This window comes from Eretmochelys imbricata, chromosome 1 (genome assembly GCF_965152235.1).
Source record: "Eretmochelys imbricata isolate rEreImb1 chromosome 1, rEreImb1.hap1, whole genome shotgun sequence".
NCBI lineage: Eukaryota > Metazoa > Chordata > Testudines > Cheloniidae > Eretmochelys > Eretmochelys imbricata.
Window position 1 is genome coordinate 255,495,004 of NC_135572.1, and position 70,938 is coordinate 255,565,941.

The 70,938-nt window shown below is 44.8% G+C and overlaps 3 protein-coding genes and 1 long non-coding RNA gene across 5 annotated transcripts in view; 2 read left to right on the top strand and 2 right to left on the bottom strand.

Moving 5' to 3' along the window:
• Window positions 1-7,183: 7,183 nt before the first annotated feature.
• Window positions 7,184-15,587, bottom strand: SSBP1 (single stranded DNA binding protein 1). 2 transcript variants are annotated; one of them, XM_077828033.1, is made up of 7 exons: window positions 15,307-15,587; window positions 14,198-14,250; window positions 11,829-11,889; window positions 10,055-10,195; window positions 9,265-9,352; window positions 8,933-9,021; window positions 7,184-7,489 (listed from the first exon to the last, which is right to left on the bottom strand). In XM_077828033.1, exons 2-7 carry the CDS (start codon window positions 14,219-14,221, stop codon window positions 7,446-7,448), a joined length of 447 nt encoding a protein of 148 aa, XP_077684159.1. In that variant the 5' UTR covers window positions 14,222-14,250; window positions 15,307-15,587; the 3' UTR covers window positions 7,184-7,445. The 2 variants fall into 2 exon arrangements, with proteins under 2 accessions (XP_077684159.1, XP_077684150.1); XM_077828024.1 differs by having other exon boundaries at window positions 15,148-15,586.
• Window positions 15,588-24,602: 9,015 nt separating this feature from the next.
• On the bottom strand, window positions 24,603-49,535 carry WEE2 (WEE2 oocyte meiosis inhibiting kinase). Its single transcript, XM_077807527.1, has 12 exons — window positions 49,520-49,535; window positions 44,763-45,145; window positions 39,994-40,193; window positions 39,016-39,067; window positions 35,521-35,693; window positions 32,514-32,635; window positions 31,113-31,259; window positions 28,679-28,783; window positions 28,232-28,317; window positions 27,028-27,198; window positions 26,780-26,922; window positions 24,603-24,762 (listed from the first exon to the last, which is right to left on the bottom strand). Exons 1-12 carry the CDS (start codon window positions 49,533-49,535, stop codon window positions 24,603-24,605), a joined length of 1,758 nt encoding a protein of 585 aa, XP_077663653.1.
• Window positions 24,662-31,599, top strand: LOC144259316 (uncharacterized). The gene is made up of 3 exons (XR_013344834.1): window positions 24,662-24,877; window positions 27,020-27,119; window positions 31,000-31,599. It is a non-coding gene; the product is annotated as an uncharacterized LOC144259316 (long non-coding RNA).
• A 2,675-nt stretch (window positions 49,536-52,210) lies between the features above and the next one.
• Window positions 52,211-70,938, top strand: part of DENND11 (DENN domain containing 11) — a 26,299-nt gene continuing 7,571 nt past the window's right edge. The window contains exons 1-7 of the mRNA XM_077828047.1: window positions 52,211-52,421; window positions 66,747-66,846; window positions 68,047-68,205; window positions 69,041-69,194; window positions 69,531-69,669; window positions 70,221-70,352; window positions 70,641-70,791. Coding sequence (XP_077684173.1) covers window positions 52,211-52,421; window positions 66,747-66,846; window positions 68,047-68,205; window positions 69,041-69,194; window positions 69,531-69,669; window positions 70,221-70,352; window positions 70,641-70,791 — 1,046 coding nt within the window. The remainder of the gene's footprint in view (window positions 52,422-66,746; window positions 66,847-68,046; window positions 68,206-69,040; window positions 69,195-69,530; window positions 69,670-70,220; window positions 70,353-70,640; window positions 70,792-70,938) is intronic.

The window sequence follows — 70,938 nt, forward strand, 5'->3', positions numbered from 1 at the left end:
TTCTTCGTCCCCAAAACCTGCTTCCGTGTTACCTCCATCTCCATTGAAGGAGTCAAACAATACGGCTGGGGTAGTGGTGGCTGAACCCCCTAAAATGGCATGCAGCTCATCATAGAAGCGGCATGTTTGGGGCTCTGACCTGGAGTGGCTGTTCGCCTCTCTGGTTTTCTGGTAGGCTTGCCTCAGCTCCTTAAGTTTCACGCGGCACTGCTTCGGGGCCCTGTTATGGCCTCTGTCCTTCATGCCCTGGGAGATTTTGACAAAGGTTTTGGCATTTCGAAAACTGGAACGGAGTTCTGATAGCACGGATTCCTCTCCCCGTACAGCAATCAGATCCCGTACCTCCCGTTCAGTCCATGCTGGAGCTCTTTTGCGATTCTGGGACTCCATCATGGTCACCTCTGCTGATGAGCTCTGCATGGTCACCTGCAGCTTGCCACGCTGGCCAAACAGGAAATGAGATTCAAAAGTTCGCTGTTCTTTTCCTGTCTACCTGGCCAGTGCATCTGAGTTGAGAGTGCTGTCCAGAGCGGTCACAATGGAGCACTCTGGGATAGCTCCCGGACACCAATACCATTGAATTGTGTCCAGAGTACCCCAAATTTGACCCAGCAAGGCTGATTTAAGCGCTAATCCACTTGTCAGGGGTGGAGTAAGGAAATCGATTTTAAGAGCCCTTTAAGTAGAAATGAAGGGCTTCATCGTGTGGACGGGTGCAGGTTTACAATCGATTTAACGCTGCTAAATTCGACCTAAAGTCCTAGTGTAGACCATGGCTTAGTTTTCCTTAGATCACATGAACATTATTTTGGGCTCATCTAGTTTGCACTTCTCCACCTCATCAGCAAAAGAGAAATCACCGTCTAATCTGCACTCTTCACTTGAGAGAATAAGGTGTGGAATAACAAGGCTTGTTACATTTCAGAACTGAAATATAAAGTGTTCAGAAATTAGGGTTTTGGGGCCATGTCGCTCAGGGGAGGGGGTTTGGGGGAAGGGACTCCCCCACAGACTCACCGGTGCGAAGTGGAGCAGCCCAGCCCCAGCCCACTCCACTCCGCCAGTTCCTAGCTGCAGCGCTCCGCTTCCCGCCACTGGTGAGTGCGGGGAAAGGATCGCCCCCTAGCACTCACCAGCGGCTGGAAGCGGAGCGCTGCAGCTGGGAGCTGGCAGAGTAGAGCTGGCTGAGGCCGGGCTGCTCCGCTTCCCACCGCTGCTGGTGAGTGGCGGGGGCGGGGGGAATCCCTTCCCCCAAGCGACATGGCGGCGGCCAGGGCAAGGGAAACGGAGCAGGCTGGGCCGTGTCGCTCCGCTTCCCACCGCCGGTGAGTGCGGGGGGCGATCCTTTCCCCGCACTCCCTAGTGGCGGGAAGCGGAGCGCGGTGGCTGGGAACTGGTGGAGTGGAGCGGGCTGGGGCCCAGGTTGCTCTGCTTCCCGCCACTGCTGGTGGGTGCGGGGTCACTGGGGGAAGCGGAATGCATCCGATGAAGTGAACTGTAGCTCTCAAAAGCTTATGCTCAAATAAATTGGTTAGTCTCTAAGGTGCCACAAGCACTCCTTTTCTTTTTGCGAATACAGACTAACACGGCTGCTACTCTGAAACCTATTTGTTTAGTGAATGTGCTGCGGATCCAGGGTTAGACAAGGTGGTGTTTGATCAGGGGCAGAGGACTGAACTTTCCCCTCTTAATGCTTCTTTTGGGAGGGAAGCTTTAATTGATGAACAAATTGCACAATCCGCCCATTTCCCTCCGTTAAAGCACTGTCTGGAAAGTGGATACTTTGGGTAAACAAGTGTGTTCCCTTTCCCATCCTAGCCATTCTTTTCATAGCAAGCACAATTATGTCTCCCTACCCAAATCTTGCTTCCTTTACCAAATTAGACCAGTCTCTTTGTCAATTACTGCTCTCTTATAATTGAATCTTTAACTTTCAGTTAGGATGGGGAGGGCAGGTCACAAATACAGGAGTATTAAAAAGGGAATCAATATAAAAAAGAGAGGGAGGACAATTCATAGTAAAAACCAGTGGCAAAACGAGAGAGAGAGAGAGAGAGAGAGTGAGTGGCTCAGGGGATTGGCCATTGGCTATGGTGCCTTTCATCTCCCCTGTTACCATCAGATGTCTGTTCATCAGCCTGTAAGAACTGAGTTAAGTGATCAAAATCCAGTAGACCCCCAACTAGCAATCTCAGCAGAAAGGCCACTGACCAAATGGGTGTGGAGACTGAACTTTCCTCTTACATGGGGTGGCCCAACCTGGTTGGAGCTGAAGCAAACCGGTGGTATGGGGAAGCATCCATTGTCACTGCCTGAGTTATACCACTGCTGTTAATAAACAGAGTATAATCTTCACAGCTGTCCATCTAGCATTGGTACAGGAGCAGTGAATCTCTGAATCTCCCATCTATCCAACTTATATTGTTCCTGCTATTTTATTAAAATGAACGTTAAGCCTCTGCTATTTAGATCTATACTGCTTGTAAAGGGCCTCTATTTGGTGGTGAGAAATACAACTGTTGTGTATGCAATACAAGGTGCTGTGAAGCTTCAGAGGGGTAGCCGTGTTAGTCTGGATCTGTAAAAGCAGCAAAGAGTCCTGTAGCACCTTATAGACTAACAGATGTATTGGAGCATGAGCTTTCGGGGGTGAATACCCACTTCGTCAGATGCAACTTTAGTGTAAAGTCATTAACACTATATGGGAGCAGCCACATACCTGTGCAAGAATGAAGTTTTGGGCTGTAGAACAACAATTCTTGGGGAGGAAACTGAATTAAGAAGGGGTTGCTAGAAAGTGGCAATGCGTACCAAGTGCCAGAAAGGAGGAAAGAGAGAGCAGGCAAAGAAATCTTCCAGAGAGTATAAATTACCTAGTATCCAGGTACATGGAACAGCAACCAATACCCACAACTGAATAGACTGTGTGTCATTGTTCATGAGCAGACATGCTGCTAAGGAAACAGACGAGACAAATATCTCTACCTACAAGAGCAAGAATGCTATAAGATAGGTGAGGACCGTACACAGACAAGTTTATCCTTACTCTCCCCTGAATCTTCCCCCTTATGTTTGTTTCCTCTGTCCTGGGTCAGACTAGACTAGTTTCTACCATGTTGTAAATCCAGGTTATTTTTCAATATTTCATAATTTTCATGTTGGGGGCCAATCTAACAATGCTTTCCATCCTATACATCCAGGCCCACGTATGTTTATCTTTAGTTTATGGTTCTCTCTCTGTGTAAAATTGTTTCCTCTTCCTCATCTTCTAGAATCTTATTTGGTCGGGGTATCTGACCTAGGAGAGAGAGTTACTGATAAGCAGACTTTGCAAACATTGATCTCCAGCGTATAGGGAGGTAGGGAAAAGGAGGTTGTTCTGTGTATAGGGCCAGGTCATAGGAAGGGGGAAAGCTTCTGGTTTTTCTTTGAAGCAGAACTGCGGATGGAAGGCATTGGAGGCATGGAAGGCCAAACAAGCTAAGGGTAAGGGATACAAGGCCACTACACGAGGGCTGAAAAATAGATATACTCACATTGGACATTAGGAAAAACTCATTGGATATATATTGTCGTCATCTTACCTATTGGGAAAATGAAAAACAGCAACATACTGAGCAAATTCTACTTTATTTTACACCCATGTAACCCCAATGCCTTCAGCATCATTGCAGAGGTGTAAATCAGAGGAGATTTTTTCTCAGTGTGTTCAGAGATGAAGTAAAAGAATACAAATAATTCAAAAAATGTAAGATTGATAGTACTGAAGAAAGTCTTCTATTAAACCACATACGTGCGCAGACAGCAACACAAGCTTGCTTTAGCTAATGCGTCTCACCTTTTACCTGCAGAGACTTCTCTAAGGGCTAGTACAGTTTTCCTGCCTATGCAATTCATGACCTCTCTGCTGAAACTTATACCACAAATGGATGTTTGGCTTCAAAATGGCTAGAAGGAACGGGACTGAAACACCAATTAATTTCACATAAGGCACCAGGGAATCATCACAAGGCAGCACTAACCTGGGTTAGATTCAACCAGAGACCAAGTGGTAAAAGACTCCAATATCCATTTACCAGTCCCAAGCCATCCAGTCACTCTCTATTCAGTTTGCTACACTATCATCAGAAGTGATGAATTATGAAACAGAAGCGAGAGAAGACGTCTGCCAAAGAAATCAGACCCACTTCATTACCAGCTATTTTTTATGCACCCCTCATGTTATCCCATATGTGAAGTTGGGCAAGCTAGAGCTATGTTCTCAAATATAAGTCACACGTTTGTAAAGGTTAAAAGTGTTCTTTGCCATGTGAATGTTCAAAATGCTATATTAGTCACCATGCCCATAGCTCTCCATTAATCGAAGCATTACAGCCAAAAACAAGTATAGGAGGTGGGGGGTTTCCCCTCACTCTCTTCTGGAAGCGGGGAGACTGAGTGCAAGTGAGTTGGTTTGCAGTCCTACAGCTTGCTCTCAATCTCATTATGAAATTCACAATACCGTTGCAAACTATTGCAATGCCCTTCATTATTGAAGCACACCTCATACTCTTGCTACAAATACAGTAATTCCTCTTCAAGGTCAAATGCTTCTGTAAGGAGATCCAATCAGTGCCAATAATAAAGGTTGCCTAATCCCGGTTACTCAAGAGGTTAATTAGGACAAGCGAAAGCTGAATGTCATTCCCTGAAATACAACACTGAAACACACACATTGCCTATCTATAAACAAGCTGATTATTGTGTTGAACCCTTAAATTGGACCTACCTTCATTCATTTATGCCACCTCACAGAGCAAAAACTAAGATGGTAACAGCTCATGTATATGCACTAATTTCATGCATTGTCCCTCTCTCTTTTAACTCATCAAAAAATCTCCCATTATAGATTACCTTTGTTTGCCCAGTGTCTGCAAGTCTGAGAGGGCAGGGGTGGGGATGTACAATTTTGCTGACAATTTTTGTTGTGGATGTGCACCGTTGCTACTACAATATCCTGTTTCATATGTCCCAGTCCATGGTATTGTAAATCTTACACATCTGTTCAGCTATTAGTACATCAGACATCACCTTTAAAGATTGATTAGTAACAAACTTTAAAACAGTGTAACAAAAAACAAAAACCCAGGAAAAGTGAAAATCATTTGTAGCGTGAACAAATCTGTTAAATTTTGATAGATAATCCCACAATTTGTACTAGTTCAGTCTCTCTCCTGATCCAGAGTTGTAGGTAGAGGTCAGTGTGTGGGCCATTGTCAGTAACCATTACTGAAGGACGGTCTTCCCCAAGAGACGAGTCTTACTTTTTTCCTGAAGTAGACAAGCCTCAGGCTTATCTCCAGTATGAGTTCAACAGCTAAGGGCCTTCTACTGAGAAGCCTCCATTCTCACATCTCATGTTTTACAGCAGGCTCCATCATTTGCATCATCCCAGTTGATCTCAGCTGTCATGGTGGGTTGTGGAGAGACAGGCAATGACTAAAATATAGAGCCTACCACATTCAGGGCTTTAAAGATAACAGGGAAATACCTTAAAGCAAATCTGGAACTGGATCAAAAACCAGTAGAAATTATAGATAACTGACACAATGTGCCATCTTTGGACTACTCTGCTTTAGAATACACGGCCACATGATCAGGCAAACACAGCTTTCACACTCCTCTTGCCTTCAATCCCAAATAAAGGGATATGCAATATTGACCTTTTCCATTTTAAAAAAAGAAGCCAATCTGTGGCCCACCTGTGGGATTAACCAGAAGGTCATTTTAATCATGTTTTTGTGACAAGCATATTTCATCTTAAAGTCTAGAGGATTCTGCTTATATCTGGTATTCCTTCTAGACACCAAGATCCTGGTATAGGAGATTGTCATCTGGTATTAGTGCTGATGCTTTACAAAAGCTGGAGAGTTTAGTTCCAGCCAGAGATCAGAAGCTGAGCTAGCATGTGTGTGTGTGTGTCATTCAGTTGGCAAGATCTACCTCCCCACATGCACCTCACCCCACCCACTTGCTTTTCTGAAGTTTATCAGATGAGCATGAAGTTGGTGTAACCTGTCAGTGTGACTGTGCTTCTGGTGGCATGATCTGGAGGCAGGAGAGCAGCACAGGACCATGCAGAAATAATGGAGCACTTCACATTTACACGAACACTGGATAAAAATCCAATAGCCAGGAAAGTCAGGAACCTGAGGTGATGAGGTGTTACTGCTACTGAGAGAACAGCCTTGGTACTGCTGTGGTTCACAGTCTCAGTCTATATACGACCACAAAATATTTGTTCTCTTCTCAGCCTCAGGAAAAATCCCAACATATTTAGTTCTGGATGTAGACAACTATGGAAAGGGTAGGACCTATGGTCTGTAAGGAACTGGTCTAGAAGATAGCACATTTAAACTTTTATTCTCCATTTCATTTTAATGTTAAAAGATGCCATGACCTCCATGTAGACACCAACCCATGTAACTAGCTAAGAATTTCCAATGTACCCATCACTGCAGTAATCCAGAGGCCAAATACAACAATGTAAGTAGTAGCTTTTCTATACAGGAATGGACAATTTCCTCCAAATTGATCACATTGCTAGGATCATTCTGGAGAAACATAAGGAAAGGGGATAATCTCACTAGCCATCTTGTAGGGGAAGTCCGCAAAAAAAAAAAAAAAAGAAAAAAGAAGTGTTTTCCATTGTGCCCAGAGAGATGAAACATGAGTTCTCCCTCCACTCCAGAGGTAAGGATTTCCACCATCCAGGGTCTCCCCCTCCCCCCCACATTGGGATCATATGCAGGAATTTGAGTCTCTATAGCTACAGTGTTTTAATAAAACTAGCATCCTTTTTACATGGATTACTTTAATCAGATATGGCAATAATGAAACTCATGGCTGCTCTGACAGCTCACTCAAGATTACAACATAAGAGAACACCTTATCCCACCCCAGCTGGAACTGAGACTTTCCCTCCAACGACTGGAAGTGTCTACACTGCAACCTTGTTACTCTCTAAATGGAAAATCAGTGAAAGAAAGTCATCAGGTGGTGCACTTACAGCTCCTCCTGGTGGGTGAAAATAGGTAAGGCACAGATTTAAGTAAATTTTCCAGGGATTGGAATTAAAATTATAACCAGGGATTATGGGAGTCTGTGATAAATACAGGTTGAAAATGCCCAAGAAACTCAGAAATGCAATGTCTAATAATACATTTATTGATTCAGACTGATATAGCCCCAAGGGCTGCCCCTTAGGATAGAACAGAGAAGTAGTAAAAGAAACATATTCAGAGGCCAAAGCTTGATGAAGAGAAAGACCAAAAAACATAGTTCTTCCTTTATCCATATAAAAGGGTGTTTTAATGTTTTACAGAAAATACAGCAATATGCATGATTTCAGAATTGGGAAATACTATAAAATGAAAGGAATAGCATAGGTCCAAGTACTAAACGTCTCACACCTTCTCTTTGACATGGTCGCTCAGAAAAATAATGTTATCTGAAAGGAAAAACAACAGAGTAGTTAATTTTCAGGATCAGATAGATATGCATAGCAAGACAAAATACTGTCTGCACATACACACACAACTTTGTAAGGAAGTTAAAAATAAAATGCAGGGGCTTGTACTCTTTCAGTATCCAAAACAAATATCCCATGAAAAATAACACTGATAGATATCGATGCTTCTATATTTTTCCCCAGGTCAAGAGACCCTTTCAAGGTGAACATAAGTATTTTCAAGCATGTGCCCACAAGCGTCTAACAGGGTTAATGGGCAAATATATCACTAGAGGCAGTTTTCAAAAAAGATCTGAATTTGTCCGTCTTAGAAATCTATTATTACTGATAATTTCTTGCTTATGCTGGACATCCCAAAATGAAATGAGCTGATGCTATCATCCCCCCATAATCGGCATGGAGCAGGACTAAGGGAAGTTCACATTTAACTTCCAGTGGTCTCTTAAATTCTCAATAACCCTACTTTAAAGAGCTATTAAAAAGAACCACTGAAAGAAGAGACTTGCCATATACCTACAGGCAGGCTCTCTGAAAGTGTGCCAATAACAAGGGTCAATATCACCAGTGTAGTACGTGCTGGGCCATCTGAACAAGTGGGCTTATGACTGCAAGAACATTGCACTTTGGGAACAACCAAAAGTAAATATCGAAAGTGTATGTTTTGTTCACTTCTATATTTGAAACAAGAATGTTTCACTTTGAAAGAAGAATGTTTCCCTTATAACTCAGCTTTTTTGGGCCCATTGCTAAAAAACCCCTAAAGTTTCAGGATACTGATCTCTCCAATAAGACACAGAACTAAAAACAAAAAATCACTGCCATTTAGAGAAGCAAAGAGGACGAGTCTCTGAACTTTCCATCTTTCTTCATGATTGTTCCTAGCCCAAAGAACCAGTCCCCTCCCTCCCTCTTTTGCTATTCTTGGCCACCTCACTCCTACTTTCCAAATTCCCCATGGAGCTATATCCACATGACACTCCTTTCACAGGGAGAAGACCTTAACGTATAGTGGCAAGCCTAAAATCAAAGGCTTAGACAGAAAAATTTTCCCTGCTGAAGCTGACAAGGCCCATCTTGTACAGCAGTGTACATGTCCAATTTTCTCTCCAATGTGCAGCACAGAGAAAATGCACAAACACCCACTTGCTACAATTTACTGCTGTGTGTCAGCAACTTTTCAGCATTCCACAAATGTTTGCTACCTCTTTCCTGCCTAATTCTTTTCATAAACTGTGTCAGATGACACCTACTGGCACAGACCAGGAACTAAAAATACAACCATAGATACATTCTTTCAAAATTCCGAATTATGAAGTTTGGGAACGAGGAGGGGAAGGAGGATAAACCACTCTTAATTTCTCTGTTCCCCCTCAACTTCTGGAAATGGCAAAACAAGATATTTTGACTTAGAAAGTTTGTTACCTGCTATGATTGTTGTGGCCTGCCGCCTCACATTGTTTTTATCTGTATATTCACCGTAGTCTATCTTCCCTTCCACATAGATTCGAGCACTAACATGAACATAAGAATTCAGTTCACAGGCAAGAGGATTACATCATTATTTTTATTCTATAAATTGTCTGTTCAGAGATCTTGCCTCATTTGTCTGTAGTATTTGAGCACTAAAAGCTTTAAGCAGGACATGCTTCTATTTTAACATCTACACTGAACCACCCCCCACTGTGCCTGATTCACATTGAATTAACTGATTGTTAAGGCATTCAATCCTCAAGCATTCTTTTTACCCCACTTACCCCTTCTTCACATACTGATATGCCACATCTCTCAGGCCTGGCCTAAACACAGAGATCCTGTGCCATGTTGTCTTTTGGGTGATATCACCTATGTTACATGAAAGGAAGAATAATGAATTACAAATGTGCAGAAGGATGCCATGTCCTCTCTCTAACACAACAAACCGTGGAGGGCTTGTTTCAACACTTAAGTGCTCCTCAGCTAAGAAGTCAAGTGACTGATCTGAAAAATGGAAATTTACTGTTATTGAAACTTCCACTCTTCTTCCTTTCAGGGCCAGAAACACTGTGCAACATGACACAAGTATAACGAGAGAGCATACACTGTGTACCTTTGCTTAGAAACCACGGCTCACATTACACACAATTATTTCTCCCTGCAGCCTGCACATTGTAAACAGGCTAGGAGAAAAGTATGCAGTTACAAATTGAAAGTGGCATCTAAACAAAAATGTAGTCATTATTTCATCTCCAGTGGGAGGTAATGGGAGAATGGACTCTACTCCACCCCCACAAAGTCTATGTGAAATAGAGCAATAGCTGGAGGCTTCCTCTGTCCTTCTTAGAAAAGTCTGCCACAAATCACTATCCAACAGATGCCTTTGAGAAATACTAAAGTGCTTACTGGATATACATGATGAGCAAGCTCCTCAGCTAGTATAAACTGGCATAAATGGAGCTACATGGATTTATATCAGCAAAGGCTCTGGATTGGTATTATTTAATGTTAAAACAGCATTACAACAGGTGAAAAACACATTATTCCACTCCAGTAACTACTCAGACTCACCTGCCTGGAACACCTCACTTTCCCCTGATCGCCACATCTCATTGGTTGCAAGAGAAAAAATTGTAACAGGATTTTTCCCCTCCACTTGCCTCATAACAGGGTCCTGTCCTACTCGACCAAGTAACTGGATACGATTCAGGGCTGAAATGTGTGGGACAAAAAATATCAGACTGAGGTGCACCAGGAGAAAAAGGACATATCTTTGAAAGAGTTAAAGTTCAGGATGACTGCTTGGACTGGTCCCAAGAACTTTTGCATGGATCAATTTCAGCTTTTCTAACCTCGATAAGTTACAAGTCAGGATAGTAGTTTATCACAAAACCCAAGGAATCCAGATTCTCTGACTTCTAATGATTCCTATACTAATGCTGACCAAGATCACTGAGGATCCCCCATTACAGGAGTGAAGGATCTGCTCACACTTCATTTTCTTCTATTCCTTGTCCTAATACTTCATTTATATATATTTTTATTACATATATATATATATATATATATATATATATATAAAATTTTTAAAAACAAAATCTTGACTTTTGTATTTTTACCGTAACAAAGCTGCAATAATTCTTCCCTCACTCCATCATTACAAGCCTTAGTCAAATCTAAAATCCCTTAAAGTTATGTTTTGATGATTACCACCTTTTTTTTTTGCACTTTAATTCCAATAGAGTTTTAAACAGCCAATGTCTCACTGACTCCTAGCGTTAGTAACAAATGCTTTATATTATTTGAAAAGGATTTCAAGCTTTCAGATGGTATGATGGTTTCTAGTTCTGACAATTTATCACTACTAAAATCATGTCTGAATCAAAAGGGAGGGCGTAAAACAAGATAGTAATCAGAATGGCATAGTAATAAGAACGATAAGTTTTATGTCCAATATTTCATGGCCTGCCATGGCTATAAATTAGTACTTAGAATTCCAGCTTTCCAGTGTTAGAAAGCATTTGCTTCTACCCTTGGTGCTCTGGAAGACAGTCCTGCAGACACCTTTTGTACCTCCAAGATATGCACGTATCTAAAATTACACAGCTACTCAATTTATCACTGTAACCTTGGTCCTTCTTTGGCCCATTCCCTTTACTGTTTTGTTATTCCCACTCAATTCATTATATATATAATATATATATAAAAAAATTAGAATGTAAGTTCTAAGGGGCATTAACAGTTGTGCCATGAAGTGCCTAGCATAATTTTGGGCACTATAAAATAAATTATTATTTAATAGCAACTGCCTGCTCTCTATTTTCACTGGTTGGATCGCATACAGAGAAACATTTCTGAAGATATGCAGAAATACGATCAGATAAAGATTAGATAAGATAAAACATTGTTTCCCTTAAAAGGTCAACTGCAGCATGATTAAGAAGTCAGAATGAAATAAGATATTACACAAGTAAAATGTAAAAGCTGATGATTCTTGAAGAAAGGAATATTTTTTTGTTCTTCCACAACAGTAATAGCAACATATTATAACATTTATTAAAGACACCACACGTTTGACTATTAGTAGTCTTCGCAGAGAGGAAGAGGACTGAATGGGCCTGGAGACGGAATTTACTCTCACTCTTTGCTGAGGAGCATTTGCTAGTCACTCTGGGAAGAAGATATCTAACCAGGCTTTTATAACATGCTCATCACCATTGTTTCTGAGCGCTTATACTTGTACAGGAGCCTCTTCTGCAAGCAGAGGACATAATACATCTCTGGGCAGACCCATCAGGCACATTTCAGTAGTACTAAGATTCTCAAACAAATAACAGATACTTACATCTTTCAAGTATCAAGGAGGTGGCTGAATCAGACTCGTGTCTTATAAACTGACGAAGCACCTAGAAGGACAGACAGATGTTTAAGGTTCCAGGCCAGTTAATCCTGAACACCAGGATTCTGATAATTTGAAGAGATTTAGTTAACAAATAGAGAATAATAATTGAGTTTCAGGGCATATTCTGAATTAGGGTCCAGTTCAGCAAAATGAAGCTAATAGGATTACACGGGCACTTAAAAGTCAAGCATGTGTTTAGTGCATTGCTGGATGGGAAAAGCTAATGTCCTGAAGCCATGCCTTCAGCTAGTAGCCCTTGGGAAATTTCCTGCCCAACTATCGCTGTTTCTATATGATGTGTAGTAGAAAATATAATTACAGACACTTGCTATTGATTTTTTTTTTCTGTTATTTTTCTGCTTAACTTTGGGTACAGACAAGATGTGCATATCAGCAGCTCTACATATGATTTTATTGACATAAGTGGTGCAGTGACCCCAATTCACCCTTCAAAAGCTAAAAACAATTAAGTGCCACAAAAATTTGAGACTCACTGTAGGTAAACATAATGGGAGAAAAGGGAAGGAAAGACTCAATGCTTGCAAGTGCCATGTCAGAGGAGGAAGAAAGCGGCAATAGCTGTAAAAAGCCAGGAAGCATATCTGTACAAGATCCATAAACAAGGATTGCAGATATGGTAAATTTCGTACAAGGGGAGAGGGGGTGGCAGAAGGAGCAAACAGGACCGGCTGACAATCCTTTTAGTGACAAAGATTAAAATAGAGGCTAATGCAACAGAAAAATGCTTTGGCATATTGATTTGGCCACCTACTGAGGCAATTTGCTTTTAACGTTTAAGATATCTAGAATTAATGCCCTGTGTATGCCAGTCAGATTTATAGAATCATTTTTCATTTGGCTTAAAATGACTGTTAAATTAAGGCCAGAAAACAAAATCTTGGAATTCCCCAAAGCTATGGGTTCTGCAGTGTTTATGAACGAAATGAGGCACAGTATACCTGATGGGTGGAAGAAACAACATGAGGCCTGACAGACACAAAGGGAAACTTTTATTTTTCCTAATAATGGATACAACTTTGCAGTATGTACGGTTGCATGGCCTGGGGGTGGTTTACGTAGGAAGAGCTTTTCCTATATATTACAACGGAATTTAATATGATGTTGTAAGTATTCCATACTGTACTGTAATGATCCCCTGTGATTTTTCTACCCACACGGGGAGAGTTGTGCAAATTCTTTATCACAGAGTATGGTTTGATGGACATAAATTATTCATTTAAACTGGAAATATGATACAACTTACAGTTAAGGATGGTGGTGAAGAGAATGAGAACTATGGAGTCAAAATTAATATTTATGACAGATACATTTTTGCAAATATTTTGGTGGAGAGCCTTGCTACCTTCTGGGTTGTGATTCAACCAACTAGTGGGGCTGAAACAGAAAGAAGGTTACTAACCCTCTTGGCAGTTCCAGTCCTGGGACGAGAGAAAGTTTTTGGAGCAACTGATACAATACTTTCCGTATTAAAGCATTAAATAGATCACACTGCATAAGTTTGCCACAGTGGGTGTAATGGGATCAAGTACCACCTCAGGTCATACCTCTGTGAAGAAGGGCTTTTAGTTGTGGAAAATCTTGCTAAGGGAGAACAGTTAGAGCCAGCTGTCAGTTACTGAGGAATCCTAAGGAACCCAGATGAATGTTATGATTTGATGGGTCTACAGAGAGTGTTCAATTAGCCAATTTTTGATTATTGCAGCAAGGAAAACAGTCTCACTCATTCAACAGTGGTGACAGGAATTACTTTCTTTTGGAGCCCCCTACAGGGAAACATGTGCACTTATAAATAATACAATGCATCATTACATTAAATAATGTGTGACAGGCATTCAGAGCAAGATTCAGCTAGCCTAGGGTGGGAAGAGTGGTTAAAACCTTGATTACTTTGACACAGAAAGAAAAGAAACACTGCTTACTCTATATATCTATATCTCTCTCTATATATATATACACACACACACACGCATGCATATATATTTTTCCTTACAGCCTTAAAGAAAAAAATTATAGTTAGGATGCCTGGTTAAAGTGCTTCAAGTTCAAAAATGGAAGGACATAGCACTCACAAGCAGAGAACTAGGCACACGTTTACAACTTTGCAGGACTGTGTATTTAACAGTGTATTAAGATGAAGGATTTTGCATGCAATTATTTTTAATGGTAACATAAGAACAATACTGCACATAGTTAATTATGTTACTATTTAAATTGTTCATGCACTAGACTGTACATCATTAGACTGTGCATGATACAAAATTTTTAACAAAACAAAACCAGTAACTTGTTACCTGTATTATTGGCCTGCGCAACATTTCGGCTGTTTTCTTTTTCTGTGATTAGACTGTGAATTTAAGAACATGGGAGGGTGGAAAAAAACAACAGAAGATGAGCATTCAATTTCCCCTACCAGTTAGGTCATGTCTATACATATGGTGCTGCAGCGGCACAGCTGCACCGTTGCAGCACATCTGGTAGTGATGCTTTATGCTAAAATAAAATGCTGACACAATCCTGTCCACACCAGCACTTATATTGGTGTAACTTATGTAGCTCAGGAGGGTGGTTTATTCACACCCTTGAGTGACATAAATTATGTCAACATAAGCAGCAGTGTAGACAATGCTTCATATCTATTTAAATCATTAGTTGATTCTCCTACTTAACATTCCCTCCCCCCCACCATACACGTGTCAGATCACAAGAACGGCCATACTAGGTCAGACCAAAGGTCCATCTACCCCAGTATCCTGTCTTCCAGCAGTGGCCAACTAAATCGAACTAAACATTTACTTTTTAATAGTCTCATTCAAAACACAGGGCAGGTCTACACAGACTACAGGGCCACAGCTGCACCGGTGCAACTGCAGCGCTTCAGTGCAGACACTACTATACCTCAGTGAGAGTCGGAAGCCCTCCCGCTGACACAGCGCTGCCTACGCTGGGGGTTAGGCCAGTACCAACTGCATCGCTCAGGGGTGTGAATTTTCCCCAGCCCCGAACAACACAGTCATCATGCCTATGTCCCTCTGCAATGTAGCCCTGACCACACTACAAAACCTTGGCATCCAGGGCAAACAAGCCCAAAAGCCTAATGGCTCCACAGCTACCGCGCAACCCTGCCCCTGGCTCCCGTGCGGCCAGAGTGAGCTCCCAGGGCACTGCCGGGACGAGAGACCTCCCTGGGCTGCTCCCACCCCCAGCACGGAAACCCTGGCCAGACCCCAAACAGGCACCTCACCTCACCCCCGCCCGCGTTGTGCTGGCAAACTGGACCGGGAGGGGAGCAGCTCGGAGGGGCCCGAGCGGAGGCGGGGGGGTCGGAAGGGATCTAAGAGGGGCGGGGGCGCTGGGCTCGGGCTGACGCCGCACCCCGGGGCTCGGGCCGTCACGCGCTCACCGCGCGCCGGGGCAGGGCTCTGTCCCCGCGGTGTCCGGCTCCGGAAGCGCGACGAGGCTGAGACTGGCGCCGGCCTCGGCACCGGAAACACGCGCCCAGCCCCGCCCCTTCCCTCCGTCTGCGAGCGGGGAAAGTCGGAAAGGGTCCGGCCGGAAACTCGACCCCGCCTCCGCAGTTCCGGCGGCGATTGGGCCCGAGCCCAGGCCTAGGCGGTTCCCGCCCCGCGCCGGGGCTCCGTCCGGCTCCTCCCTACTCCCCTAGGGAGGGGACCGGGTGCTCGGCGCTGCGCTGCCGCCCAGGCGTTACCGCGGTGTCCGCGCCTGAGCCGAGGCCTCAGCCACTGCTGCTGGCCCCTCCCACCCCGCGCGCGAGCCGCGGAGCAGCGCCCTGGCCGGGGGCGGGGCTTGTCGTTAAGTTTCCATGTGCGGAAAATCGAAACCCCCGCCCCGCCCCTTCCCCGAGGCCACACCCCTGCTCGCTCTACCCCCCCCCTTTCGCGCTCGCTCGCGGTCAGCGGGCTAGGGGCAGGAGCGCAGGCTCTGGGCCGCGCTCACCTCTGGCGGCGCTCGGAAGCGGCTGGTGCGTCTCTCTGGCTCCTGGGCGCGCGCGCGGGGGGCGGGGCAGGGGGTCTACACTTGCTGCCCCCGCCCGCGGGAGCTGCGGAGCCGGCCCTCAGGGCAGAGGCAGCGCACAGGCAGCCCCTGGCCGCCCGGCACGTGGCAGCTGGCGGGAGATGCCGGCAGCTTCCCTGCAGCGTGCCCGCCCTGCTGCAGCTGGCTACCGGCCTTTTAACATCCCGGGCAGCAGAGCTGCCCGGAGCCACTAGGGTCCCGTTTTGACAGGGTGTTTTGGTTAAAAAAAACCACACAAACAGATGCCTGGCAACCCTGGGCAGATAGGCTTGTGGCCAAGGACGATCACTGCCCCCCCTCCCCCGGACCAGGTTTCAGGAGAGTTGGAATTGACCGGCAAAGCCGCAAATTTGCTGCTCGAGCACTTCGGCGCGGTTGCTTTAAGCTGCTTTGGTGTATCAGTTGTGACCTAGGAGGGTGATTATAAAGATAAAACTTTTTGACTCTCTGCATCTCATTAAATTAGCTTCTCCCGTCTCCTCTCTCCCCCCCCCCACCCGTGACAATGTAAAGTAGTGACAATTTAAAATAGTCATAGCTGCTAAGGGGGAATGTTCTCAACAGTTTATCTGAATTGTGTGTGTGTGTGTCTCCGTTTACCCTATATGCAGAAAGAACAGGAGGACTTCTGGCACCTTAGAGACTGAGACAGGCCAGTCCTTGCCTACAGACAGCCCCGCAACCTGAAGTAAATACTCACCAACAACCACATACCACACAACAGAACCACTAACCCAGGAACTTATCCTTGCAACAAAGCCCGTTGCCAATTGTGCCCACATATCTATTCAGGGGACACCATCACAGGGCCTAATAACATCAGCCACACTATCAAAGGCTCGTTCACCTGCACATCCACCAATGTGATTTATGCCATCATGTGCCAGCAATGCCCCTCTGCCATGTACATTGGTCAAACTGAACAGTCTCTACGTAAAAGAATAAATGGACACAAATCAGATGTCAGGAATTATAACATTCATAAACCAGTCGGAGAACACTTCAATCTCTCTGGTCACGCAATCACAGACATGAAGGTCGCTATCTTAAAACAAAAAAACTTCAAATCCAGACTCCAGCGAGAAACTGCTGAATTGGAATTCATTTGCAAATTGGATACTATTAATTTAGGCTTAAATAGAGACTGGGAGTGGCTAAGTCATTATGCAAGGTAGCCTATTTCCTCTTGTTTTTTCCTACCTCCTACCCCCCCCCCCCCCCCCATGTTCTGGTTTAACTTGGATTTAAACTTGGAGAGTGGTCAGTTTGGATGAGCTATTACCAGCAGGAGAGTGAGTTTGTGTGTGTATGGGGGTGGGTTTTTGGAGGGGGGTGAGGGAGTGAGAGAACCTGGATTTGTGCAGGAAATAGCCTAACTTCATTATCATGCACATTGTGTAAAGAGTTGTCACTTTGGAAGGGCTATCACCAGCAGGAGAGTGAATTTGTGTGGGGGGGTGGAGGGTGAGAAAACCTGGATTTGTGCTGGAAATGGCCTAACCTGAAGATTACTTTAGATAAGCTATTACCAGCAGGACAGTGGGGTGGGAGGAGGTATTGTTTCATATTCTCTGTGTATATATAAAGTCTGCTGCAGTTTCCACGGTATGCATCTGATGAAGTGAGCTGTAGCTCACGAAAGCTCATGCTCAAATAAATTGGTTAGTCTCTAAGGTGCCACAAGTACTCCTTTTCTTTTTGCGAATACAGACTAACACGGCTGTTACTCTGAAACCTGACATTTATTTGAGCATAAGCTTTTGTGAGCTAGAGCTCACTTCATTGGCTGCTACTCTGAAATTTACCCTATATGTTACTCAAGTATCTAAGTGATGAGACAAGGGTGTGTGATCATTGCAGAGTCCCCCAGGGGCAGGTGTAACTGCTGTCTAGGTGCCTGGGCCCAGACTACCGTTGACACTGTCTTAGCAACTGATGTTTAGGGCTCATCTGGTAAGAATCAAGCTGAGGTACTAGAGAATAAAGTGAGAGGGGCAGGGCTGTGACCTGTTTGCCTAGAAAAGAGACAAAGGAAGGAGGCAGGACAGGAGGTCCTGAGTGACTTGGGCTGCTGGTGAATCTTCTGGTTTGGGACTCCAAGGGAGAGCTCAGGGCTCTGAATACCCCCAACATGGACTGTGTTGAATGTTCCTGATTTCTGTGCTAACAGGAGCGGTTCTACACTATGTCTCCATTGACTAGTAAACCCTTCTGTTTTACAATGCTGGCAGAGTCATTGTTGACTGATGGTGGTGCATTGCCTTTTGGGGGCATGTAAGGCGTCCCCAGGTGTCCCAGCCAGGTGGGCTCACTGCAGGAAGCTCTCAGTGTGAAGAGGGGCGCTGAATGCTCCAAAGCCAGACTGAGGAAGCACTGAAGCCGAGGAGGCTTCTTGAGCTGGTGGGAGAGTGCCCTTAGGGGAGATACATTACTTGAGAATCCTACCTAACTTCATTCAGAGGCTAGAGGCATTTCAGAGCACTGAGACTGACTGTGATAATAGCTCAAGTGATTATTCATCATCAACTTACTACAAGACATTTGGAAAGCATTTTGTTAAAACTTTTTCAGTCATTTGTAATCTTCTCAAAAAGAGATCTGATTCAGAAAGTTGAGGAAACAAGAGGGTCATCGATTTTAGATCTGTTTTGGCCAACGAAGTAGTTGCAAATGGGAAGGTGGTCATGGACTTAGGAGGAAGCAATTATGAGCAGAGAAACATTCAAGATCCTGTGGAAAGGAGGACATGAGAACAACAAAACAAGGACACTAGACATAAGAGGCACATTTCAACCAACTCAGAATAGAAGGAGGAAAAGGAGTTGAAGGGGGCTGGCCATTCCTAAAAGATGTAATACTAGAGATTCAACATCAACCTATTCCACAAAGATAAGAAGAGCCAGAGGAGGCCAATGCTATCTGAAAACCACGTAAGATACATACAGGAAATGGAAGGGCACATCACCAAGGAATTATACATGGGAATGGCACAAGCATGTAAGGACCCCCCCCCCCAAAAAAAAAAAAAAAAAAATCAGGAAAGCCAAGGCAAAGAATGAGTTACAGCTGGCAAGGAATGTTAGAGAGGACAAGAATGGGTTCTTTAAATATGTCAGAAAAAAAAAAAACGAAACATCAAAGATCGTGTGGGTCTCTGACCCACTGCAGAAGATGAGCTGGTAGTGGAAGATGATAGGAAGCCTGAGCTGCTCAGTGCCTACTTTGCTTTATCCTTCACACAAAAAACAACATTTGATCAGATAACTAGCAAAGTTACCATAGACAATAAGGGGGAAGGGGTGCAGATTGGGATAAGTCAACACATCAGATCTTCTGACCAATTTGAATTAATTCAAATTACTGGAGCCTGATGCTGTTCACCTGAGGGTATTGAAGAATTAGCTGAAGAAATCTGAGTCACTGGCAGTATTTGCACACTCATGGATTGCAAGAGAGGTCCCGCAAGACTGGAGAAGAGTTAGCATAGCACCCATCTTGAAAAAGGATGAGCCAGGGAACTATAGACCAGTCAGCCTGACTTCGATACCTAGGAACATATAAAAACATTCATTTTGTGAATACCTGGAGGATGAAGAGGTAATTGTTAGCAGCCAGCAGAGATTTACCCAGAACAAAATCATGCTAAACCAGCTTGGATTTCCTTCTTTGACAGAGTAACTGGTTTGGTGGATAAGGGGAATGTGGTGGACCTAATATACCTGGAATTCAGCAAGGTTTGACACAGTCCCTGTCCCACATGACATTCTCGTAAGTAAGCTGGAGAAATGTGGGATTGGCAGAACTACCATTAAGTGGATACATAATTGGTTAAACAACAAGTAATTATTCATGGAATGATGTCAGATTGGAGGGAGGCCTCAAGTGGGGTTCCACAGCAATCTGTTCTGGGTCCAGTGTTGTTTAACATCTTTATTAATGACCTAGATGTGGGAATAGGGAGCATACTGATCAAATTTTCAGATGACAAAGCAGGGCGGGGAAGATTGCCAATACTTTGGAGGATAGAGCTAAAATTCTAAAGGGATTTGGATAAATTGGAGAACTGGGTCACAGACAAAATGAAATTTAACAAAGACAAATGTAAGATGTTACACTTGAGGGAAATAAAATCAAATGCACAAATACAGAATGGGGGATAACCAGCTTGGCGGCAGCAGCAGCACTGCTGAGAAGCATCTGGGAGTTTTAGTGGATCACAACCTCAGCATGAGTCAGCAATGTGATGCTATTGCAAAAACAAGCAAATGCAATTTGAAGTTGCATTAACAGACATAGCTTGCAAGTCACAGGAAGGGACAGTACCATTCGACTTTGCACTGGTTAGGCCTCAGCTGGAGTAGCGTGTCCCATTTTGGTCACCACTGTAGAGAAAGAAGGTAGAAAAACTGGAAAGGATCCAGAGATGGACAAAAATTATTAAAAAGGGATGGAATGCAAGCCACATGAGCAAAGGCTGAAGGAACTGGGTAGGTTTAGTTTGGGGAAAAAAAGGAGATTAAGGGGAGACATGAGGGTCTTGAAATACTTGAAAGGCTCCCATAAAAAAAATTGAGAAGGCAGTTATTCTCTCTTGCCGCAGAGGGAAGGACAAGAGTCAATGGGTTCAAGCTACAGCATAGCAGATTTAGATTAAATCTCAGGAAAAACTTCCTAACTGTAAGAAGAGTAGGACAATGGAACAGATAGGGAACTTGTAGAAGCTCCTTCACTGGAGGCTTTCAAGAGAAGGCTGGTTAGCCATCTGTCTTGAATGGTTTAGCCACAAATCTGCATCTAGCCGGGGTTTAGACTAGATGCCTCTTGCAGTCCCTTCTAACCCTATGGTTCTACATGGGGGTGGGCAGACTTTTTGGCCTGAGGGCCACATCTGGGTATAGAAGTTGTATGGCGGGAAATGAACGCTCATGAAATTGGGGGTTGGGGTGAGGGATTTGGGGTGCAGGAGGGTACTCCAGGCTGGAACTGAAGGGTTTGGAGGGCAGGAGGGGGAATCAGGGCTAGGGCAGGGGTGCAGTGGGGGTTGAGGACTCCAGCTGGGGATGCAGATTCTGGGGTGAGGAAGATCAGGGCTGGGGTACAGTGTGGGCTCAGAGGTGCAGGCTCCAGGCAGTGCTTGCTGCTGCCTCTGGGAGCTGTTTGAGGTATGTCCCCCCTCTGGCTCCTATGTGGAGGTGCAGCCAGACAGCTCTGTGCACTGCCCTGTCTGCGGGTGCCGCCCCTGCAGCTCCCATTGGGTTCCCAGCCAGTGGGAACTGTGGGGGTGGGACTAGGGGTGGGAACAGTGTGCAGAGGCCCCTGGCTGCCCCTACACATAGGAGCTGGAAGCAGGACATGCCACTGCTTCCAGGAGCCACATGGAAAGCCCCTGATCCTGCTCCCCAGCAGCAGCTTGAGGGCCAGATTAAAAGTTCTGACAGACCAGACATGGCCTGTGGGCTGTAGTTTGCCCACACCTGTTCTATGTCATTTTAGATGAAGTTTCTTCTGTTTGGATTTAGAAGAGTGTGCAACTATTTGTCAAGTTTAACTGTTTAATTTAAGTTTTGCAACTACAATTCCTATTTCCCCCCCAAATGATAAAATCAGATTTTAGCTTACAGTAGCAATGACTGAAATTGTTTTGACAGCCGATTTTCTAGATGTTATTGCATTTTAGCCAAAGCAGCTTACTGCCAAGTTGAAATCATATTTTGGGCATAAACAGAAAGTAAATGCTAACGATGCACTTCTAGGCTACATTGTTTCCTGTCATTAGTTACTGATTTCTCCAACACAACAGCTGAAAGTTAAGTTTCTCACATGGAATAGTACCAAACACTGCTGACCATTTCTATTTCAAGTACAAAATTGGCTTTGCTACAGAACTGCACACTCCCTTGACAAGCTTATTAGTCACTGAGAACATGCTACAGTTAAGCTGCTTAAGATATCAAAGCAACAAGACCCCTTTCCTAACCTACAACCACCATTTTAGGGTTTTGGGTTTTTTTTTTTTTTTTTTAAAGTAATCTTTCTTCCATCAGCACACAAGTTGAGTCAACATGTGTCATGCTTTAGTCTCAGCAAGCCTTAACTTGATTTTTTTTATGGGGAGAGACTTCAAAAAGGCTGGTAGTGTTGCCATTATAGTATCTTTTAATCAGGTAGACCCATCACCTCAATCTTCGTTAGTTCTAATTTCAGGAAACCCACTGCATTAAATGCTGGGCAATTTCCTGGTGTTTCTAGATTTCATCATTACTAGGGATGAATCAGATTCAGCAAGTTTGAAAAGTGGTTTAAGTAGTATAAGGGCCCTACCATCAAACATTAACCCTGCCTCTTGACCCCTTAAGCCCCCCCTCATCTCTCACTGGAAGTCCCACTCCGGGAGTATTACTTCCAGGATCAAGCTGGACACATGACCAGAAGCAAGGTGTGTCATGTGACCCCTCAAAGAACTCTTCTCACTGCTCTCTATCAATCAAGAGGTTTCAGCTGCTCAGGACCACCTCCAGAGGAGATTTGACCTATCAGGGACAGTTCCAGGGCAGGGTGACCCATCTGGAGGTGGTTCGTGTGACACCTCTAAAAACTCCTCCGACCTCCCTCTACCACCCTTATGCTAAACATTTCAGAGAGCAACCAGATATTTTATCATGTAAAGTTTCTATTAAAGTTTCAAAAGTTAAGTATTTTTATTGGAAAATTATATTTTCAGACGACCCAAGTTCACAAATTCAGGCAACTCTACTCACTACAAGATAGGAGTATTCCATCAAGTTCTGTGACCCTAACACTAGTTTTCTGATCGTTCCTACCCTATGCATGGTTCACTAGCCAATAACTGCATGGTTGTTGTAATATCAAATCTATGAAGTACTTGGCAGTTCCTTCATTTACACAATACCATGTTGCTCCTCTTCCCTCCCCCCCCCCCCCCAAAAAGCAGAAACATGACAAGTTGTTCATTTAGAGGAATATTGTACTCAAGAATCTCCTGCCCATGAATGTATTTTGCTACAGGTTAAAAGGGGCAGCTTGCTTGGAAGCAGGAAGGAACTTAAGTTCAGTCTCCGTCCTGAATCTCTACACTCTTCCTCACCTGAGGAGATCTACATTTAACAGATAACAGGGCTGGAGCATTCAGAAAAAAGTTAGTGGGTGTTTAGCACCCACTGGCAACTAACTCCCCTCTTTCCCCCAGTCTGCCAGCTGCCCCACTGATCAACTCCTCCTGCTCCCTTCCAGTACCTCTTGCCCACAGCAATCAGAGGTTTGCAGCATGCAGGAGGTGCAGCGGGGGGGGGGATGCACATTTGGGCGTGGTAAGTACTTTGCACATGTCTAGTCTTTAAGACCCACTTTTGAACACCTTCCCCATCCTAAAAAGAGTCCCACACACTCTTGGATAAAAAGAATGGTAAAATCTTTATTTGCATGTTCCACTTTAAAAAAAATAAAGGGGAAGGACTCAACAGCTTAAAGTCTGATGCTGTCCAGCAGCTGGAAGTGAAATAAATTAAATAAAATACAAACAAAAGCCAAGTAATCAAAATAGTCTAGGTCTTTGAATCTTTTTCTAGAAATACTGCCCCAGGCATAGCTCTGGCTCCCAGGGATTTGGGCTAGAAGATAGTGAATAAGAAACAATGTCACAAAGTTAAATATGACAGGGGAATAAGATTTATTTTGAGTTTTAGTTTTAACACTTTATATATGTAATCCCCAAACTGAAGAATTCTAAAACTCACTTTTACCATCCCTCCACTTTGCTTAAAGACAAATCCTGCAGACAGGCAACTGTTCCATCTGTAACTCTGCAGAAGGGAAGGAGGATATACAGACCCACCCACCACCACATTAGAGAGGTTGTATCCTACGGGCCAGCTGTTCCACTGGGCAAAAAGCCCTCACAAATCCAAAGATCAGGCTTCAGGTGCTAGCCTGCAGAAGCCCAGCCAAATAATGGTTATGGATGTTTCTAAAAAGGAAAAAACGTTCCTTCAGATTCTGCAGGAAACTCATTAGAAAGTAAAGACATTGAGTTACCTTGTGGGAAGAAAGCACAATGCAATGCCACTTAGTTCATTTCACATTGATCCAAAGTATCTCAGGACTGCTGTCTTAACAAGCATGTCCCAGAGCTCAAATCCTAACTTGACTGGGTGATATCATGCATAACTCCCTTTGCTCCACCAGGAGCTAAGTGGTAGTGTCCTGACCTATGGATGGACTTATCTCCTCTTTGCACCTGCCAATGCCCCTTTTCACTGTACCTGCACAGCCAGAATGTTAAGGCCACACAAAGGTCTCAGGGAGTGGGGGGAGAGCCTCTAGTTTAGCTGCATGAGAGAAGTAGAAGGGAATCAAGCTATTCCTAGCTTAGAATACAACCAAAACTAACACAGGTCAGCCAGCCCATTGCATCAGAAGTAACTGGTTTAAGAGCTACAAAACTGAAGCATTGTAATTTATATTGCGTGGAGAAGGTCTCAGACATTTGTACACTAGTCACTTCCAGTCATGACAGCATGAAGCTGTATGAGTGATGGAGTAGGCAAGAACTACTCCAGGGAATTTTAGCATGGCACTTGAGTCTGTATGGGTCTTCTGCTTCCACAGGGACACTTGTCAGCCTGAACAGTTTGGGTGATGGGATTTTCAGTAACCCCCCCACGTAAAGCTGAATGAGCGAGAATTCTTCCCTCCTACCAGGCGCTTGTTGCAGTTCTGTTTGGAAGAGGTTTCAGACTCTGGTCTGGCACATCCCAAGGACTGGTCCTTCCTGAAGGTCTGAGCAAGACGGGCTGCTCTCAGTTCCCTGAGAGAAAGGGAAGGAAGAGAAGTCAGAACTTGCCATACTCAATCCTCACCAGCTGCAGAGACAAGTCAGTGCTTTTCCAAGCTAGACAAGCACCATCCTCCAGTTTACCCAGGTAAGTTAACAAACCTAGATGGTAACATCATTGCAGTACAGTTGCAGGATTGGGAGAATTCATAGTGCTCCCAGCAATACACTCAGTCCACTAGGACTCTCAATAGCTCCAGCTAAAGCTTCTGCTCCACAAAGGGTTAGGTTTTCTGGCAGTTGACCTGATGTCTTGGGTAACTTGTGACAAACTTCCTTCCCAGTCTGTCACTAATATCAAGTGTCCAATTTATTTTTTCCTTCAAAGATTAAAGGTGAGTGGATATTAGTAGATCACAAGCAGTCCTGTAACGCAAGTCTGTTTATTCCTCCCTGCTGCCCTGAATCCAGTCAGTCAGTCAAAAGCAATGCTAGTCTCCATTTGCTGTAATACTCTCATCTGTAGGGGATTCCCTTTTCTGATTCTGCCTTGCTTTTCCAGAGTCTGCATGCTCTCTTGCCCATGGGAGAAGAGTTTACCTCTTATCTTCCCCCTCCCTAGTGGTGGTGGGAGAGCCAACACATCTTACCTGATCCCATAACCTCAGCCACAGCCCCATCCCCTTAAGGCCACTAGCAGCAGGAGCTGGAGGGGGATAGGGAGAAGTCTGATCTGCATTGATTCAATATTGCCACTTCCTTCTGGGCAGGGCAGACAGTTCAGTATTTATTCCCCTACCCTACACACTGATTTGATGTTGTAGCTCAGTGTTTCTCAATGAGCTGTTAGCTGATCAACACCTGTCCCTGAGGCCTCCCTAACAGTTTAGGAAGGCAGCCTGCCGGTTCCTGGTATCAAAAAAGGTTGATAAACACCATCTGTAGTTGACCACCTTCTCCCCTAGTGACCAGGATTATAGGTCAGCCAAGTCATTGGTTAGTCAGATGATCTAGCCAGCATAGCACTTCACCTGGAGGTGAACTGCTGTTTTCCTAGAGCTACATATAGGTGAATTGTGGCAGAGCCCTAGAATCATAGTTGTAGTTTGACTGAGATATTGGGGGGGGTTGGGGGGTGGGGAGGAGGATGACAAAACTCATGCATGACACACATGTATGGTGAAGCCATGTACCTTGGCTCACTGGCTGTCTCCCCCTGCCTGGAGCAGTACTTGGACTGCTGGTGCTGGGATGGGGTTTGGGGAAGATGGTCTGGCTTAATGGGGAGCCCCAGCTGCTGCTGGCAGCCATTCCAGCACTGACTGCTGCTCTGGGCAGCCATGGGAATGCCACATGCTGGGCTCCTGCTTCCCCCCCCCCCCACACACACACATTCCTGCATCCCCTTCTCTTCTCCATCCCCTTCCTCTCCCCACTTCCCCCTTCCCCATCCCCTCCCCCGCCCTCCAAAAGGAGAGGGCACTCACTGTTGAGCAGTAAGAAGGTTGGCACTAGGACCCAGGAGGCAGCATCCAGCTGCTGAGGCAGCAATCCAGAGCCCTTACAACAGTTGCTCCCTGCCATCAGAAAGGTGCCAAGGAAGGGGATGCAACATGGGAAGGATGGACAGCCACCATCTCCTTCCCCCAGTAGGCTGAGCAGAGCAGGGCAGCTCTGTGCTTGCAGAAGTCTGGTGTGGGAAATGATGCATGACTGCCCCCTTCCAACACTTTGCCTCTGTTTGGGGGTAATGCCCCCACACTCTCCCCAAATTATACCCATGCCCTTTAGCTGCACACCTGGGAACCAAGTTCCCTAAAGACCCACTATTCCAATACTTCTACCACCAGAGCCCTGCACAGATACAAAAATTTGTTTCTGCATCTGAGCTGTGATCTGAAAAAGTGGTCTGCAGATGTGGATATATGCAGGGCTTTGCCAACCACTTCAAGCCAAAGACCGATGAGCAATTGCCATGCCATTAAAGCAATCCGCTCAATGCACCACTGTCTGGCAGGGCTCCTCCTCTTTATACACCAATAGACCCTACCTTTCCAGCATGGCGGTCTTAAATTTCTCCACATTTAGCTGCTTCTGGAGCTGTGCAGCTTTTCCAAGAGAGGGCCGAAGAATTGGGTGTTTAGTAAGAGCCGTGGCAGATGGTCTTGCAACTGGGTCAGGGTGAACCATGAGCTAGATGAGGAAGTGGGGAAGGAGTGGAGGTTTACAGTTTCTTATAATAAAATGCTAATCAGAGACATCCCTTCCCCCTCTGGATTGCACCCTGAAGAGCCTCACCTTAAGGAGTCCATGAAAGCCATGTGTGAGCTGCTGAGGGATTGGTGGAAGGTTTCCTCTGCGGATGTGGTGCCACATGGCATCATTACGAGGTAATGGTCCTGACCCTGCGGCTAGAGCCATTGTTAACGCAAGGGCAAAGATGTCCGCCTTTGGCAGATAGCAGTATTGCTGTGGAGAAGAGAACCAGTTACATGCAGTCACCCCAGTATTTGGGGTCGTAAGATGGTCCTTCATTAAGATAGAGTACAGGCCCAGGGAAGTACTTCTAGAAAGATTTGTCTGGCACTACTGCCACAATCCCACTCATTACTCTTTGCTGCTTTGACTCTGAAGAGAAAAATATGATCCACTTCCACAGTTCCAGAAATACTGTTTAGTTTTAACAGGTTGTACACAGCTGCGAGTATCCTCCAAATCCTGAGGAACTCCTATCCCACACCTGGGAAGGCAACAGCAAGATGGCAGGACTCCTCCTTAAACTAGCTAATCCATGCCTCTGACGTTTACAACATGGTAGCAAGTCGGGCTACTGCTAGATTACCTCACCTGTCCATCTGATGGAAGGGTGGAATGTGATGGATTGGATTTGGACACTGAATACATTTTACCACAAAAGAAGATTTCAATTTGGGAAGTCTCTGGGCCACATCCTCTAGTCTGTGGCCACTAACGTTTTGCCTTTGTGACAGGGTGACGGCCTTTATTTTGATTTATGCCAGAGTGGCAAACCTAAGGCTAGTCTAATACAGAGGATTTAGGTAGGAGACCCCCATGTAGGGAAGGAAGGGAAATCATACCTATTGGACAAATATTTGTCCAAGTGTTAATGACTTTAGCATATAAAGGTGCTTTAGATGTAATTATAGCTCCAATTCAGTAGTCAGGTTTCTACCCACCAGAACCATCTGCATTTGAGATGATCTTTTCCTTCCCATCCCATAAACTGAGAGGTAGGGTGGTTACAGAGACGGCCAGAGACCCAATTGGGGAGTATATTTAAATATTATATATCACCATACAATTGTGTTTTACAGAAAAAAATAGGGGTTCCTCCCTCAGAGTTCAACCAAGTTGAGCTCAGGACAGGAGAGGACCAGGAAGGAAATGTATAAGCCAGGGTAAAGAAAATCTAATATTCCACTGCCAACTCTCAAGTTTCACATATGCCCCATCCTCCCCCAAATGAAAGGGGCAACTGTACCTCTTGCAGAATCTCATTGGCCAGAAAACGACTGTCTCCCTCCTCCACTTGGGGATTAGTTATCGATGTCACATGGCCCAGGTCACCTAACAGGAAAATAAACCAACTAGAAATCCAACAGACAGCCCACAGTTCTGCTTTTCTGGGGGAAGTCATGCTACGTGTGCATCTTAAAGGAGCTCTGAGAGGCCAAAAGAACAGGTTGGGATCAGAGAGCTAGTGAGCCAACTCCTCCCTCAATCCCAAATCCACAGGAAAATAGGGCTGTGGTGAATCCAGCCAAGTTAAGATCTATGAAGACTGACATTTCTCTCTGCTCTATGCCTCCAGGACTGAGTTTTGCAGGTCATGACTGAGGGACATTCCTATAGCCATAGGGATACTGTGTATTTAAGAGCAGCTTTAGAAATAAGTCACTAAACAGTCCATGAGTCAGATTAAACCCACCAATTTTATATGCCACGTTAGAAGAGAACCCATCATCTTCACTGTCGCTCTCTTCCTGAGCAGTGGAGCCATCAGTCACCAGCTTGTGACAGATGAAGATGTTACCTATAAGACAGAGGCTTGTGTAGTAAAACACTTTACTATGAAATATCCCAATATAATAAATTTATCTGGATCTTCAAGGTAGACAAAGGAAATGGACATTTTTTTCCACAACCTCACTGCCACCACCATGGTGCAGGACACTTGAGCTGGAGTATTATATTGCGCAACAAGGGAATAGCCCGCTAAAGAACAAGGAAGTTCCCACGCACACACATACTTAGAGCTGACCTGCTTGGTCACCAATCTGAAACCGAACACTTCTATGTGGGCCAGGGTTATAAAGAGGGAAGGAGAATGAAAGAAAAACCCTGGATCATGATTTCCAACTGTAAAGGAGAAGGTTTCACAACAACATTTTTCAGTACAATAGCAAAATTTGAGACAGACATGAGATTTGCTTAACTAGAGATTTGCTTCTTCTAGTTAAGGTACTGAACGTTACTGCAGTGAGGAGTATCAAGGGCCTGAACTTAGGATTTCTGATTGCCTGCAATTCCTAGTAGTCAATGGAAGCTGTAGGGGCTCAGCAAGAGACAAGCCCAAAGAAGTAAAATTAGTAGCGTGGGAGTTTAAAAGTTCTCATTTGATCTTGATTTTCCCTCCCTCTATCCAGTTGTGGGTTTGTTTTAATCTGGAAAAAACAGTCAATTTGTGTTGCGTATGGCAAGACAGTTTTCCCCAGTGATAATCACTAGGCTTGTTGGATTAGGGAGGATAACCCCACACCCCCGATTTATGAGACTTTGTATAGATCTCCTGTTTGGAGACTAAATCCCTGGCCAACAATCCAACCCTATAATCCTTAGGAAAGGAAATTCTGACAGTCTAAACTCCTGTTAGAATTTTTGCCCAAGTAAAAACTGCAAGATCATGTCAACCCACAATTTTTCCAGCCCTCTTGGAAGCAAGTTACAAATGCTCAAAGTCTGCATGTAGGACACAGGCCCGTAGACCGTTGCCATCTCAGAGTTTACACTGTTCACACACATTTCGGAAACAAATCAGTGTGTGCAAACAGCACCAGTCAACTTTTGCTAGCTGAATTAAATTAGCTCTCACTCTGAGTAGCATGTTTTCCCCTGTTACCTCCCTGCCCATTTAGGAATAGGATGTTAAAATCATCATCATCAATCATCATCATTTCTTTGACAGCCAACTGTACAACTTTAAATACAGAGTTGTGAAACTCTGCTTCTGTACCATTTTAATATTGGTTCAGTTTTGAGTAGTATACACTAGATTAGAACATGAGAGTTAGTCAGTCCATTAAATTTAAAGGAGTACTTGTGGCACCTTAGAGACTAACCAATTTATTTGAGCATGAGCTTTCGTGAGCTACAGCTCACTTCATCAGATATCTTGTATCTGATGAAGTGAGCTGTAGCTCACGAAAGCTCATGCTCAAATAAATTGGTTAGTCTCTAAGGTGCCACAAGTACTCCTTTTCTTTTTGCGAATACAGACTAACACGGCTGTTACTCTGAAACCTGCCATTAAATTTAGAGATTTGCATTGATAGCACATGGAGGAGCCCTGGAGCACATCTCTAAAGTGTCCCTTCCATGCTTATTTGAGTTTCCACTAATATCAAACTGTGCTCAGGAGTTCCTCCTCTGAGAGGTTTCAGAGTAGCAGCTGTGTTAGTCTGTATCTGCAAAAAGAAAAAAGGAGGACTTGTGGCACCTTAGAGACTAACAAATTTGAGCACAAGCTTTCGTGAGCTATAGCTCACTTCATTGGATGCGCTGTAGCTCACAAAAGCTTATGCTCAAATAAATTTGTTAGTCTAAAGTGCCACAAGTCCTCCTTTCTTCTAAGAGTTACTGTAAGTATGTGGCTCTACAGTTTGCAAAGAAAAGTATAAACAACATTCTTTTACTTTACTATAGGCATACATATGTTGCTTGAAAAAGCAGGGTGTTTGCATGGAATCCAGTCATCTTACAGTACATTTTGAATATTGCCACTAAAAAGGCTCTTCCCATAGTGGAGCTCTTTAGAGCAACTGCTGTACTATAGGATTTCTTGTTTCCATACCACCCACAAGAAACAGGAAGAGGGTGTGTTATAACTGTACCTGAATGCTCTTTTAACAGTTACATGGAGAATAGCAGTGTTCCATGTCCAGATCCAGAATGATCAGTAGAAATTTGGTGGGGGGGGGGTGGAAAACAAAACAAAAACTAAACAACAACAACTTTTCCTTTCGACTGCAGATCTAGACTCCAGGAGGAGTAGGAAGAAAGATCTTCCAACCTTCCACCACACAGATTACCGACACCAGCAGCATGAGGGGAGAGGGACCAGCCAAGGAAAGAGCTGTACTTACTCGGTTTGATGTCCATGTGTGCCAGGCCAGAGCTGTGTATGTACTTTAGCCCCATGGAGACTTGCAACAGGATCTCCTTTAACTCAGCTTCTTGGAAATAGTGCCCAGTCTTAGCATTTTCCAACAGCGCATCCTGAAGGCTCCCACCTAAGCAAAACATTCAAATTTTGATGCAGGTATTTTTCCCAGTGAAATGAGATGCTTGAAGTCATTTTCAGCTGGATTCTGGATACCCATTAATGCTAAGTACCAAAGAACTACACAAAGGGGTGGCAAACTTTGGTCAGAATAGCCATACAAAAAGTTTAGGAAAGAGACTTACACACTGTACCACCCATCTGGCATTACACTTGCCATTGCCTAGGATGGTGTTTCTGCAGCTCTTTAGACCTACTTTCTATTTGCCAGGAAGGGACCTAAGGCTATTAAGAGTGGCAGATCAGGGAGCAAGGAAGTCTAAGATACCTATGTTTCTTTAAATCACTGATTTCTGTGGCAAGACTCTCATAAAAGTGTTGTTGTATTGCTCTTCATTTAGATACACTCAATGAATCAGGTATTGCACAAAAAAGCTATCTTCTGCCTCTTCTTTAACTCTATGCTGCTGCACCCGCACGACTCTAGTCACGGGTGTCTTTGTAAATGGTGAAAGTTGTGCCGAGTTACAGTGATGACTATCAAGAGTCATTTGTTACTGCAACCTAATTTTAAACTCGTGACTCCAAAGCAAAAACCAAAATCACTGCACCACTGAAATCCCAGCCCTCACGAGCTATTCAGTTCAACCAGACGTTTGCAATAATGCTTGAAGGTGTCCAGATATGGACTTGCTGATCACCCACTAACTTCTGCCAACTGGAATGGGGTCAGGAGCAGGCAGTTCAGGAGTTCTTCCCCTTGCTGTGGTTCTGCCTCTGCAGCACTGCACTATTCACACAGTGCAATCAGAGGAAAAGAATTTGCTTTCTAGGTATGTTCCACTCATGTGCCAGACTGGCTCTTTTTAAAAGAGCCGTTACTCCGGTACTTGAGGCTTGATGGTGTACAGCTCTGTGGTGGACTCCCAAACAGCAATGGCATCAGCTGTACCAAGGCAATGAGGGGAAACCTTAAAAATACCTAACAATGAGCGCATACACGAGTGAGCTATGGGTCTCCCACCCTGCATTGAAAGTTCATTTAAAATGGCCCCTGTACCCATTGTCATTGCAGACTTCCCCATCACACGGGCTAGCTGTGACCTTCCTGGCTCAAGGCAAAGCATTAATGCTCTAGTTTAGAAACGGACCTTAAACCCAACTAAAGTTGATCTCCTTTGTAAGATGGAGCTCCATAGGTTTAAGCACCACAGGGAACCAGATGTCACCCTGACATTTATGCTCTTAAGGCTGAGGTTCTTACCGTTGCAGTGTTCATTTTGAATGATCATGTGATCATCCTCTGCCCAAGCAGAATAGTAGCGCACAACATGGGGATGGTGTCCAAGCACTGCGTGGGCATAGACTTCCCGCAAGGCCATTTGCCTAGAGATGGAAACAGAACAGACCATGGTGATCCTCTAGAAATGGGGCTTCAGCGCCTTGCAAGAAACCCTAGTTCAGAACTGGAACTCACCTCCCCAGTCAGGCCAGGATTGAGAGCTATGAGCACCTAAGAGGGAGGAAGGGAAAGATGTGCATTTATGCTGAACAGCAATTTTTAGCAGATTGAAGGGCATTACTTGGCTCTGAAGCCAGTCCCGTCCTGTCCTTAGGAAGGGGCATTTTCAGAAGCTTATGGAGAGGAGCATCCTGAGACTAATATAAGCAGCAGTCAAGATCAGATGGAAGTAATCCGTCCTGACACAAAGCCACAGCCGCCACTAATGGAATAGTGGCTGGGCATGTCAGAGCTAAAGCAAGGTTGGCAGTTAGCAAGAAAACCGAAAAGCGAGCAGTAACTTCAGAGTTCTACTTGTGGCACCTCAGCACAGCAGGGCAATGGCCAATGGATGAAGCATCTGATATTTATGACCTTCGTTGTCTAGTCTACCATGGAGTGATAGAAGGGCACTCCTCCACCTGGCTGCACCCAAAGCTGTAAGAACAGGTGCTTTCTTGTGAAATTACTCCCTCTTATGCCAGGAGTGAAGACATGGACTTTGGTGCAACAACCCCCCAATAACTGAGGAGGAGTGGCATTGCCAGAACTATACAGGGAAGCTCCTTTTAGCCAAGGAAGTATAACATGAGCAAAGAGACCCAAATCTTCTCCGAGTATCCATTTCGCATGCCCTCTAGGGTTCACAAAGCAGTATTAGTAACAGATAGATCTGGCAAACCCCAGTGTATGGGATTGGAGATTATCCACCAGTCAGCAAAGTGGTAGACAGCTACTGTAATGCCAATTTTTGTAAAAAAACAGATTCCAGAGGCAATCCAGGCAATTACAGGCCAGTGAGCCTGACTTCAGTACCAGGCAAATTGATTTAAACTATAGTGAAGAACAGAATCAGACACCGAGATGAACATAAGATGTTGGGGGAAGAGTCAACATGGTTTTTGTTAACGGAAATCATGCCTCAATTTATTAGATTGGGGGCGGGCGGGTCAAACACGGGGACAATGGTGATCAAGTTGCTATAGCGTACTTGAACTTTCAGAAACCCTTTGACAAGGTCCCTCACCAAAGGCTTTTAAGCACAGCAGGCAGTCACGGGATAAGAGGGAAGATCCTCTCAATCAGTAACTGGCTAAAAGATAGGAACGAATGGTCAGTTTTCACAGTGGATTGAGGTAAATAGTGAGGTCCCCCAAGGATCTGTATTGGATTAGTGCTGGTCAACATTCATAAATATTCTGGAAAATGGGATGAACAGTGAGGGGCAAAGATTGCCTACAATATCAAGCTACTCAAGATAGTGAAGTCCAAAGCTAATTGTGAAAAGTTAAAGGGATCTCACAAAACTGGGTGATTGGGCAACAAAGTGGCAAATAGAACAGGAGTACTTGTGGCACCTTAGAGACTAACAAATTTATTTGAGCATAAGCTTTTGTGGGCTACAGCCCACTTCATCAGATGCATAGAATGGAACATATAGTAAGAAGATATGTATACATACATATACACACACACCCCCCCCACATAAAAAGGTGGAGTAAGAGGCTAATTAAGATGAGCTATTATCAGCAGGAGAAAAAAAAACTTTTGTAGCGATAATCAAGATGGCCTGGGGCAAATGAAATTCAGTCTTGATAAATGTGAAGTAATGTACTTGGGATTGTCTTCCTAGGTACACATACAAAATGGGATCTAAATTTGCTGTTACCACTAAAAAAAAAAATATTTGAGTGATTGTGGATAGTTCTCTGAAAACATCTGTTCAATGTGTGGCAGCTGTCAAAAAAGCTAACAGAATATTAGGAACCACTAGGAAAGTGATAGATAAAACAGAAAATATCATAATGCCACCATATAAATCCAAGGTATGCCCACACCTTGAATACTGTAAGCAGTTCTGGTTGCCCTCATCTCACAGAAGTAAATTAGAATTGGAAAAATTACAGAGAAGGGCAACAAAAAATTAGGGGTATGGAACAGTTTCCATATGGAGAGATTAATAAGACTGGAACTGTTCATTTTAGAAAAGACATGACTGAGGGGGAATATGGTGGAGGTATATAAAAATCATGACTAGTGCAGATGTGTGAAGGGGTAAACAACACTTCCTTATTCACTAACAAGAACCAGGATCACCCAATGAAATTAATAGGTTTCAGGTTTAAAACTAACATGAGGAATTACTTCATACATTACACAATCAACCTGTGAAACTCATTGCCAGCAGATACTGTGAAGGCCAAAAGTATAACTGGGTTCAAAAAGAATTAGGTAAGTTCATGGAGAATAAGTCATTCAATGGTTATTAGCCAAGATGGTCAGAGACACAACCCCATGTTCATGATGTCCCTAACTTCAGGCTGCCAGAAGCTGGGACTGGATGACAGGGGATGGATCACTTGATCAGTTCTGTTCATTCCCTCTTAAGCCTTTGGCACCATTGGAAGACAGGGTACAGGGCTGGATAGACTATTGGTCTGAACCAGTATTGCCATTATGTTCTCATTAAATCCAGGGTGGAAATTGAGGTGGCAAGTCAGTCCATATGGCCTCTTCTTACATTTCTATGAGCTATGAATATGAACACTCCACCGTTTTAGTCTACTCCTCCTATCAAGGTTTATCTTGGAGACTGATGTTAGTTACAAGTTTCCAAAGATATGCTTTTGAGATCCTTAGACATGTATTTCTACACTACTCCCTCCTCCTCCATCCCTCTCAAAGATATGCCTAGCAATCCATTAAAAAAATACCCCAAATGACACAGAGCAGCATTTTTACCACTATAGTTTCCAGATCATACACTCACTCATCTGAGGATCCTGCCAGAGGCCTCTTCGAGCGCTTGATAGCATACACACATCCATCTAGGCGTTTGATGCACTTGTAGACAGAGCCAAATTCCCCTACCCCAATTTTTTCTAGCTCCAGGAATTCCTTCTTGTAGCGGGAAACCATGTTGCTCTCTCTCAAGAGAAATCTCTAGGGGATTAGACAAAGCAAAGCAATAAGAGAAAGAAAAGTTAAGGACTCATGATGCACCAAGGGTAGTCCTCTAAGGTGGGCCCTATAAAACTAACATGTAGAGTCTCCATTCAGCTCCCTCTTCTTTTTTGTGTACTCTCAACCATTCAGACACAGAGCTCCTGCCTGCTTCTCTGTAATGGCCTCCTTCCATCACCTGTTTGAGGTTCCAGGGCCATGGATGACCTGATGTAGACCAAGCAGAAAGTAGCTAAGAATTCCCTCTCCCCATGACTCACTAGCACTGCAATTAGTTAATGCAGATCTGGAATTCTGGGGACGGTGTTCTAGCTAACTGTGCCTAAATGGTCCCATGGCACAGACCTCTAGGCTACTTCAGCTATGCACCTTTAGGCAGTTGTGACCTACAGCCAAGATAGCCATCCTGGATGGGGAGCAGCAGAAGAGGGTAATGTTATTAGACTCCAATCATTAACTATAACAGAGTCACATGGGAATCAGTTACAGATATTTGATTGGGTGGAAGGAGACCTGTACCACTGAACAGTTAGTTCTTCTCCTCCAGAGAAGGAATTTCCAGATGGAAGACCACTGGAGGGCCAGTCAGAACATATCAGTTATTGGGAGAAGGCAGGTTCAGAAGCATAGGGTTAGGTGGGCAGGGTCTACCAGTCTGCAGTGTTTTAAAAGTTTAGTCAGGAGCACCACATGTCCAGCTGTGGTTTAAGTAACAGAACTAATGCAGGTTTTGTATTTAGAGGACAGTTTGGTATCGTGGTTAGCATGCCCCCCAAGCTATGCACAAATTATTCCATCATGGTTGTTCTATATTTGCAAACAGTAAGTGCAATACTGCAGCAGTTCAGACTGTTCTATAAGCTTTCAATCTTCTTCAGAGTATTTGCTGAAGGTCTAGGACAACTGAGGCAGTCACAATGCTGCCTGTCCAAGTTTCCAGCTACTACACCTGCCCAGGCCATTCTTCACACAAATAAGAGCCCAGGAAAGCAGCTGGAAAATAGTCAACTTTTGTGTATCAGTGGCTACTAATAGAGGTACACGAGGAAGGGAGGAACCAGGAGTTATCTGCCACCATCACTAGAGGAATGTCCAAGGGAGAAGGGAAAGATACAATACAGCTGGACAGTATAGCCAAGGGAGCAGGGGACCAGAGAAGATGGGATATGAAATGAAGAGCAAGAGTAGTCCATGAATTTTTTTCTCCCCCCAAAATAAGACTCACATTGCATATTTTCTTTCCACATATGCAATGTCTGTAGTTACCTCAGATGTTTGTGATCATCAGTGGAAGAGGTGCTGCACAGGACAGTTAAGATGCAGCCCCCACATACTATTAAGCATAAAAAGCAGTACAGGTACCCAACTCATTGCAAATTTTTCAAGAGTGTCTGCAAAGACTTTTTTTTTAAAGTAGTGTTGAAGATACACCAATCTAGGCACCAAGCTAACATGCTCACACTTAACAGTAGGCTCTTTACATGGAGTTTTACTCACCCTAGACACGTAGTTTTGTCTGATTGGTGTCAAACAAAATCTATTGCTAAGTGGTAAGTTAATCAGAGGCTTCCTTTTAACAAGCATGGTAGCTCATAGTAATCCTTGATATCTCCACTGTTTGCCATAGTCATACATGTTATATTGCTGTATTTGTTCTGCTTTGCAAGAGAAATTCCAAGACCCAAGTCAACGTTAAGCTGCATCACTGGCCTTCACAGGCAGGGAGCACCACCTCTCCATTCCTTAGCACAACCCAAGCAATGCTAGACTGCTTTCACTATGAATACACTTGTAGCTGCATTGATTCACTTAAATGACCGTGGAGTAGGGAGAGACTCCAAGGTAAAGGAATTGAGATTTTTACTACATTTGAATGGGGATACTGAGTTTTTCCTTTAATGATTCTGGCTTTGTTTGCTTTTTAAAGCAGCTCAATTGTTTGGGTAGCTGTCATAGGGAAAAACTAAAGTCTATTGTAATAATAAAAGCAAAAATATTGAGTAAATCCAAGACTAATTCAGATGAAGTGATGAGCTTTTGTTTATAAGGATTAGACCCTAAATTAACAGATTCTCAGCTGATGGAAACCAGTTCAGCTCCAGTGAAGTCAGAGGCACTCAGCCAGTGTAGTTTGGCATCTGATGTGATCCTCTATGGCTAGGTCTTCACTACAGACTTCTGCCAGCACAGCCATGCCAGAGGGGCCACTCTGACCAACATCACTGTGCTAGCAGAAGACCCTAGCATGATGCACTTATACCAGTAAAATGCGTTTTTGCTCTGCTCGTGGGGAATGGTTTTACTATATGGTACAGAACATAGTTTCGCCATTATAACTCTAGGAGCTTTGCCAGTATTGTATGCTGGTTTCCTATACCAGTAAAGCACTTCTGGTGTAGGCACTGCCTCCATTTATACTGCATGGTAAATAAAATGGAAGCATTTAGCAGTGAGTAGGATCCTGACTCTTCTCAGCTCTGCCACAGACTCGCTGTGTACTTAGACACTCTGTAGCGCACCTTCCTGATTGATAATACAGTTAGGTCGTCTTCATTCTTGTGAAGAGACTTCAGGCTTAATTGTCAGTGAAGTGCTGTGAGCTGCCGATAATGTGCAATACAAGTACTATTCAAAACGTTTTGAGAGGAGTATCCCTTTCACTTTCCAGGACCAAGTACAAGATTCTCTTTCCTGCTGAAGGTGGTGACTGAGAATAAATCACCTAAGCAGCATTTAGGAATGTACTACCCTATTTCAAGTGTTTGTTATGTCAGCTGTTGCAACAGAACCACCAGAGCTGTTAACACCTTTCACTGTAAAGTTACAATAAATATTTTCTTAAGTCTACAGACTAATAATTTGGAAACTTGAGGTTACTAGTTTACTGAATAGGGGTAGCAAAAGGATTACTCTTTCCAGCCATGTTGAGATAGCAAGAACTTGTCCATATTTATAGTAGTCTTATTACTTTCCCCATGAACAAACATGAGTCCTGGCCATCACGTGATCGTTTCTAGAATGGCATGTTGGCCAGGACCAGTGAGAATTCTAGGACTAGTTGTAAGTTTCAGATCTGGCCAAATGTAAGTTTGTCAAATCAAGTAAATTACTTTCAGCCTAATGTCGTCGACTAATGTACCGTACCCTATTTGGTTCTTCCTGGATTCTCTGCTATTCAAACTTGGTTATATAATCTTTTCTCATAGCATTATTGAGTTACACAATAGCATACATTAGTACTAGTACAAATATAGTAAGGGGCAATTTTTTCTGTACTAGGCAACTATGCAGAGACACTCACCTTGGCTGGCAGCCCCTGTTCCACCTTGCCCCTGCTTAGAGTGGGATCTCCCCTAAAATGAGATTTAGCCACAAGTGAGCCTGGACACACACACTATCCTATTGCAGCAGTCACAAGACTTAGGTTTCACACGTTTACATTTTTAAAGAGCAGCTTCAAAACTACTCAAGTCTGGTAAAATATTTATAAGACACTTCCAGAGGATTGGTACACAGTGAGTTTCTTTGTATTAGGCCAGAGAAGGCTGAGGTCCTGAGCTGGGAAATTCCTGTTCCAGTTTAGAAAGGCTACACATTCCAACTTCCATACGGCATCCACACGAGCTAATTTGATAGTTTGCCACCATTGCACGCTAGGCAGCTCTAACAGAGGTGAAAGTTGCGGGAGCACTAGGGAAGAACAGCCACCAGGGGTTTTGCCACTATGTTTATAGAACACCCTGCTCAGAGCAGGTCTAAATGCAGACTGGAACCTTCGGAAGCGAGCAGAACCTAGCTATAATCAGGTTTCACGACGTACTATAGATTAGGCCACAACCTGATCTGAACCGGACCTTTTTGAAGGGGTCAAGGATGCGCAATGTTTTCTGAACATACACCAGCCTTCCTAGCACATATGGGGAGCTATGCTAGACCCACCCTTCAGGACTTGGGAGTGGGCCCCACCTTCCTCTTTCCCACCAGTCTGAATTCTGTTCTCATCTGTTGGTTATAGTACTAGACACAAATATTGTAAGCTCGGGCTATATTACATTCATAGTCCCGAAAAAAGGAAGCCAGGATAGTTCTTTATTCCACATTTCTGGTTTACGAACCCCACCTCCCCGTAGTGTTTGCTCTGCATGCCTGATTCCATTCCACTGAGTTTAGTTGTTTTGTTCTGGGAGAGCAAGGAGGAAGATGTACCAAATTCTTCCATTGTTGCTTAAGTTTCTTTTAAAAATCCACCCCCTTCCCTGTTTAGGAGCAGTACACTTACAGCTCTCCTCTGGCTTTCCTCTTGCCATTAGGAGGGAAGAGCATCTGTCGATAGGACTCTGGTGTAAATGGGTTAATGTTGACCAGCGAAGCCTGAGCAGAATCATCTGGATCAGCACCAGGAGTGAATCTCAAGTGCCGGGGACCTTTGGAGGGAAATTTTCCCATGGTCGAAGGAAAAGCAGTCTTTGTTAAGAGACTCTGGATTTAAAAATAAAAACAAAGTGAGTTACGAGTGTCCTCTAGTTACTGTTTTGACTGCAGCTGTGTTTTGTTCTGGGCAGACAGCAACAGTTTGCCAGTTTGTCTCCAGTGTCTGATCCACCAAAAGGTGGTTTTGTTGGCCACTAACTGCTATACCCCACTCTGAAGAGGCTTGGACTTTCTGCAGTTCTTCCCTACTTTCATGTGAGGGGACTGCAGAGCTATTTATGCAGCCGATTTGTCCAAGAAACCTGCTCCTCTTCCCCACTGCAGAAGTCATGGACACAGGATTGTCAATTTCATCAACCTGGAAGACCTGGTTCTATCAAGCCCCAGATAGAACGATCACAACTTGGTCAGGACAAGTTAGTCAGGAAGATCAGACTGACTAAAAAGGACATAGCTTTAAGTTGCCTTCTAGCATCTTTGCAAGAAGCAGTGCTCAGCGGAAAAGTTAGTTCAAACAGCTTTTCTATACTGCTATTAGAATTTATGATATTTTGACAGTAACTAGAATACAAAGCAATGGTGGTTGATTCCTCAGACATCCAGCTTGAATCAATGAGAACTGGGGAATTTCAAGTTTAAGGCCAGAAGTGACCATTAGATCATTTAATCGGAGTTCCTGTATAATCAGATTTTACAGTTACCCTCTATGAGCCCAATATGGTTTGGCTAACATGTCTCTTCCAGAAAGGCATCCCCACTCTTGATTTGATGGCATAGGGAGACTCCACCACTTATCAGTGAGGGTGTTCAACCACTGGGAAGAGTTTGTGCCTTATTTCTAATTTGAAAAGGTCAGATTTATGCAGGGGTGAAAGTAAGTTGCCTGATTTACCGGTACACTGGGGCCAGCTCTGGCCCCCGGAAGAGGCGGGGCTGAGGGGGTCAAAGTGCCCCCCCTTCTCCTCCCCCCACCCCACAGGGGTAGCAGCAGCAGCCCAGGGCTCCTGGGGCTATTTAAAGGGCCCGGGGCTCCCCAGCTTCTACTGCCCTGGTCCTTTAATTAGCTGCTGGAGCCCTGGGGAAGCCGTAGGGCTCGAGCGGCTATTTAAAGGACCGGGGCGGCAGAAGCAGCTGGAGCCCCGGCCCTTTGAATAGCTCCCGGAGACCCCTGCTACCCCAGGGCTCTGGGGGCTATTTAAAGGGCCTGCAGCTCCCCTGCTTCTACTGCCCCAGTCCTTTAAATAGCCCCCGGAGCAGCGGCAGCAGGGCTCCGGCGGCTATTTAAAGGGCCGGGGCGGTAGAAGCAGGGGAGCCCAGCAACTATTTAAAGGGCCTGGGGCTCCCCTGCTTCTACTGCCCCGGCCCTTTAAATAGCTGCCGGAGCCCCGCAGCTGCTACCCCAGGGCTCCAGCAGTGGGGGCTCTGGAGGCAATTTAAAGGGCCTGGGGCTCCAGCCATTGCTGGGAGCCCCAGGCCCTTTAAATTGCCCCCTGGGGAAGCCAGGCTGCCACAGTACGGTGCACTGGCTCTTACCGGTACGCTGTACTGGGGCGTACCGGCTTACTTTCACCTCTGGGTTTATGCCTCTCTTTTCTAAAAGAAAGGGCCCTTTAGTATCTGTATTTTCTCTCCATGAAGATTCATTCTTGTCAAGTCACTTTTCAATCTTCTCTTTGATAAACTAGACAGATTGAGATCTTTAAGTTTAGCCCATGAGATTTTACAAGACAAAATGCAATAAGACAATCACTCAAGACTGAGTCTTTGTAGCTTGATGCTCCTCTAGACAAGGGCCTGGTTACTAGAAGGTGACAGGGTTTATTTGTTTTTAGTTAAGGTTTTACTGACACAGTGCACTGAATCACCTGTTTGGTGACTCATTAATCGTCATTGTTATGGTGCTTTCCATACAGATGGAGACAAGTTTCTAGCCTCACACTGGAGAGTCATCCCTACCTTTTTTGGCCAGCTAAGGTGCATTTACACTGCTGCTGAGAGGTGTAGTTCCCAGCCTGGGTACACATACATGCACCAGCTCTGCTCAAGACAGCTTCTTGAAATGATAGCATGGCCTCTGTGGTACCAGCAGCAGCTCAGATACATGCCTAGGATCTCAGGTTGTACCCTGGCTACTAGCCTGAGCAGACACCTGTGCCTCCATGGCCAGGTGGCCACACTGCTATTTTTAGGCACTCTGCTGGAGCAAAGCTAGTACCGCTATGTCTACCTGGGCTGGGAATTATTATACCTCCCAGCAGCACTCCTAGTAGCATGCTGAGATGGCACAAGAGCAAACTATCCCAGTGCATAGGAAAGATAGGAAGTATGGATAAGAGAACATCCTGCCTTAATCAAGAGATCTTTAGTGACCTGAAATGCAAAAAAAAAAGGTCATACAAAAAAGCAGAAACTTGCTCACATTATGAAGGATAAATATAAAACCCAACAGCATCTAGGGACAAAATTAGAAAGGCCAATGCACAAAACACAGTTAAACTATCTAAGGACAAAGTGTAACAAGTAAATATTTTACAAATACATTTGAAGCAAGGAGGAAGACCAACAACAGAGCAAGCCCATTGCTCAAAGAGGAGAGGAAGTCAACAAGAAAACACAGTGATAGCCCAGTGTTAAACGTCCTTTTTGTTTCAGTTTTCACCAAAAAGGCTAGCTGTGATCAGACGACTAACGTAGTGAACATCAGTGTAAATGGAGGAAGATTTGAAGCTAAAATAGGAAAAGAGCAAGGTAAGAATTACTTAGACAAATTAGATGTCTTCAAGTCAGCAGGGCCTGACAAAATGTATCCTAGAATACTAAGGAACTGGCTTTTACTTATTTATGATATGTAGAGAAAGGAAAGTCAACATTTCAGTATTTATTACATTAAAATCAGGTCTTGATTCCCCTATTTTAAGCTAAAAGACTTCTTGGAGAACTAGCAGGATGTCATCAAAAGACAAGAAAATAAACTTGTGCAATTGAGGAAAGATTTCAGTCAGACTGCTTAAGATTCTGTGGTTTGCTAACATCTAACACTTGAGAGAAAGATTCATTATGCCAAGCTCTCAAGTTAAGCCTAAGGAAGCTCCTACTCCAGTTCTCTAATGCTCCAAGGAGTAGAGTATCCCCGAATTGGGGTAAGGGAATGTTGCAAGTCAGAAGTGGAACACCAGAACATTATCCTAGATAGCAGTTTCGTTTGCCCATCCACTATCTGCACTATTAGTCGTACGATATCTGTTCCTCACCAGACAGCCATAATCCATGAGAGATACAAGGAGATCCAAAAACAAAAGCAAAAGCCCTTTGATGTCCATTAGTCCCTGGATCTACTGGCCAGGAAGAAATCCAAATCCTATTCCAAAAACAAAACACCAAAAAAACCCCCAAAAACCTGCATCAAGAAGCACTAAAGGAATTCCATCTGCTGTGCTCCGTTCAACCAAAGGGGCAACCTAGTTGCCAGTCAACTGAGAAAGAAATACTGGATATGATGGTGTGTGACCCTAGCTGGCCTTTGTGAGTCATAGCATGCAAAGGGACATCTGTGCAGTTACAACAATGCAGAGAAGTCCTCTGAGGACACAGTGAGTTCCAGGTCTACCACCAGTACAGGAGGGAAGCTCTGTCTGTTTTATTGATACATCACCCTATAGGGGAACTCATTCAGGAACTTCTGTGGGAACGGAACCAAAATCAATGACCTTCTCCAAGAAACGTACTTGCGTGCAATAGATACAAAGTTATCTTTCATCAGAAAGCCAGAGGAAGGTGATTAGTGCTTCCACCACATTCCTCTCCTAACTCCACCCCCTAAGGGCTCATACAAAGCTAGTTTGCCATAAGAATGATTCCTACCCAACGCCAGCTTTGATGAACAGTTCAGTTTTGTGCACAGAAGTAAGTATCAGTGTAGCTGGACAGCAGAAACTGGTTAGAGGTGTTTCAGATTTGACAATGAATGGAAAATAGTTTCCCTTTTTCTAGCCAGCTCTTGCTAACAGCAAGTTCCATTTAACGACCCAAAGAATGATCTGGGAACTAGGAATAAGTAATCAACTGCAGCATCTTGCTTCCAAGTACTATGTATGTCCAAATAATTTGGAGTTTCCTCCTTGAATCCTATTAAGGACAATTCATCTACCTCAGTGGTAGAGCGTTCTAAATACTGACCACTATGAAGAGCATTTCTTTGTATTGAGCTTAAGCTTTGTTTTAAGTGGGTGCTGCCTGGACACCAAGAATGCCTAAGGGGCGCTCAACACTAAGGATACATCTAAGGGTAAGGGATTGCCAGTTAACTCAAGGTAACTAAGCATGTTTGTTAATGCTGCACTAGACACTCCCCAAATGTTTGTTCCAGGGAAGAGACATTTGTGACTCACAAAACAGAACTAGCCCCTGCCTTCCAGCGCTCGTAGTCTAAGTTTATGATGAGAAAGTGGGTAAAACATACAAACTGGGAGTGAGGAAGAAGGGAGAACCAATAAGGTGGCAGTCAAACAAGCCCGTTCCACACAGTGGGCAGTAGCCCCTGCTTATCACCTGTTTAATGTAATTCTTGCAATATATTTAAGACAACATTTTCAAATGGGCATAGAGACATTTCCTTGCCTTGGGAGTGTGCGGGGTGTCACACAGCTGCAGTTTTCTCCAGGTGACGTAATGCAGTGGAGTCCCAGGACATTCCCAGGCAGGACCAGTGTTCTTTCTCAAAGATGAAGCAGAGTCCACAGTGGGACTCACCCATGCTTTAGTCCGAGTCAGAGACATATCACCTACTTTTCTTTTGGGGGTTACTGCAAGAGGACTGTTAACTCTCCAACTCTGAAAATCCCAGCTCTTCTGGGGGCTTGAACTTTGGGGAGCCTCTTCCTGTATACTGCTGTCCTCTTCCTGTATACTGCTGTCCTCTTCCATCTCATTCTCTTCAGCGCAGCTGGAAAAATCCAGTTTCTGGATAAGTTCATCACTCTTGTCCCACTCATCCATTGTAGCTAGAAAGACACAGAACGAATACCAGCCTATTTGATCAGTAAGGGGGGATACTGAGTGTTATTTACAAGATTGATTGTAAGTAATCATACTATTTCCTCCACAGGAGATTCATTATTTCAGATTTGTAGCCTTAACCCCACATATACAGGAGTTTAGATTGATCATAACAGTCATTTGACTATACCAAATAAGGGAAAATATCTTAGAATTACCCCTCGTCCTAAAAGATCCATTCAGAGCTTAGTTCAACCTTTGTAAAATAAACCCTGGTCCTACTCTCACTAGTAGGAATCAGGAATAGTTAAAATGAAGTGTTGTTGGGATATTAAGCCTATGTAAATAAGATCAGGATGAGACAGAGAGAGTATCCCCCTCCACCAAAAACAGTTACTAAGTATTCCATCCACTTCCCACAACAGATACACAAATCACATTATACTACTTGATAAACTAGATATAGTGACTCCCACTAGCTCCTTTACACTACATCTCTAAGGAGAAAGTACTATGTTACATACAGCTGTAAAAGCAGAAGGCCCTCAGACAGTTACCAAATATTTTCTAGCAAAGCCCATCCTTAGTGAGAAACTACCAACTACTGCTGCTCCCACAGCATTTATAACCACCAGCCTGCAGCTGTATCATTGTTAACAGGTGACAATTAGAACTCAGCATCACCTGTTTACAATTGCTGGGGCCCATCCTGCTCCAATTGAACTCAAAGGCAATTCCATTTTGTCATAGACTTAGCTGGTAGTGTGGCAGAGCTAACTGTTTGCAAACAGCCCAGTGGGACAGCTACACTTTCCTACACACCGTCTCCTTACTTCCTAATTCTTGTCCCTCCCTCAGTTTCCCAGAGCCTAACAAAGAGGCTGCACTTCCTGAAAGCTTGTCTATTTTATTTTGCATTAGTCTGACAAGATAGGTAGCCCTTATCTTTGTCAATTATTAGTCCTTTGGCTACAGGACTAATATCTGAGTCCCACGTCTAAGGTCTCCATTTAGATCCGACTGGGTAGTACATTGTTTTGGACAAGTGCTATAACCCATGTGGAGAGATTCAATAACCTTATTTAGAACGTGTTAGACCTCAAAGGGGAGCAGGAGGGGAGGGAGAACAAGACTGTATACAGGCCTCTACAAGGTCAAGGAAAAGATTCACAACTCCAGCTTCCTAGTGCTTGAGCAGCTAAAGATTAAAGAACCTTGCAAGCCTGTGAATGTATTTGTGAGATTGCCCACCAAGGGGAGGAGTCGTTCATCTCTCACCCACCCAGGAGTGGGACAATGGCCCTTCTCTTTGTGGCTGTCCTTAGAAACCAAGGATTTTGTGTGCCATTGTGAAGTGCATGTTTTTGAAGAGGAATATAGAATTTTAATGAACTGGGAACTAGACTACAGTGGCCTTTTTTACTTAGTGCCGGGGAAAGCTGCCAGAATGCAAACATGAAAAAGAGGAATCCTCTAGCCACAGAACAGGTACAGCTCTGGCATAAGCAGTGCATATGTTCCCTATCTCCCCTCTCTCCCCACACACATACACACCAAGGGGGCCTGGAGGGCCCACCTGTAGGAGTGAGCGGGGAGGTCATTTGAGGGCCATGGAGTCCTAGCAATGTGAGCTGACTACTAATAAAAGGGGTGGTAATTTAGGTTTTTGTACCAGTGATTAACTCATTTTTATGGGCTACTAAAGAGCTATCAGAGGATAACAGAGCAGTGACTGAGTCAGCTTTTTACCATCTGCAGCTGGCTAGAAGACTGTGAACTTTCCTCTTGGATGTGGACCTTGCCCAAGTTATCCACGCTTTTGTTATCCCAAGATTAGACTATTGCAATGAACTCTACATGGAGCTACTCCTTAAACCATTCAGAGACTGAGGCTGGTGTAGAACACAGGGGCTCATTTGCTGAATGAGGCATTTTGCTGGCAACACATGACAACAGTGCTCCAGGATGGGCACTGGCTGCCTATTGGTCTCTGGGGGGACTTTAAGGTGTTGGTTATGACCTATGAAGCCATAAATGGCCTGCGACTGGCTTACTTGAGGGATCACCTCTCTCCTAGGCCATACTATCACAACTGCAGTCAGCTGGGCTGCTGGAGCTGGACCCCCAGAGACCAGGCAGCTAGCAGGGTCTTCCTTGTAATAGCTCTCAAACCTATGTAGTCTGAAATAACCCAGATTCACTGACCTTCTAGGCACACTGTCAAAGACACCTGTTTGGGAAGGGTTTTGGAGAGGGCTGAGGGTGTGCTTCCCAACATGGTGAAAAGCTGGAATATAGGTATCTGGCTGGCTGAGTTCTTGTGAAATGACTATTTTAATGCTGTGTGGGAGGGAAGGTTTCAATGTGTTCTTAATGATGTGCTAGGGTGACTAGAATTTGGGTAGGAATCTTTTATTTTAAATCTAAGCGAATAAATAAATAATTTCCAGCCACTATTAACTAGCTTTGAACTAGTGACCTAGAGATGAAAAACCTCGTCCTGTTGGATCATATTAAAGAAGTTCTGTATTAAAATCACAAATGAGTTTGATTCCCCATAGTTTAAATTCCAGGGTATTACTAATTAAGAGGTCTCTTGATTTTTGGTACTGTTTCTCTCCCTCTATGTGTGAAACTTGCAAGCTGCTAATTGTGTTAGTACATTCTAAGACAGAGTCTGTTCTCAAAGCAATCCTTTGTAACAACAACTACTTACACAGAGAGAGAGTCAAAGCAATACTCTGTAACAACAGAAACAGCACCCAGAGACTCCCCGCCCTTTTGTTGTATTCATCTCGCTTTGTTAACAATTGTGATTAAAATAGAGATAGAGGATGTATGTGGATGGATGCTTGGTGTGGATAATAACTGAATGATCAGGGAGGTGCCAGCCTAAGAATCCAGTTTCCTTTGGCTGAAGAAGGCGTCAAGTGGAAATAATCAGAGGACATCCCCCCTCCCCCCCGGGAGGGCAGACTGGAATCCACCCAACAGCCTCAAGGATGGGAGAACCAAAGAACAAGATAACATCTAGCAGCGCGGAGCCGTCAGGAATGTGCTATCTGCTGATTGATTCAGCAACAGCATGATGAAGCAATCCCCATAGACTGGCATAGGAAGAAATTCCTATAAAAATGGACTCTAGAAAGTGAGAATTTTGGGGTCTGATTCTGCAAACCAACTTCCAGGAGCATCAGATGAGCATCTTACAAGGCCCTGCTCCCTCCTCATGTCCAGGCCACCTGGCCAGTGGCTTGGCATGAGCAACTCTAAGGCTGGTAACTATGATAACAACCTTGCAGAACCTGTGTGTGTGTGTATAAATGAATGTGTGAATAAATATGAACTTGAATGGAATGTTATAGCTATAACTAACTGCTTACTATGATTCTTTCTGTATTCACAATAAATGTGGCATTTTGCCTTTTCCCATTTAATAAGATCCTGCTGGTTTTTATTTTATTGGTATAACAATCCCCCAATTGTCAGTCCCCTGTCTCCCAAACCATCCCACCCTTATATCATAAAGGGCTTTACTGAAGAAAACCGGACATGTGACTGGAAAAAGGAGAAGGAGGGGGAGGCTTGTGACTACTTTTTGTTTCTTTTTACCATATAAAGGAGGCATAAAAGGATGTTCACCCTTGCTTGTTGTGGTATATTAGAAATAACAAGTCTTGACTTCCTGTGTTGCTAGACAACTCTTTGGAGGACTGTAGAACTGGTTAAGAGATTTATCAGCCCTCAGTTAGACGTACGGGGATATTTGAATCTGTTTCAAAAAACACTTTTTGCCCAATTGTTTTTCAATTATTTGAATTAAATATGTATTAACAGAAACAAATAGCACAGAAGGCAAATTCTCTCCTGGCATAATTCCCTTTGTTTCAATGAAGTTACTCAAGCAGAGAATTTGGCCTTGAGTTTTAAACTGTAAGTATGTCCAAAAATTGCTTCAGCTCTTAATGTACTCAGGTTTCTGTTTCCTAAGAAGTTATAATTGCTTTAGTCCTGGGAGGAATTTTTCCAACAAAAAACAACTCAATATTTGGTATTTCTAATATGAAAAATTAAATAATTGTTCAGACTTTTCCCTGGTCCTGCAAACACTTCAGCATGTGTTTAACTTTAAATATTTAAGTAGTCCTGTTGCAGTCAATGGGACTACGTGGAGCGTAAAGCTAAGTATGTGTGTAAATATATGCAGGACCGGCCTTTCTTTATGCCTCATTCAATAGCAAAACAGGCCACTTTTTTTCCCCTTTACAAGTCACCTTCCACAGAAAATGCCACAGGCTAAATACCACATGCTGCTGCTAAGTAAATCTGTGTACAGGTTTTGTGAAACAAACAGTGCACCTTCTCAATATTGAATCTACCTGATCTGAAGTTCATAGCAGCTGGTCACCACTTGATCAATTTGAAACACCAAAGCCACTTTTGACATCTATGGATCACAAGCTTTTGAATGGTGTATTGCATATCCAGATCAGCTCCACAGGAAAAAAGTTAGACCATTAAGAATTTTATGCCAATACCTTCCTTTTAATTTGGGCTGCTGAACTGGGTAATCCAATTAATCAGAAAGTCTCCAAGGGAACTGATTTAAGCCTTATGATATTTAATGACAATGATGGCTGCTTAAGGAGGATGGTAATTACACTCAACTTGGTTGCTTTCGGAGTGCCTTGATAGTTCTTAGATGTTTGTGTTTCAATCCTATCCTGATTGTGTCTGCTACTCTGAAAACAGCTTTCAGTCCCTCTGTAGCTGTACTACCTCTCAGTCCTCATCGCTGCCTCCCCCAGAGGGGAGCTTGCAACTTCCGAGCCAACTATTCCTGATGACAGCTTTCAGAGGGGTAGCCGTGTTAGTCTGTATCAGCAAAAACAATGAGGAGTCCTTGTGGCACCTTAGAGACGAACAAATTTTGTTAGTCTCTAAGGTGCCACAAGGACTCCTTGCTGTTATTCCTGATGAGCATCTCTTAAGCTATTGAGGGTGCTGACATGGAGCAGGCAATAGGTTCTGTTTCTACCCTAGTGCAGATATTGGCTCTGCTCAATTCCATGGACTGATTTAGTATGACATGCTCAGTAGAGCTCTACAGCGACTCAGACAGTAGCATTTCTTCTGAAAAGAGGTCTACTGTTAGTTGGGAATTCTGCCTAATTGGGATGAAAGAGCATCCACCAGGGCCTCTAGATTCTTCTCTGTTAGGATTATAAAGATGGGTATAATAATGCACAGGAAGATTAAGTGACTTTTTTAAGAGAAACAGACTTTTCCAAGTTCCCAAAAAGAATCAGCAGTAGAGCCAGAAATTTAGGAGTCTGGGATCTCTGTTCTTTGCTCTAGCCAGATTACACTTCATTAGCTAGGTCTATTTTGGTTACCTTTGTATTAATTGTTATTAATATATATGGAGTGTTAACACTGCTCAGTGTTATGCATAATATAGCGGAAGTCACAAGGCACAGCCCCAAGGAAACTACATCCTTAAGCACTAATTCTGCAAAGAGATCTGTGCAGGAGTCCATATTGACTTCAATCGGGCTCTGTGTTGGTATAATGAGGCGCCCAAACGCATCCACTTTCAGGATCAGGGCCTAAATTAGCACAGACAATATAGGTCAGAAATATTGCAGCAAATGACATTCTAATGTTTGGCTCAGTGGCACAATTATCTGTGGGTTTTTTTTCCAAAAAATAATGGTATCAAAATAATTTTATAATCTAATCTATCTATACGATCTACAGTGCATGCCGCTGAAAAGTTATCTCCTGGTACATTATAAATAACCCATATTTATAATTATCTGATTGCACATCCCACTATGCCAGTTGCATTTAACAGGGATGATGAAACTGACAGTTTAGGTTCCAGTTTGTGAGGATACTAAGCTCAGTAGAGAAACTGACTTGCACAAACTCCAAGTCACTTGAGATCCAGCAGTTTCTCCACTCTGGGGGCATGAAACTCTTCTCTGAGTTGTGGCCCCAGCTGCATGCTCTAGGAAACAAACAATGTAGATTTAATTCCTTTTAAGAAAGTGACTTTAATCTGTGAGGGAAGAAGATGAGAATTTAGTTTTTCTTTCCAGAGGGAACTGATGTATTTCTAAGTTTAAGTAATGGCACCTAATACAAGGGGGATGGGTAGAAATATCCTAAAACAAAGAGCAATAAAAACAATACTGTAATAAAAATATTCTAGGCAATAGCACAGTAGCCTCATACCACAATACAGCATTTAATTTTTAATAGCACCCAGTATGTCTAATCGATCCAGGGCAGTGGTTTTCAACCTTTTTTCATTTGCAGACCCCTACAAAATTTCAAATGGAAGTACAGACCCCCTTGGAAATCTTAGACATAGTCTGCAGACCACCAGGGGTCCACAGATACAGGTTGAAAACCACTGATTTAGGGCCCCAGTCCTGTAAATCGCACTGCACCGATGGACCCCTCTACTTCAGCCCATTTATGCAAAGCAGTTTGCAGGGTCAGGACCTAGGTGTGTTTTCATCTCTGTCCTTTCAGACCCCAGGAGGTGCTGAAGGGCCGAGGAGGTGATGTAACTGCTTGTACCTGTGGGTAACGTCACTGGCTCCCCTTCTTAAACTCTGGAGCGCTCACCAGCACCCGCAATCAAGTGACCCCAGCCAGTGACGCACAAACACCCCGGGCACAGAGGAACGCCAGCCCCGCTGCAGCGCCCTGGGGACCCGCGGGGGAACAGCTCTGCTGCTCCGAAGCGCTCTCCGCAGGCCCCGTGCTGAGCGCGTGCCCGGCTCCCCGGGGACAGGGGGCCTCGGCACGCGCCACACGCCGCGCGCCACTGTCCGCTGCCCCGCTGCGACTCCAATCAGCGCCCCCTCCCCCCCGGCGCCGTGAGCGCGCGGTCACGTGACGGGCTGCGGCCGGCCCACAAGCGGGCTGCGGGACAGAGCGTGTTCACAGCCCGGAAGCCCCGCCCCCGAGCGGGCTGAGCCCCGCCCCCTGCTCCGCGGCCGCCCGCCCCTCCCCGCCCGCCCGGCTCTCCGCGGCGCAGTCGGCCGGCCGAGGCCATGGTGGAGCCGGCAGACGAGGCGCCGCTGCTCTTCTGGGCCGAGGGCCCCGCGGTCTCCCTGCCGCAGCCCGAGCCGGAGCGGGGCGGCTGGAGCCTGGCCCCGGGGGGCGGCGCGGCGTGGGGCGGCCCCGGGGAGCTGCCGCGGGGGCCGGAGGCGGAGGCGGACCAGATCGTGGCGGTGTTCGTGGTCACCTTCGATCCCCGCTCCGGTAAGGGCGGCCCGGCCCGCGGGGATGCTGCGCCCCCGCCGTGCGCTGCCGGGGAGCCGCGGGAGACCACCCCCCCCCCCCACCTCACACCGCCTCCATCCTCCGGGCTCAGCGGCCGGGCTCCGCTGTGATGAGCTGGGCCGGCCTCGGCAGGTTCCCAGGGAAACGCTGCTGCCCCCTGTCGCCTCCTTCCTGACCCCCCCCCCCCGCACCTCGGTGATGCGCCTGCTGGGGATGAGGGACGCCCTGGGAATCTCGCTTCTCCCCTCCCCCCCCCCCCCCCCCCCGCTCCCAGGCTGAGCAGCTTGGTCATCGCTGTTATGAGTTGGGGAGGCCTCGGCAGGTCCCCAGGAAAACGCTGCCTCCCCTCGCTTCCACTTTCCCTTCTCCTTCCTATCCCCCAGCCCCCTGGTGTGTCTGCAGGGAATGAGAGACACCTTGGGAATCCTGCTCCTCTTCCTGCCCCGCCACCACTCTCGGGTTGAGCAGCCTGGCCATCGCTGTTATGAGTGGGGAAGGCCTCAACAGGTCCCTTCTCAAGGGACCTACTGCACACCTCACACAGCTAGTGCTCAGGCCCATAGGGGGATGGGAGGGAAACCGTGTGGAAATCTTTCTCTCCTACTCTCTCCCTTCCCTCCTCCCTGGCTCAGCAGCCTGATCATCATTGTGATGAGTTGGGGGGGGGGCAGCAGGTTCCCAGAAAATACTGCTATATTCCCCCTCTTTCAGAAAAGATTGCTACATTCCTCCTCTTTAAATCCTCCCCATCACCCACTGATCTTCGTGGGGTGATGGAAAAGCCCTGGGAACCTCTCCCCACTTCAGTATCCTGTATTCTGGTGATGAGCTTTAGGTGGGTCTCTGCAGCTTTCTCTCAAATGAGAATATTGTGCTGCGTGTCCCTGTTTTCCCCATAGGTATTGATTGGTAGTGAGGTGAGGCAAGTCATGGAAGCCTCACCCACCAAACATTGTCTACAAGCAGTCATTCGCTGTACATACAGTGTGTTAGATGGTGATTAACATAGCCACCATCACTACAGTATCTGACCACTTCCCCAGCGTGCATGTTGTTTTCCTGTGACTTGCATTATATTTGCCAAGTATAATGCAACAAAATGCTAGTTACTTCCATTCATGCAACTTTGAGATCTTGGTGTTACTTTCCCTTCCTCGTCATGGGACCTGTGCAGATTAATAACACTCTGTTTATCTATAGTGCCTTTCTTCTAGGAATCTCAAGTGCTTTACATACGCTAAGGAATTAAGCCTCTCAGAATTCCTGTGAAATAGGTAGAAGAGTAGTACAGATGAGGAAACAAGTACAGAGAAAAAAGAACAGGAGTACTTGTGACACCTTAGAGACTAACAAATTTATTTGAGCATAAGCTTTCGTGAGCTACAGCTCACTTCATCGGATGCATGCAGTGGAAAATATAGTGGGGAGATTTTATATACACAGAGAACATGTGTTACCGTACACATGTAACAAGAGTGATCAGGTAAGGTGAGCTATTACCCAGGGGAGGGGGGCACCTTTTGTAGTGATAATCAAGGTGGGCCATTTCCAGCAGTTGACAAGAATGTGTGAGGAAGGCGGGGGGGATGGGGGGAGTAAACATGAGGAAATAGTTTTTCTTTGTGTAATGACCCATCCATCCCCAGTCTTTATTCAAGCCTTAGTTAATTGTGTCCAGTTTGCAAATTAATTCCAATTCAGCAGTCTCTCGTTGGAGTCTGTTTTTGAAGGTTTTTTGTTGAGGAATTGCCACTTTGAGGTCTGTAATCAAGTGACCAAAGAGATTGAAGTGTTCTCCGACTGGTTTTTGAATGTTATAATTCTTGACATCTGATTTGTGTCCATTTATTCTTTTATGTAGAGACTGTCCAGTTTGGCCAATGTACATGGCAGAGGGGCATTGCTGGCACATGATGGCATAAATCACATTGGTGGATGTGCAGGTGAACGAGCCTCTGACAGTGTGACTGATGTGATTAGGCCCTATGATGGTGTCCCCTGAATAGATATGTGGACACAGTTGGCAACGGGCTTTGTTGCAAGGATAGGTTCCTGGGTTAGTGTTTTTGTTGTGTGGCTGCTGGTGAGTATTTGCTTCAGATTGGGGGGCTGTCTGTAAGCAAGGACTGGCCTGTCTCTCAAGATCTGTGAGAGTGGTGGGTCATCCTTCAGGATAGGTTGTAGATCTTTGATGATGCGTTGGAGAGGTTTTAGTTGGGGGCTGAAGGTGATGGCTAGTGGCGTTCTATTGTTATCTTTGTTGGGCCTGTCCTGTAGTAGGTAACTTCTGGGTACTCTTCTGGCTCTGTCAGTCTGTTTCTTCACTTCAGCAGGTGGGTATTGTAGTTGTAAGAATGCTTGATAGAGATCTTGTAGGTGTTTGTCTCTGTCTGAGGGGTTGGAGCAAATGCGGTTGTGTCGTAGAGCTTGGCTGTAGACAATGGATTGTGTGGTGTGGTCTGGATGAAAGCTGGAGGCATGTAGGTAGGCATAGCGGTCAGTAGGTTTCCGGTATAGGGTGGTGTTTATGTGACCATCGCTTATTAGGACTGTAGTGTCCAGGAAGTGGATCTCTTGCGGGTACCCATAGCAATGCCGCTGATTTGAAGGTATACGTTGTCCCCAAATGTGAAATAGTTATGGGTGAGGACAAAGTCACAAAATTCAGCCATCGGGTTTGCCGTGACGTTATCGGGGATACTGTTCCTGACGGCTTGTTGTCCATCTTTGTGTGGAATGTTGGTGTAGAGGGCTTCTATATCCATAGTGGCCAGGATGGTGTTTTCAGCAAGATCACCGATGGATTGTAGTTTCCTCGGAAAGTCAGTGGTGTCTTGAAGATAGCTGGGAGTGCTGGTAGCGTAGGGCCTGAGGCGGGAGTCTCCATAGCCAGACCATCCTGCTGTCAGGGTGCCAATGCCTGAGATGATGGGGCGTCCAGGATTTCTAGGTTTATGGATCTTGGGTAGCAGATAGAATACCCCTGGTCGGGGTTCCAGGGGTATGTCTGTGTAGATTTGTTCTTGTGCTTTTTCAGGGAGTTTCTTGAGCAAATGGTGTAGTTTCTTTTGGTAATTCTCAGTGGGATCAGAGGGTAATGGCTTGTTGAAAGTGGTGTTGGAGAGCTGCCTAGCAGCCTCTTGTTCATATTCCGACCTATTCATGATGCCGACAGCACCTCCTTTGTCACTTTTTGATTATGATGTCAGAGTTGTTTCTGAGGCTGTAGATGGCATTGTGTTCTGCACGGCTGAGGTTATGGGGCAAGTGATGCTGCTTTTCCACAATTTCAGCCCGTGCACGTCGCCGGAAGCACTCTATGTAGAAGTCCAGCCTGTTGTTTCGACCTTCAGGAGGAGTCCACCCAGAATTCTTCTTTTTATAGTGTTGGTAGGAAGCTCTCTGTGGGTTAGTATGTTGTTCAGAGGTGTGTTGGAAATATTCCTTGAGTCGGAGACAGGATTCTAGGTCACCACAGAACTATATAATGTTCGTGGGGGTGGAGGGGCAGAAGGAGAGGCCCCGAGATAGGGCAGGTTATTCTGCTGGGCTAAGAGTATAGTTGGATAGATTAACAATATTGCTGAGTGGGTTAAGGGAACCACTGTTGTGGCCCCTTGTGGCATGTAGTAGTTTAGAGAGTTTAGTGTCCTTTTTCTTTTGTAGAGAAGCAAGTATGTGTTGTAAATGGCTTGTCTAGTTTTTGTAAAGTCCAGCCACGAGGAAGCTTCTGTGGAAGGTTGGTTTTTTATGAGAGTATCCAGTTTTGAGAGCTCATTCTTAATCTTTCCCTGGTTGCTGTAGAGGATGTTGATCAGGTGGTTCCGCAGTTTCTTTGAGAGTGTGTGGCACAAGCAGTCAGCATAGTGTGTGGTAGGTAGATTGTAAAGGATTTTTTTACCTTCAGTCCTTTTGGTATGATGTCCATCTGTTTTCATTTGGAAAGGAAGATGATGTCTGTCTGTATCTGTACAAGTTTTTTCATGAAGTTGATAGATTTCCACTCCATACGGCTAAATTCAGTGCCTTGCACAATGACAGGTTTCAGAGTAGCAGCCACGTTAGTCGGTATCTGCAAAAAGAAAAGGAGTACTTGTTGCACCTTAGAGACTAAGAAATTTATTTGAGCATAAGCTTTCGTGAACTACAGCTCACTTCATCGGATGCATGCAGTGGAAAACACAGTGGGGAGATTTTTATAGAGACTCTCTTGTCTGATGACTATGCAGGAAGTCAGTGGCAAAGCTGGGATAAGAATTCAAGATTTTTGACTTCCATTCTCACTAGATTCACTGCCTTTTTACTGATTCTGCACATCCGGCATGGGGGGAGGCAGGGCGGAGAATGTATGTAGGTAGGTGTGTTGCCACATCAGAATAAGTAACTGGGAGAAGAGGGCATATGGGAAATAGGGGTTAGCACTAGGATTTAATTTTCTGTTAGTGCAGGAGTGGCTTTCTTTAATGTGCAGCCAAAATAGGTGATCTCAGTGGTGTTACATCAGCGTAGTGGACCCCACAGTATAATAATCAAGGGGGTGGGGTTTAGTGCTCCAAATAAGTATGATGTTAAATATGATTAGTCTCCCTAGGCAAACCTCAGTTTTTCCTAAAACTCCTCTGCCATTTTGTGAGTAGGCAGTTGGGCACACAGAGTGAAAAGTGGTTCTGCAGAAGCTGGACTACTTTCCAGCTGTACTTTTAAGTACTAGGTAATGGCGGGTAACATACCAGTACATCTTGGTTTTGGTGCTGGTTTTATCTGCTGTGGAGGGTTGTACTAAAGTGCTTCCACGTATACAATATAATTCACAGGGAAATATTGAAAATGGGATGTAAGGAGAGGGTCAAATTTGACCTCTGTTGTCCACATGCAACTTTTCAAAGGGGGGGAAAACAATCACTCTTCATACTTCTCTACAACAAATAACTTCAGAAAACTAGGTTTAGTAGCAGTAGTTAAGGCTATGATGATGTCACGGTATCTGTGACTTCCAGAGACCTCCGTGTCCTTTTCTGCATCAGCCCTGGGGCAGTGGGGCTGGGCTGCAGCACCCAGGCAGCAGGGGGCCCTAGAGCTGCCAGCTGCTGTGGCGGTTAGGGGTCCCCCAGAGTTCCCAGCTGCTGTGCAGTGGGTAGGACCCTGGAGCCCCAGCAGCTGTGGGTGCTGGACCCTCCTCCCTCCCCATTTTGTCAGGGATATTTTTAGTAAATGTCAGGGACAGGTCGGGGCCTCCATGAATTTTTGTTTATTGCCCATGACTTATCCATGACTTTTACTAAATATATCCGTGACAAAATCTTAGCCTTAGCAATAGTGTCTGTATGGAAGAGGTAAATTACGTCCCTTGATGGGCATGTAGAGCATTGACTTGTGCTGCTGCTTCTTAGTGTATGCGTAATGTGCCTCAGATGGCCCATGACCAGGATTCATCACCGAATTTGGTCCGCTGGTTGGATCATTAGCTTCCCCGGCTTGGGCTGGGTATTGACAGGGAGTGCGACATGAACGCTGATCTATGCCTCCTGACTTGTGCTGACTGTACCCAACAAATCACAGCTCTGCTACATATTTATTGGTGTAATACCTGTCTTGAGTTCTGTCTGCACAGGTGACTTGGATTCTTTTGTTTGATGCTTAAGAGATTAATGTTGTTTTCCCGAGGAGTGGTGAACTTATCTCTCAACTGTCTTTCATCACGCACTTGCGATCTTGCTCAGTCCTACACAAACTAGGTATTAATTCTCTTCTGTTATTGACCTAAGTAACCAATCCTGAATCATGACACTGAGATTACAGAAAATGCTAACCCCTTCATTGATAGCCCACCACTGCATCTGCTGTTGTCCATTATTAACTTCCTGTTGGTAGGTCAGCGCATACCTGCCAAATAAATTCACACATGCTGTGCTGCTGTTCTGTCTGCCTTGATCTAGAGTCTTATATAGCATCCATCACTTATGTATATGTTTGTACATACACTTCAGATAGTGACCGGCTTCTTGTGACTTTGTGTGAGAGGGCTAGGGTGGCTATGCAGAAGGGCTGGGTCAAAGAAGTAAGTTTTGCTTTTTGTTCTGAATACGCTAAAGTTTCTGTGTATCCTGACCTCTTCTGGGAGTAAGTTATGGGCAGTGGCCAAGAAAGTTTGGTCTCCTGCATGCACAAGCATTGCTCTTGAGGTTAACAGTCCCATAATGCCACAGGAACCTGGCTCTCATGGGAGATCATGACCACGCAGAGTGTGCTGGTCCCTTGGGTAACTTGTGGCAAGCCCATGGAGGAGGACTCTGATGGTGAAGACTTCTTCTTTTGTATGGCTTGGGGAGGTAACAACAATTACAGACTTATATCTAGATATGATAGTAGGGACTTTGCGACAGCAGTGAGCTGGTGCATGTCCTTCAGGCCCCTGGCTAAAGAACAAATGGACACTCAGAAATGATGTGCTCAATCATTTGTGCCTGGTGACCACAGTCTCATACAGGTGTTTGCCTCATTTTCCATTTAAAGAGAGTTTGTCCACATCTCCCGAGAGATGTCCTGATTTGATTCAATCTGCACCAGTCTTTCCAACATAAATCAAAACCCGGTGGTTCCTTGACAGGGTCAACAACGAGCTGTTTGTTTTGCGTGGTCAAAACACTCCCTGTGGTTCTCCATTTAGCCTCAGCATCAAAGTTAAGTGTAAGAGTCTTGATGCGGATCCATAGAAGGTTGCAGGATTTTAATTTTGTCTTTGGAGGGTTCTGCAGGTCATCATGCAGCGGGATCTTCGTGTTTGCATTGACATGGTTGAGAAAGTGAGATGTCTGGGCAGCTCTTCTGATCTGTGGAGGCTGGATATGTGATAGGACTGGGAGCCAGTCAACCAGTGTCAGGAATGCTCAAATTGACTCTTTGCGCATGGCATTATTGAGTTGAGTATCAAGGCGTTTAGTGTGACTGCTGTGAAACCACACTGGCGCACAGTATTCAGCGGCAGAATGTACCAAGGCAGTTGTTGTGGTTTGTAAGGTCCAAGGACTGGAGCCCCATGATGTTCTGGCCAATTTTCTGATAAGCACGACATGAGACCTGACCTTATAGTGGGTGTTCTCGAGGTGTTGTCGAAAGGTTAAACTCTGGTCCAGTGTAACACCGAGATACTTTGAGTTAGCCTCATGGCTGACGCTCTCACTGCAGAACTGCACCACGAGTTTGGTATTAGCCATTTTATTGTTCAGATGGAAAATGGTCACCATGTTTTTTTTCGTGTTAGGCCTAAGTTTCCAGCATTGGAAATAATCAGCCATTGTGCTAAGATCTCAGGTTAGGGTGCCGCTGATGGTATGGAGGCTTGCGTGCTGAATAGCTAGGGCAATGTCATCTGCATGGATGAATTTCCTCAACTCCATTGCTGGTATATCCATGGTGTAAAGATGAAAAAGTATCGGGGCCAGGACAGAGCCCTGAGGGATGCCAGATTGAAGAGTTCTTGGTCTACTGATCTGGCCATTAAGGTGTACCTTAACCAGTGGTCACTGGTCATCGCCGCCAAGAGGCGGATCGTTTGCCGACAGTGAATGACGTGGGAGACCTTGAGGAGGAAGGCCCTATCTCCAGCTGGTGTCAGATGCTGAGCACAGATCAACAAGGGTGATTCCTGTCTTCAACTTCTGTTGGAATCCTGTCTCAGTATGGCCGGTGAGTGAAGCTACTTGGTCACAGGAGTTCCTCCTCCGGTGAAATCCTGCCTGCTTCTCTGGGAGAATGTCTTTGATAATGTCAGACAGATGGTAGAGCAACCCCCCCCCCCCCCCACACACACACACCATGAGTTTTTATGTCTGGTAACTTTGTCGTCATCTTCTGAGTGTGTTTCTTGGAGGTCCATGATGCCAATGTGATGATCTTTGAGGGTCCTAGAGAGGTAATCCGCTTTTTCTATGGACATCCCTTCTACAGTAAGTTGGTATATTTGGAGGACTGGCCCAACTGTTCTTTTCTGGTCCTGAAAAGGGTGGTTTGGGGAAATATAATCATTGCTACTTTCACTGGGAGGTCGGTAAAATGACGTCCAGTGGCCAGTCGATGACATTGGTACGTTCGTGAATTTGCACAAAACACGAAAAACACCAGCACTTAACAGGAGCATCACGTGAAGGTTATTGTCTTGCTCCAAAGGTGAAGACTGAAATATAGAATTTGACCTGGAATTCCATGAGCTAGTGAAGAGTAGAGCACTGGAGGTGATGTGCTGTCAGAGGCTTGCTTTGCTGAACAGATGGGTTGCTATGTCCTGCGCCACCAGGAACTGTTCTAAGATCAGCTGTTTCATACCTACGTAGAGAGAATTATAGTAATTAAGCCTGGAGGTTGTGAATGCTTGGATCACCAAAATCCAAACCCAAATGGAGAAGCCACAGCTGGTCATCCTGCCAGCTGAAAAGGGGAAAAGGTGTTTTTTGTGTGGCTTTATTGGGTATCCAGAAACAGCAAGGAGTCCAGATAGGGCTCACCTGTAGGATAGACACAGGAGGGACAAGATAAAGAGAAGCGCTGCTGTGGGAACTTCAGGCTAAAGAGAGATACAGTCTCGCATTTTTTGAGGCACTTGTATCGAGCTTTCAATGTTTGGCATCTTGGAATGTTGCACACAGTGCTGGCTGCCCCATTCCTGTTTCCAGATGCCACTCTCTAAAAGAAATAGGAGCAGGTCAAATTATGTCTCTCGCTACTTATGTGATCATGGTGGGCAGCTAACTATCTTGGTAGTAAGTTTGAGATGTAGGGGAAGCCTACGCTTAAAATGCTGCATCGGCGCAGCTGTACCATTGTATTGCTTTAATAAAGACACTCTAAGGGCACGTCTACACTACAAAATTAAGTCGACCTAAGTTATGTTGATGTATGCCATCGCAGTAATTAAATCACGTTTGCATGTCCAATGCACTTGGAGAATTGTGAGACTGTTTCTGAAAGGCAGTAACAGTCAATGTGAGCAACACAGTGTCTGCACTGACACTGCATCGACATAATTACATCAACTTCAGTGCTATGCCTCTCGTGGAGGTGGAGTTATTATATCAGTGTAGTGGGCGAGTTACATCAGTGGGAGCTACATTTTAGTGTAGACGCTTACTGAGTTAGGTCGACGTAATTAACTCTCGTATAGAGCAGGCCTAAGTCGATGGGAGAGAGCTCTCCCGTCAGTGAAGTTGATCCAGTAGCTCTTCTGCTGACAGAACTGTCTACATGGGGGTTAAGTCGGTATAACTATGTCACTCTGGGATGTGGATTTCATCCCTGAGCAATGTAATTATTATACCGATATAAGTCTGTAGTGTTCTTAATAACTTAATAACTACTGGTCCTGCAACTGCAGGATTAGGCCTACAAGTGAACCAATAACTGCTTTAAAAAAGTCCAATTCACCATTATTAAGCTGTTTGTTTCTCTTTTGTATTTCTTTCATTCTCCAAATCGAGCTAAACCATGTTCAGTTTCACTTTCTGGTTCTCAGGCACTAGCCCAGCGTTGCAGTGTTGTGTTGCAGGTACTGCTTGGGAGTGTAGAGATCTAAAAGTGTGTTCACTAACATATAGATCTTCATGTCAGGGTGTGATGCCCCCCAGCCGCCGCCATCCCCATGAACATTATTAAAGAGGCTAAATGCTGGTGTCATAGTAGCTTCTGGGAGCATCCAAAAGTAAGAGGGGTAGTGCAGAAAGTTACAAGGGAAACTTTTTTTGGCTCCATTCCTTCCAGAAGCTGCTATCCTGGTGCTGTCGAATGGCTTACAAAAGTTCTTCAAGAAACCTGTGAGCTTCTCTCTTTAAAGCCTCGCATTGTGCTCTAAAGTTCAAGTTGTTTGGATGATGCTTGGGAAGTCCTTCCTCACCAGCCTGGGAGCTGCTTTGTGCATGGCCAGGGAGCAGGATAGGCTTCCTGCTCTCACAGAGGCTTCTCCCTTCCCCCTCCCTGTTGTCTGCCGGCAGCTAAGCTTGTACCTGTGGGAAAAGTCGCTCCTTTGTTTGCTCTAGCATCTCGCCTGACTGATTTTTATCTCTTTGCTTGCTCCGTGACTGCCACGTCGCACAGGGCAAGGTGGTGAGAGTGACTGCCCAGGAGTACAGGTGTTGGTGGCTAATTTTCTTTTTAATGGAAGATCCTAGAAAACAGTGCAACTGAATGAGTTTATTCAGGTGTGAGCATGGTGATCTCCTGTGGCTTAAAGCACAAGACAGGGGTCTAGTTCCACTTGCTCTGCCACTGACCTGCTTTGTGGAACTGGGTGTATTACTTAACCTCTGTCTGTTCACACATCGGTGAAATGGGAATAATACTTGCCAACCCCCGCAGCAATATTTGTGGCTTAACTAATTGAAGGTACTTCGTCTGAAAGGTGCTGTGGAATGATAACGTATTACTATTAACTCTGCAGCTGAAGATCAGTAGTTGATTCATTCTGAGCACTAGACTTTCAATTGTGTTTGAAAGAGGAACCTGCGGGAGAACTTGGGAACTTGGCACTAACCACAACTTGTGGTTGAGGGAGCTCTGGTCTACTTCCTTAAACTCTTCAGGGAAGGATCATCTTGTGTCTTTTTAAAAACAGTTATACGTTTTAAAAAGTGGCTACGTATAACTCTAAACACAAACCACAGGCATTATCATAGTGGCTTCCTCTGCCAGCATTGTACACTGCCGAAAAGGCACATGTACATCAATAAAGACTCTGTCTTCATATGTATTTGTACAGCACCTAGGGTGACCAGATGTCCCAATTTTATAGGGACAGTCCCGATTTTGGGGTCTTTGTCTTATATAGACACCTATTACCCCCACACTCCCGTCCTGATTTTCCACACTTGCTGTCTGGTCACCCTAACAGCACCTTGCACAGTAGAGCCCTGATTGGGGAATCGGGGCGTTACCATCATAAAATGAGAAATCCCCTTTGTACTCAAGTCAGCCTCTGCCAGAGAGTCCTTTGTAATGGAAAAGCTCTCCCTTATCCTCACTTCCATGCTTGGTTGTAGCGACTTTACGTTAGCTGTGTGATGACATTGCTGACAAGACAGCCTAGGACTGGCCTCCCCATCTGTGAACAGAATGGATGCACATGAAATCTCTGCTGTTATTGTCATTAACTTGCTGTATCACCAGGCCCCAAAACCTGTCGGAAACACTATCTACTTGAGCAGAAAAATAGGCTACTAACTTCCAGTAGCTAAATAGAATTATTTGTGCTCCCTCCTTTGTGCAATACGTAAAATACAAAGAAGGGCCAGGATTTTCAGCAATAGTCACCTAAAGTTAGGCACTTATTTAAATGTGGAGCACCCCACAGCTCCTACCGACCCACATGGGTGCTGCTGAGCGCTCAGCTAGTTTTGAAAATCAGCTACTTATATAGGTGTCAAATTGTAGGCTCTTGTTTCTCAAAGTCATGGCCAAGTCTAAGGCCTTGTCTAAACACACAAGTGGTACTGTTTTAACTACACTGCTATAAAGTGATGTATTCTCCCCACACATTCCCAGTGTGGATGTTGTTAAATACGTCTAGTGTTTGGGAAGGGGAATAAACTATACTGACACCAGGTTCTTTCATACTGGTATAACTGTGTCAACGCTAGGCCTTGTAGTAGTATAACTTTTGGTGGGAAAAATCTCATCCCTGAATATTTGTATTGATCCAAAATCTGTGTGTAGCCCACAAATCTGTTGTGAAAGAGTTTAGGATTAGATTGATTTGTAATATTTTTTGTCTTTTTATATGGATCATCTTTCATCTAAAAAAATATTCTCTCTTATCATCTCCACCCCAAGATCAGACTTCTTAGTTATTCTTTTCTATTTCGGGCATTAAACTTTTTCTTGTTGGGGTGATAGTTGCCAATTTATTCAGTCTTAATCTTTTCTATATCTGTGCACTTTTGAATTTGCTGGAACAATTATTGTGTTGTAGAGTTAGGAGGTTGGGAAATCTGTGAAACATTTCAGTCAGCTCATAAAATATTAATTAATTTGAGAGGTGTTCCATGGAAGCTGTATTAAGGTGTTGGCTTTAAGATTCCTGTTTGACCAGTCTTACCAAGGAAGATAATGGGCTTCCAGAGAAATGATCCATTGCCCAAGCAGAGCCATCAAGAAGGATAGGCGTGGTCGTGGAGTCTCCACACCCACACTTTGAATATGAGGTGGAATACCAGCTGTCCTGTGGTTTGTAGACGTGATGGTTTGTGGGCTATCAAACCATTAAAATATCACAGGTCTAGGACTGAGGATTGCATGTACTGGGCCTTGGACGAGTGAAAAGGAGGAAATCCTTCTTGTAACAACGTTTTATGTACTAAAAAATACAGCCAGCTGATTTGCTCAGAGGCTTGGAATGTTAGAAGCTTTGACAAAGATGGATTTGTTGGCAGAGTGCAGGTGAAGCAGTCAAAGGTACACAACAAACTTGTTAACCCAGTACTTGAGTTTTTCACATGAATATCATGGCCACATATGTGGCGTGCATGTATTTTTATATATATATCTTTTTTTAAGCAGTAAAATTCCACTGACATGAGCATGGCCGGTGCTACACTTTTCCGTGTGGTATGTGTACACTCCTCCCTACCAGTAGTGATCAGAACGCTTTCACTTTTAGCCATAAATCTACATACAAAGTTCTGGCCTGGGCTTTTTAATACCCCTTCATGAGCCTGGCAGAATGGAGAGGGAGTCCAGTTTCCATTCTTCTTGGAGATTTGACTTCTAAATGATTTAGATAGTGGCACACAGAATACACCTATAAAGTTTGTGGGCGATGCCAAGCTGGGAGGGGTTGCAAGTGCTTTGGAGGATAGAATTAAAATTCAAAATGATCTGGACAAACTAGAGAAATGGTCTGAAGTAAATAGGATGAAATTCAATACAGACAAATGCAAAGTACTCCACTTAGGAAGGAATAACAGATTACACACATACAAAATGGGAAATGACTGCCTACGAAGGAGTACTGCAGAAAGGGATCTGGGGTCCTAGTGGATCACAGGCTAAATATGAGTGGAGAACAGTGTAACACTGTTGCAAAAAATAAAATAAAATAAGCAGACCTCATTCTGGGATGTATTAGCAGAAGTGTTGTAAACAAGACCACGAGAAGTAATTCTTCTGCTCTACTCCATGCTGATAAGGCCTCAGCTGGAGTATTGTGTCCAGTTCTGGGTGCCACATTTCAGGAAGAATGTGGACATATTGGAGAGAGTCCAGAAAAGAGCAACAAAAATAATTAAAGGTGTAGAAAACATGACCTGTGAGGAAAGATTGAACACATTGGGTTTGTTTAGTCTGGAGAAGACTGAGAGGGGACATGGTAACAGTTTTCAAGTATATAAAAGGTTGTTACAAGGAGGAGTGTGAAAAATTGTTCTCTTTAACCTCTGAGGATAGGACAAGAAGCAATGGGCTTAAATTACAGCAAGAGAGGTTTAAATTGGACATTAGAAAAAACTTCCTAACTGTCAGGGTTGTTACACATTGGATCAAATTGTCTAGGAAGGTTGTGAACTCTCCGTCATTGGAGATTTTTAAGAGCAGGTTAGACAAACACCTGTCAGGGATGGTCTAGTTATTGCGTAGCCTGCAGGGGACTGGACTAGATGACCTCTTGAGGTCCCTTCCAGTCCTATGATTCTGTACTTCTTTCCTCTCTTGAACAGATTTCCTCTAAAATCCTTTCTGAATCCAAGGTTTTATCATGGCAACATGATGCACTTACCAAATGCCTGGCTATTTAACATTACGTCCTTCCCTTTGCTCTGCTTTTGCACTACAGTGCTGTGGAGAGGGATCAGATTCTCAGCTTTGGAGACTGAAGTCTTCTGTCCACAGAGCTCACGCAGCACAAATATCAGTAGAGTTAGCCCCTCTTTCACTGCCCTGACCCAATACCGGGCTGCTGCCTGGCAAGGCTTGGAGGGGCAAGTCTGCAAGACATTAAATAGGTTCCGAAATAACTGTTGAGGCTCATGCGATGTACTAGTGGTCAATGCAGCATGTCTGTCTCACAGGCAGTACATGGAGTGTGGTAAGGTTGCATTTGTGCTCTGTCTCAGGTACTGGAGAGACCCATCTCACTGTAATGCCATGTAATCACCGCCCTGTGTTGCTCCAAAAACTTGCCTTTTAAAATAGTGTTATCAGTGCACTGCTCCTTGGTACCCAAGTGGTTGAAACCTGACTGCTGTTGATTTGTTGCTGCTTTATCTTTAGTAGAGTGTGGGACCCTTTTCCATGGTAATGAAAAGTTATTGCTCCTTTGCCCCACAGGTAACATGGTGGAATGGTGTTTGCCCCAAGACATTGACTTAGAAGGTGTTGAGTTCAAATCCATGGCAAGTGGGTCGCACAAAGTCCAGTCGGATTTCATGTGAGTATATTTGTGCTGCGCTGCTCCTTCCCATCCTCCTTAGCCACACACGCCCTCCTCCCTTAGTCCAAAGCAGTAAAAATGAGCACTGCCCATCAACTAAGGCCTCCCAAATTGACTTGTCACAAAACTAGCTGCTTTGGAGTGAATTTTCCAGATATTTAGCATCTGCTGCATCAAACATCTGCTATTTATGTAGGTCCTAACGTAGAATGACTTCTGCTATGGTGGCCAGCCTGCCAACAAGAGCAGACCTGGTTCCTAGAGGTACTGACGCTAACGCATGAGGCAGGAACAAACAAGGAAGTTAACAGAATTGCTAATTTCAGGCTCTGTTAGGAATATCCGCAGTCAGGCCATGTGGTGGGGATGGAGCAAATTCTTTTCCAAATGGAAAAGAGTAAAACTGGGGGGAAGGGGAGGTTTTTTTGTTTGTGGTTTTAAGAGAGAACACAAAAGAAAACATGTTTAAAAAAACTTGGATGTCTCCTTCAGATGTTGAGTAGTGATCATGTCCTGTCCCCATTTCACTTCCTCTTCCCTCCCTCCTCCTAATGGGAATTCTGGTTCACGCCCTTCCCGTTGTATTCCTCCCCTCTCTGCTCTCAAGGGCCCCAAGTTGTGGTGCCTCCCTTTGGCCAAGGAGGACCGACAGCTGCTCCCTGTAGAGCTTGTAGATTCCACTCTCTGCTTGGCCAGAGGAGGTGTTTCATCTGCAATGTTTCCATTCTCTGCAAGCCTGGGAGATGGCTTGGGGGCCAAACAGGCCATTGTTATGACAGCTAGTTTCACTTACTCTATAAAGTGTGGTGTGTTATCCTCACTGTTCTTTGGAAACATGACGTTATGCTCCCTGGGCCTGGCTTTCTACCCGAGCCTCTCTTCTGAAAATTTCCCCATCATTGCTAACACAGGTTCCACTGCACCAGTGCTAGCAAAGGTCTGGCTTTTAGTGGCAGGAGAGGCACTGGAGGCTGCCAGCTTTCTGAATGCCGTGTAATGTAGACCATGCTCTCAATAGATTTAGAAGACCTGGTTAAAATGGCAGAGGCCTGTGTGCACAGGAGGAGATGAAGGGGGTGGGGAATTGATATTTTTGATGGCCCTTCCTAGGATCTGCTTGTTATACCTTGCCATGTATATGCCTCTCTTCCCACTCTCCCCCTTTCTAGTTATTTTTTGTTGCACATTTGTCCCCAGTTATTTCCGGAAAGGGCTCTGCTTCGGCCTGGCCTGCTTTGAAAACATGCCCGTGGAGAGCGAATTAGAGCGTGGCGCCCGCATGAAGTCTGTGGGGATTCTCTCCCCTTCGTACACCCTGCTCTATAGACACATGCACTTCCTGGAGAACCAGGTCCGGTAAGTTGTCTGTGGGATACAGGATTGGCTGCCTGTGCACCTTACTGAAAGGTCTGAACGTTTGTGTGGATGGTTGGATGTGAAGGTTTCCCAGGCTACACTGAACATCAGGTTGGGTGTCATTTGAAAGGTAACTTTCCGTGGATGTGCAATAAGGTTTTGTCTTTGAGCTAAGACTTTGAAATGTTGCCCCACTAAGACCTTTTTCCGAGAAAGAGTACTTCTCCGTGTGTGTGTTACAGGAAATGAAGATAATGATGGAGGAAAGAAATTAAAAAAAATTACACACTGAAGTGGTCCTCTATTACTAACTCAAGTTTAATCTGCTGGAGAATTGCTTGTTTTGAACAGGTATTAGAACAAAGTAATTGCTGATTTCCCTCCTGTTCCTTAAAACATCAATTTGCTAAAGGTTTCTTGAAATATTTTTAGAGCCAACAGTGAGATTTTGTTCTTGGCTACATACATGCTTCTGCTGTCTACACGAAAAGCGCTGTCCAGTGGGACTGCAGGATCAGAGCTTGCTAAGGGAATTAAGTAAGGATAAAAGAGGACTTGCAGGAAAACACCATCTTGTTTGAACTTGTTCTAAATGTTAAAAACCAGGATCCATTCTACCATACATGGAGTATGAGAGTCCTGGCTGACCATATCAGCCCTGCCCAGGTTCCTTGGATGCACTGAAAGATACAGATGCTCATGATGATGGTGCCACAGGCTGTGAAAACTGAGGCACCCAAGGCTGAATCTCGGACTAGGAGACATATGTGGCTATGGGCACGGGCCCTGGGGTCTGTGGACTCCATAAACCTTTGCTACTTTTTGTCTTTTCCAGACACCAGCTGGAGATGCCAGGGCATTACTCCCACCTAGAGGCGTTCTATGATGACAAGAAGGGGGTTCTCCCTGCTGGCAAGGGTACCTCCAGCTCTCAGCCAACCGTCCACTGGCTGCCCTCCATCCACAGATACATGTATCCAGAGATGAAGGTGAGGCTGGCGCTGTCCAGCTTGTATGAACATGCAGTGCACTGATGCTCCCGATGGGTATAGGACTAGCTAATTTGCGTATAGCAAGTCTCTCTGCTGACCAAGCTAGTGGAGTTTTCTCCATGCATTTCAACATTCATGGGATGAGCCCTAAGCTACTCAGGCAGCAGCTATCCTCTGTTGCAGTGTGCTGCTCTTGCTCCCACGCATCTAGTATTACAAGCACTGGGCGGTGTGTATCTACAACTTGCTCCCATATTCTGCTTCTGTATTTAGCATCTCTGTGTGTGTTCCTGTAGCATCTCTCACAAGCCATTCTCTTCCCCTGGCCCTCAGATCACACACCCCGCAGGCTGTATGTCTCAGTTCATTAAGTTCTTTGGAGAGCAGATCCTCATCCTCTGGAAGTTCGCTCTGCTACGCAAGCGCATTTTGATATTTTCACCACCGCCAGTAGGAGTTGTCTGCTATAGAGGTACGGAGTCAAGGTCAAAACCCTCAAACCTCTACCTTCCCACACCTGAAGGACAGTGACTTTTACACATGTGCACACACCCCTCCTTGCTGATACGGAGGGATGCAGTGCCGTTCTCCTAAGCCCACTGCTAGAGAAGGGGATGGGCAGGGTTTTGCAAGGCAACCCTGAGGCTCCCCTCCCCCACTTCTTGCAAGCATGCTTTGTTGGTCCGAAGAGCTATGAACCTCAACTCTTGTCTCTGTGTGGCCGCACCAGATGCTGTTGCCTGACTTTCATTCCACCAAGCAGCGGGGTGCAGGGGGAGATAATGTCTAAACATTCTGCAGGAACTTAAGTAAGAATTTAAATAATGTGTTGCCCAATGGGAGAGTCAGAGGGAAATGTAAGCATTTCAGTGTCAGTCAGATGCCACTATGCTGTGCTATGAACACTGTGTGTTAAGGAGCACTTGGGGCAAATGGGGACAAGAGAAACAAGGAGGGGGCACTGTGGACCCTACTCAGAGGGAATATTGTGGGCATCATGTTATCCCTTTCTCTCACCTGCAGTGTATTGCTGTTGCTGCCTAGCCAATGTCTCGCTGCCTGGCATTGGGGGCACCGTTCCAGAGTCTAAGCCTTTTTTCTATGTGAATGTGGCAGACATAGAAATGCTGGAGACTGAAGTGTCTTATGTGGCCTGTAAGTACAACAGCTTCTTTCCTTCCCTACTACTTCACCCCAAGCTGCGATCTCTGATGGGTCAGGAGGTACCTTTTAGAACTTAAGCTGAAAAAAATCTCCTGATGGTGAGAGATACTGTGAAATAAAAGAGGAGAGATCTTAACCTGCGTGGGTATGGCCAGGTACTGTTCTCACCCAGCAAAGACTGGATTGTAACGTGCCTGGGTGTGGCTGTATCTTGTTCTCATCGAACAGCAAAGCAAGAGAGAGTGTCTGAAAATCTCCCTCTCCCTCTGGTCCCGGCAGGCACAACGGAAAAGATCTTTGAGGAGAAGCGAGATCTCTACGATGTCTATGTGGATAACCAGAATGTGAAGACGCACCATGAGCACCTGCAGCCGCTCCTGAAGATTAACAGTGCCGACAAGGAAAAATACCGGCGGCTCAATGACCAGAGGTAGTGGAGGGGACCTGAGTGGTGGAGCGATGGGACCAGTATCTCGATCTCTGAATTGTCTTGTCTTCATTTTCCTGATTTCTTGTTGCTTTGGTTCATTCTTTTGACCCTCTCATTCAACACCTTTATGGTGGCTGTTTGTATTAC

What these genes read in the sequence shown, in the direction of transcription:
- WEE2 (XM_077807527.1), bottom strand. An exon ending in TCAAAATGAACACTGCAACG is followed by an intron (nt 31,260 to 32,513) that starts GTAAGAACCTCA and finishes TGTTTTGCTTAG; the next exon opens with GTGGGAGCCTTCAGGATGCG. An exon ending in AAGACCGCCATGCTGGAAAG is followed by an intron (nt 24,763 to 26,779) that starts GTAGGGTCTATT and finishes CCTTTCTCTCAG; the next exon opens with GGAACTGAGAGCAGCCCGTC.
- SSBP1 (XM_077828033.1), bottom strand. Translation starts at nt 14,221, where the DNA reads ATGTTGCGCAGGCCAATAATACAG. An exon ending in CTCCTTGATACTTGAAAGAT is followed by an intron (nt 10,196 to 11,828) that starts GTAAGTATCTGT and finishes CACACATTTCAG; the next exon opens with CCCTGAATCGTATCCAGTTA. An exon ending in TATCAGTATGTGAAGAAGGG is followed by an intron (nt 9,022 to 9,264) that starts GTAAGTGGGGTA and finishes TGTTCATGTTAG; the next exon opens with TGCTCGAATCTATGTGGAAG.